We start from the raw sequence: 71,532 nt of genomic DNA, 5'->3' as shown, positions 1-71,532 counted from the left end.
GACTTCTAAAAATGTAGGTCAGCCATTGGATCTTTGCCCCAGACTCTTAGGTGTATCATGAGACTTGCAGCACAAAAGCTAATCCAATCAAGTCTGCAATGTCCGCATTATGGGACTGAGTCTAGATACAGACATCATGGTTACAACATCAACCTAATTTTGAGGGGTGGGGGAGGGCAGGGTTCCTCCTCTTCCCCTTATCACCTGCTTTGTATAACTTTTAGCCTGATATAGATTGGAAAACTTGAAAGCCGGCTCACTATATTGTGACCTGTCAGTTGGTCCTAATAAAATTTGGAGTGTGTGTGTGTGTGTGTGTGTGTGTGCATGTGTGCATAAAAAACCCAGATAATCTGTGAACCAAGGGCAATAAAATATGTTATTGTTCTTATTGCAACAGTCTAACAAAGATACAGCCTTCTGGCATTTGTTGCACAGTTTTGGCATTTCCAACAAAAGGAAAGTTCTTAAACATTGATCAGAGTGGATGTTCAGTTTTTAATTGCACTTTGTAAATTACGTGGACAACATTCAGAAGTGATGCAATTGCGATTTACAGCTATCCTTGGTATCTCCTGTGAAACTGCATGTTTTATTCATGTTTCATTCCCCCCCTCCCCAATCCATCTTACTTTTCATTTGTTTTCTCAGTGCTCCACCTAGAGGCCATTCTCATCCTTTATGAGTTGACCTTGGAAATGAGCTTGTTCATAATGTCTTCAGAAAAGTAAGAAGAGAAAGAGACTGGGCCCCTCTTCAGATGTGCATTCTTGATGATTCGTGCTCATGATGTTATCAGGGTGGTTGTACACAATTCCACTTTCAGTGATATTTCTGCCTGCAAAGGTTTCAGGGCAGGCAAATAGCTTTGCTTCCAATCAGTTCATGCCCTGCAACTTCCTGTTGAAATCCCATAACTTTTCATCTCACAAGTGTTCTGCTTTCCTTTTCATCCTCCTTTTGTTGTGTTAAAGTGCCAGCCTGCCCCCCCAGACAGCAAAAAATGCGGTAACATTGCGGGGATAACTAAGGAAGTTGAATGATGTGTGGGGAGGCCAGTATAAATCCACCATAATTAGTGCATTGCTGTCACATCAAGGATGTGGAATATAGCAGTAGTATAATAGTAGAATATAGCGGTAGTAGCCGCAACCACAACAGTCTGGAGGGGCTGTGAGGCTGCTGTTTCTTGTCCAATCCAACCTTGCTCGAATTGTCTCTACACCATCAAGCCAAATCAGCAGAAAGAGTCACAATAGCTCAGCTCCCTATTCTGTCATTTCCCCATGCCCCAAGTTTACTGTTAGTATGCATACAGGTATACATGGTCAGAACAGTGACTTTAAAAAATAAATAAATGTATTTTTATTAAAGATTTATTGGTTTACAAAAGTATGTGCAACGTCTCTTTTTTCAAGTTACATTTTCTACAGTTTCATTTGTTGAGACAAGTGACTTTCATGTACAAACACACCACATTTTGAGCCAGCCTTGTGGGCCTTTTCAGTCTCTGGTGCCAAATAACTTGACCAGACATTGGCAGTGTGCACCATGAGTTGGAGAAATGCGTACCATTTGCTAGTCTGCCTCTGGCAGCAAAATGTCTTGAGCCAGCCCTCCGCTAGTTAGATCTCCATCATTTAGTTCCCAGGCAAATCAAATCACTTGGCAAGGAAGAGGCCAGTTCCACCTTGGCCTTCTGTGAATTACAGTGGTACCTCGAGTTACAAACGCTTCAGGTTGCAAACTCCACTAACCTGGAAGAGTTACCTCGAACTGAGAACTTTGCCCCAGGATGAGAATGGAAATCATGTGCCGGCGGCACAGGGGCAGCAAGAGGCCCCATTAGCGAAAGCACACCTCTAGTTAAGAACAGTTTCAGGTTAAGAACAGACCTCCAGAACAAATTAAGGTCATAACTAAAGGTACCAGTGTACATCCATACCTCGAGTTGAAGTCACTTCAGGTTAAGCCTTTTCGGGTTGCGCTACGCAGCAACCAGGAAGTAATGGAGCGCGTAACTTCCGGGTTTCACTGCTCGCGCATGCGCAGATGCTCAAAATGATGTCACGGGCATGTGCGGAAGTGGCGAATCGCGACCCGCGCATGTGCAGACGTGCGGACATGGGTTGCATTCACTTCAGGATGTGAACGGGGCTCCGGAACAGATCCCGTTCGCATCCAGAGGTACCACAGTACTTAGAAACATATGGGCCACTGGCGGGGGGAGCTAGATTGTGTTCAGCTGAGGGGCAAACAGAAGTAGGGGTACCATGATAGAGGCCGTGGTGAGGGTGAAAGGGAGGGCGAGAGTGAGACTGAAGGGGAAGGTAACCCTCATTTCACTTTCCACTTTCCCTTGACTACCCCCACCACTTTTACAGGTGGGGGATCGCGCACCAGGTGAATGCAGGGGGCACCTGGTTCTCCCCCCCCCCCGAGATTCTGCATCCGGGGCCATGGCCCCTATGGTCCCCCTCACACCACGTCATGAGTGTGTGCAGGAGCCAGGCCCTGTGATTGGTAGGGCCTCGCAGGACTGGGGCCTGGAAGGGCAAGGCGCGGCCGCACAGGTGAGGCTTGACAGGAGACTCGTAGCACCTGGTGGCAAAGGCCGGGAGGGGTATATAAGACCAGCATTTCCCTCTGGCTCTTTGCCACAGCAACACGCTACCCACCTACCTGTGCTTTGCCTTCCTGACTCCTGGTTTCCTGATATGTGGACTCTTGGCTCCCTGACTCCTGGACTGCTGACCCTGGACTGCTGATTCCTGCTCCCTGGTCCCAACGTACCAAGCCGGGACTCCGTCTGCCTGTAACCCGGACCGTGACACACTGACTGCACCCCTGGCTGCCACCACCCTCTAATTCAGTTATGCCACACCTCATGCCAGCTATTTCATACCCCGTATGGTAGCCATTTTGTGACTGCACCAACCTCTAAAAGGTTGGTGACACCTGAGAGGGTTTTGACCTTTGCCAAAGACTGGGGCTGCCTAGGGGTCTACTGGGCTGCAGGTATCATGAAGGTCCAAAGTCATGTAGGTGGTCCAAGTTCTAAGGGGGCACCTCACACCATTCATTCATCTAATTTAGCCTTTCTGTTGAATTTGTGACGGCTTGTGTCATTTCAGCTTGTCACAGTGTTTCTGTTCCCGTGTCTAACTGGGAATGCATTTGGGTCAGGTCTGTCATTTTTGCACCCAGGGCTGGATTTAGGTTTGATGAGGCCCTAAGTTACTGAAGGTAATGGGGCCCTTTATATGTCCAGCTGTCCTTTGTCAACAACAAATTGTTGCTTTTTTGTGTTGAATATATGCTATATGGAAATTTATGGGCCTAATATGTACCTAAAGCCATTTGCACATAACAAAATATGTATTTTGTCAAAGTAATTGTTGAACTGAAATACAATTAAGAAGTATATTAATAGTGAAATTGTGGCATCTGAATATAGACTGCATTTTTAATCAAGACTTATATTGGCTTATATCTTGATCAGGTTCCTAAATTAAATGGGCTTAGATTTTCAAATGTTTCATGCCAGGCAGAAAGAACCTTGGCAAGAGGTTTTTCTCCTAAGACAAGGGGGCCCTATTGATTTATAGTAGAAAAACAATTCTCAAAGTCATAAAAAAAGGGAGAATTACATATGCTGCCCCAAGGCTGAAAAAACACAATTAAAGGCAAGGGTAAATAGTAAAATAATACCAATGTGCCTCTCAGTAAAATGAGCCAGATCTTCTTTCCAAGGTTGAAAGGCCAAGAGCAGTGAAAAAGGCAACTGGCTTGGCTAGAAGAAAAGAGAGCATTTTTGGGAAATTTTCTAAAGCTGTTGGGAAGAGCTAATGGGAGAAGCATCTAGCTGGCTGGGAAAGGAGGGGGAAAGGGGGGAGGTGTAAACTGAAGAGGCTTCTTTTTAAAAGCTGTTTTTTACTGAGTTCCTTTTTACTTTACAAAGGCTTTATTCTTTTAAAAGGCTACCTATGATAAGTGAATGAAATATATTAGCTTAAATATATTGGCTTAAATGTAATTATGCAAAGGATTTAAGGAATGCTAGATTCTTATTTCATATGGTTGTAAGAGTTGTATTTATCCTGAAATTAAGTCAGCCACCAGCCTAGCCCCCCTGCTAGACAGAAGACGCCATCCAAGCACTCTTGATATATATGGTTGTCAGGCATTTGTTTAGAAACTTTCAAATGAAGGAAATCTTTCAATATTGATGTGAAACTCAAGATCCTTGACATCTGTTGAACATAAAAATGTAAGATTAAACATTTGTTTTAGAAGGCAATAGGGCAAGGAGGGCAAGAGGTGAGCTAGTAATTAAGATTCCATGTAAGATATATTATTACTTATTTGTCATTTATATATAGCTCTTTGTCTCCCTTATAAGGGCAAGGAAGTGGGTGTATCTTTTGTGGGTGTATCTTTTGTGATTGGTTCTACCAAACAGCCAATAGGAATTTCAACCAGGCTGATTGGACAGAGGCAGCCACAGGAGGAGCAAAGGGGGCTGGATTAAGGGAATATAAGTGCTGGCCAGGATGGCAAGAGGCCAGGCCAGAGCTTGGTAACCATATACCACTGAGCCTCTCATTTATTTGTCTGACAAATAAATTATTATTTTAATTTCTCTATTGCTGCGTTGAATATTTCATTCCAGCTAAGCGTTAACCACAAGCAGGGTGCTACATTTTATGGTGCCACTGTGACTCGGATCAGTGGTCTGCTGGAACGCAGCCCCTTCGCCCTACTGGGCAGGGTACAAGAGAGAGGACCACTGCTTACCCAGCGCGCACTGGTAAATTTTTCCAGGGGGAACGCAGAAGACTCGTCTGTCTGATACCCTGCTCATTGGCGGCGACGGACCGGGGGAAACAGGGAACCAACCAAGGGTAAGTGCACAAAGGGATTTTTGGCCCTCCAATTAATTGGGAGGAAGAGAAGTCTTGATCAAACTTCTGCGTCTCAGTAAGGGGAAACTGAGTACGCTAGGTGGTTGGGTACATCAGATGTTGGTCTGGTGGAGGAAAAGGGAAAATTGGGAGGTAGAGTGTGGTGAAGTATCTAGCGCATTGTATGTGTGAGAAAGTACAGAGCAATCTGTAGCTGACCTGAGTGTGGAGTGACTGAGTGGATACTTCACAGGGCCATACAATGGGAGTTGGGGGTTCAAAGGGGGAAAATACACCTCTTGAGTGTATGTTAAATAATTTTAAGAAAGCCTTCTCAGGGGCATATGGAGTCAAAATGACGCCAGAGCGCTTGAGAACGTTATGTGAACTAGAATGGCCGAAACAAAATACTGAATGGCCATCTCAGGGAACTTTTGATATAAATTTAGTAAGCAAACTTTGGTCTAATATCGCCAAAGAAACTGGAGGGTGCCCAGAACAATTTCCATATATAGATTCCTGGCTGAGCACATTAAATAAAAATCCTCCATGGATAAGGGAATGCAAAGTCAAACGATGCAAATTATTGGCTGTAAAAGCCGAAGCTAGGAAAGGAATCTTGCCAAATAAACTCAAACCCATTTTTGAGGGACCAGAGGAAGAGGTGCTTCCACCTCCACCCTATGCTCCACATCGAAGGGAGCTTAATTCAAACACTCCGCCAGTTGTAACCCCAAGGCAAGAAAGTGGAATGAATAATGGGAGTGGAGTCACAGAGCTTGATTCCTTGATAGATTATGATAAATATCTTCAGGAGGCATTGGAGTCCTATAATAAAGCCCAAGCAGAAGTGGTTATTCCACCTGTGACTCCTAATAGACCTGCATCTACAGTCTCCTTTAGTGGAACAACTGATTGCCCACCCCAAACCCCTGTACATCCAAGTCCTAGAGAATTATTACAGAAGTTACAGGGAGACCTTAATCGGTCAGCAAGCAATACAGCCAGGCGTATAAAGCTGCTAAAAGAACGCCTTGGGACAAATACCATCCCCTATGATTTGAGGCCCCTAGAGCAAAGCGAAGAGAAAGATCACGTAGTAGCCCCTCTTAGAAGAGTATTTGATGCACTTGAGGAGCCTGCGCTGGTTAACGGGCAACCCGGACCACGGCCACCTCGAACTTCGACCCTGCAATATATTCCATTCACAACTACAGATTTGATGAATTGGAAAACACACACCCCATCTTTTGCAGAAAAACCTCAGGCTATGATGGACTTGGTGACTTCAATAGTAAATACTCATAGCCCTACTTGGACAGATTGTCGCCAGCTCCTAAATACTCTTTTCACCACTGAGGAAAGGAGAGACATAATTGAAAAGGCACAGATATATTTGCGTGAGCAGGCCAGAGTGGGAAATATTTTTAATATTGACCATCATCTCCAAGATAACTTTCCCTTGGAAGATCCTAATTGGGATCCAAACAATGGAATTCACCTGGCCAGACTTACCACCTACCGCCAGACACTTGTGCAAGGTATCCGCAGGGCATGCCAGAAGCCCACTAATATGTCTAAAGTCTCAGAAGTAGAACAGAAACCAAATGAGAGTCCAGGAGACTTTTTAGAGAGGCTGCAAGAAGCCTATCGTATATGGACTCCTTTTGACCCTGAAGCCCCTGAAAACAGCAGAATGATTACTGCTACATTTGTGGCCCAGTGCGCTTCTGATATTCGTAAGAAAATTCAGAAATCAGAAGGATGGGAAGGGATGCTGATGAGCCAAATTATGGCCATTGCACGCCGAGTTTATCGGAATAGGGATGAGGCTGAGAAGCAAGAGAAGAAGAAGTGGCAGAAGGAAAAGATGGTAATGCTAGCCACAGCAGTGAAGCAAGACCACCGCCCCTTAAATGGAGGGAGAGGGCGAGGAAGGAATCCACCACTGGGAAGGAATCAATGTGCAAATTGCAAGAAGGAGGGTCATTGGAAGCGGGAGTGTCCTGAACCCCTGAGGTTGGAAGAAGTACGCCCAGGCCCAGGCCCAGGCCCAGGCTCCGGCCCAAGAAACCAGGGACGGGGACGGGGAATGATCCGAAATGGAAGATATCAGAGACCAGGACAAGGACAGAATAGAGACAATTTCATTGGACTGGCAGAAGAGGATTTTACTCAAGACTAGGAACGACCGGACTCCATAAAGTTAGGCTTCCAGGAGCCCACGGTCACGATTCAATTAGGGAGCCATTTAATAGACTTTATGATTGATACTGGGGCTGAATACTCAGTACTCCCAGAACTATTGCAGAAAAAGGCATCCAAAAGTGTAGTCATTAAAAGTGCCACTGGACAGTCAGCTAAGAGGTCTTTCCTCCAACCTTTGGAATGCCAGATTGGGGGACATCGTTTAACCCATCAGTTTTTGTATATACCTGAGTGTCCAATACCTCTCTTAGGCAGAGATATGCTGTCCAAATTGCAGGCCCAAATCACCTTCACTCCTCGAGGTCCAGAAATGAAACTGCCATCAAAAGCAGCAGGAATAATTACCCTCTCAGTACCTAAGGAACAATCATGGCGCCTAATGTCAGCCCTGCAAGTCCAACCCACATTGGATACAGAATTAAACAAGCTCCTCCGAACTCTACAAGTGCCACCAGGAGTATGGGCCGAAAATAGCCCACCAGGAATGGCTAAGAATATAGCTCCAATTGTAGTAACCCTAAAACCTATGGCTACCCCCGTATCTGTAAAGCAATATCCCTTACCCCGGCGAGCAGCAGAGGGCATCCAGAAACATTTGGACCGCCTATTAAAATATGGTCTGCTTAAGCCCTGCCAATCAGAATGGAACACACCCCTTTTGCCTGTTCGAAAACCTGGGACAGATGAATACAGGCCAGTGCAGGACTTGAGGCTCGTAAACCAGGCTATCGAGACCTTGCACCCAAATGTACCAAACCCATATACCTTGTTGAGTTTGATCCCACCAGAAGCAACATTTTTTACTGTATTGGACTTGAAAGATGCATTCTTCTGTTGCCGGCTGGCACCACAGAGCCAACCTATATTTGCCTTCCAGTGGGAAGACCCTTTGACAGGAACAAAAGGCCAGCTAACCTGGACAAGATTGCCCCAGGGATTTAAAAATTCCCCAACTTTATTTGGCACTGCCTTGGCGAGGGATCTAACAAGTTACCCCTCAATACCGGGAGAAAAGGTGGTTCTGCAATATGTAGATGATCTTATACTAGCGGCAAAGGATTTTAATACCTGTAAAGAAGGGACAGAGGAACTGCTCCACTTGCTCTGGGAAGCTGGCTACCGAGTTTCCCAGAAAAAGGCACAGTTATGTTTAGAAAAGGTCAAATATTTGGGCTTTGACATCTCACACCAACAACGAGCATTGAGACCAGAGAGGAAAGAAGCTATTTGCCTTATCAAGGAACCTACCACAAGAAAACAACTTAGAGGATTCCTGGGAACAGCAGGGTTTTGTAGACTATGGATACCTGATTTCAGCAGTCTGGCCAAGCCCTTACATGAAAGCACTCGAGGTGCAGAAAAGGACCCATTCGTATGGGGACCTGAGCAGAAACAAGCCTTTTTAGTTATCAAACAACGACTTATGGAGGCCCCAGCCCTTGGATTGCCTAATTCGGAAAAACCCTTTCAGCTGTATGTACATGAACAGAATGGGATTGCAGCTGCAGTCCTGACCCAGAGATTAGGAAGTTGGAACCGCCCAGTAGCTTATTTGTCTAAACAATTGGACTCAGTAGCAAAAGGATGGCCTCCATGCCTAAGGGCAGTAGCGGCCACTGCAAGCCTTGTCAAAGAAGCTGATAAATTTACCTTCGGCCAGACGATGTATGTGAATGTACCTCATGCTGTTCTGACACTCATGGAATATAAGGGTAGTTATTGGCTAACGAACCCAAGGATGGCTAGATACCAAGGCCTATTGTGTGAAAATCCCAGGATTCATCTACGAGTAGTGAATATGCTCAATCCAGCGACTTTGCTGCCCCTACCAGAGGTAGATGATGAGGAATCACATGATTGTCTCCAAGTAATGGATGAAGTTTATTCCAGTAGACCTGATCTGAAAGATGAACCATTGAAAAATCCAGATGTTGTATATTATACGGATGGTAGCAGTTACCTTCATGAAGGTGCCAGACGAGCAGGATATGCTGTGGTCACCAATGAGGAAGTTGTGGAAGCTGAAGCTTTGCCTGCTGGCACATCAGCACAAAAGGCTGAACTTATAGGCTTAACTAGAGCTCTGCAATTGGCAGCTGGATGTAAGGCAAACATCTATACTGATTCTAAATATGCCTTCTTAACCCTGCATGCACATGGAGCTCTATGGAAAGAAAGAGGTCTAATAGGAGCCCACGGGAAGGCCTTGAAATATGGACCTGAAGTAGAAATCCTGTTAGAAGCAGTATGGGCTCCAGAACAGATTGCTGTAATGCACTGCAAAGGTCATGGACGAGGAAGGGATCCAATAACCAGAGGAAATCATGCTGCTGACAAAGCAGCCCGAGAGGCAGCCCAAAAGCCTGTGGGAGGATTTATAGCAGCCCTCATACCAGAGGTAGTTCCAGAAGAAGTTAAACCTCACTATACCCCAGAAGAGAGGAAGTGGGCTGAACAGGAAGGAGCGGTTATGAAGGACGGTTGGATGATCCTGCCGGACAATAGGATTTATGTACCTCATCATCTAGCAGGCACAATTGTAAGAAATTATCATGAATCTACTCACCTTGGCGGTACTGCAACCAGAGAGAGTCTCAGTCGGAAGTTGTATATTATTAATCTATCACAATTAGCAACTTGCATTTCACAGAAATGTGTTCTTTGTGCTAAAAACAATCCCAGGCAGGGACCGGTACAACCTCCTGGAATCCAACATGTGGGATATGTCCCCATGGAAAGTCTAATTGTGGACTTCACAGAGCTGGTCCCTTCTAAGGGATTCAAGTATCTCCTTGTGTTTGTAGATACTCTTACCGGATGGGTTGAAGCTTTTCCCACCCGAACTGAAAAGGCACGAGAGGTAACTAAGAGACTCCTCACTGAATTGATCCCAAGGTTTGGATTACCTAGATGCATTGGAAGTGATAATGGGCCAGCGTTCATTGATCAAGTAGTACAAGATGTATGTCGAGTCCTACAAGTAAAATGGAGACTGCATGCAGCATATAGGCCTCAGAGTTCAGGGAAAACTGAAAGAATGAATCGGACTCTGAAAACCCAATTGGCAAAATTAACCCAGGAAACGGGATTGGGATGGGTAGATGTGTTACCCATAACACTGTTTCGTGTTCGGTGTGCACCCACAAAAAGACTTAAGTTGTCACCTTTTGAGCTCCTGTATGGGAGACCGCCCTCCTTTGTTCAGGATATTCCAGCTGACCTTAAACAAATAGGAGATCATGTGACACAGGGACAAGTGCAATCTCTCTCCCGTGTTTTTGTTTCTCTTAACAGGTGGGCCCTCGAACGCACGCCGTGCAGCATTGCCGAGCCGATTCATCAGTTCCAGGCTGGCGATAGCGTATGGGTGAAAGAGTGGAAACGTGATCCACTTGCACCAAAGTGGCGTGGACCTTACACCGTCTTGCTCTCTACTCCAACAGCGGTGAAGGTAGCTGAGGTGACCCCCTGGATTCATCACTCTCGTTTGAAGAAGTCCGAAGGCAGTTGGACGTGCAAAGGTGACCCCTCTAATCCTTTAAAACTAACTCTCTCCAAAAACCCCTGTATCTAGCCCTACCGGGAACGGGCTAGGTCACGGGCAACATTTGACGACCGGCCTGCTGCAGCCACAACCTGGAAGCTGGCTGACCTGCGCACGCCTGAAGCTTGAGGAGCGTCTGAACCAGCGACTGTGAACGGAAAGATTCTCTAATACAATTGATTGACTGCCCCCTTGTGGAACAATTATCAGAGATATTACTCATTGGGGATCCTCGGGATATATGTTTTGGTCTTGGTGGTACCCCATTTCTGTCACTGGGGGAATTATATTGGGGCTAATAATTATTTGCTATCACAATAAGGTAATCTTTTGTGGAAGGAATGCATATACTAGACATCAACATGATTTTATTATTAATCCTGATCCCTTGGGAAGGGGAAGGGTCCTTGAATCTGACCAAATTGGCTAAATATGGATTCAGCCATGACCACAATATGTGGGTAGGTTTAGCTGAAATGGTAGCCAATGTTGCAAATAGGACCAATTGCCTTGTTTGCTCTCTTGGGCCAGATGATTCAGAGGGAGGTATGCCCTTATTACCGATACCATTAGATGCCATTGGTATGGTAAGCGAAATGCCACACCAAACAGAAATACAGAATTTCCCCGGATGGAACTCAACTAAACCATTACGAGTTATACCTGTACAAGGGGAATTCTGTGTACATAAATCATCAGATGCAGCTGATTCTCCCATGATAGGTTCTTCTCATTGTCACTATACTTGGGATTATATTAAGAATAGTCATACCTGGGCACACGGTACTACCTATCGAACTCGGAATACCTTGCCCTGTGCACCTCCTTTTATTCACGCATGGAAAGTGGTGTGGAACATAACTGTGACAGAAAAAGGCAATCTAACATACTGCACTGTGAACTCTCTACCTCTTTTGGTATTTCGCCTTCTGTACTCCACGTACCAAAAACCTCAGACCCGATGGTTGTGGTGGATATGTGGAGAATGGGCATACAAGAAACTCCCTTCCAAATGGAGTGGGACTTGTTTCTTGGGTTGGGTATTACCACCAATGTGGATTATGCCCACTAGTTCGGCCAGGCGAACACGAAGGAATGCTGATATTTCTCATATAGCAGGAGGAAGTACCCAAAGTTGGAGCGGTACTGATGATTGGCCGCCAGAGCGCATTATAGCCTATTATGATCCTGCCTCCTGGAATCCTGGTGAGCTCATACAAGGGGCACGGGATCCTATTTATAATCTAAACAGAATAATTCGATTGCAAGCAGTAGTGGAACTTGTAACCAATGCAACGGCCCAGAGTTTGAGACTTATTGCACAACAGTTGGATGAAAGTAGAGCCGCCATTTTGCAGCTGAAAATGGGAATGGATTATGTACTTGCCAGGCAGGGAGGCCTATGTGGAGTCTTGAACTTGACAGGGAATGCCTGTTGCTTTAACATTTCAGATAATGGTGAGGCAATCCGTGTGTTGGCCACAAAGATGGAGAATATAGCACATGTCCCAGTACAAACATGGGAAGGATGGGATATGGGATGGCTCACCAATTGGTTACCTAATGTCACAGGACTCAAAGGGATACTATTGTCTTGCTTGTTTTTCTTGACAGTAGTGGTAATGGTTTTGTGTATGATGCCATGTATCATTTCATGTTTTAGAAGTACAATTAGCAAGATGGTTTCAAATGAAACTCTACCTCATATCATGGCCCTATACAGAGCTTTACCTCAGGAATATGATGAAGGTCAAGCTATCAAGGACACTTGGGATGAAGGTCCTTGAGCTTGAAAGGGGGGTATGTGGCATCTGAATATAGACTGCATTTTTAATCAAGACTTATATTGGCTTATATCTTGATCAGGTTCCTAAATTAAATGGGCTTAGATTTTCAAATGTTTCATGCCAGGCAGAAAGAACCTTGGCAAGAGGTTTTTCTCCTAAGACAAGGGGGCCCCATTGATTTATAGTAGAAAAACAATTCTCAAAGTCATAAAAAAAGGGAGAATTACATATGCTGCCCCAAGGCTGAAAAAACACAATTAAAGGCAAGGGTAAATAGTAAAATAATACCAATGTGCCTCTCAGTAAAATGAGCCAGATCTTCTTTCCAAGGTTGAAAGGCCAAGAGCAGTGAAAAAGGCAACTGGCTTGGCTAGAAGAAAAGAGAGCATTTTTGGGAAATTTTCTAAAGCTGTTGGGAAGAGCTAATGGGAGAAGCATCTAGCTGGCTGGGAAAGGAGGGGGAAAGGGGGGAGGTGTAAACTGAAGAGGCTTCTTTTTAAAAGCTGTTTTTTACTGAGTTCCTTTTTACTTTACAAAGGCTTTATTCTTTTAAAAGGCTACCTATGATAAGTGAATGAAATATATTAGCTTAAATATATTGGCTTAAATGTAATTATGCAAAGGATTTAAGGAATGCTAGATTCTTATTTCATATGGTTGTAAGAGTTGTATTTATCCTGAAATTAAGTCAGCCACCAGCCTAGCCCCCCTGCTAGACAGAAGACGCCATCCAAGCACTCTTGATATATATGGTTGTCAGGCATTTGTTTAGAAACTTTCAAATGAAGGAAATCTTTCAATATTGATGTGAAACTCAAGATCCTTGACATCTGTTGAACATAAAAATGTAAGATTAAACATTTGTTTTAGAAGGCAATAGGGCAAGGAGGGCAAGAGGTGAGCTAGTAATTAAGATTCCATGTAAGATATATTATTACTTATTTGTCATTTATATATAGCTCTTTGTCTCCCTTATAAGGGCAAGGAAGTGGGTGTATCTTTTGTGGGTGTATCTTTTGTGATTGGTTCTACCAAACAGCCAATAGGAATTTCAACCAGGCTGATTGGACAGAGGCAGCCACAGGAGGAGCAAAGGGGGCTGGATTAAGGGAATATAAGTGCTGGCCAGGATGGCAAGAGGCCAGGCCAGAGCTTGGTAACCATATACCACTGAGCCTCTCATTTATTTGTCTGACAAATAAATTATTATTTTAATTTCTCTATTGCTGCGTTGAATATTTCATTCCAGCTAAGCGTTAACCACAAGCAGGGTGCTACAAAATAATTATTAAGCTCTAACTGTATGTAGGTTTTATTTTATTTGGTTTTTTATCTTATATTTTGGAAATGTACACCCAGGATTTTTTTGATTTTTGGGGGGGCCCCAAGAGAGTGGGGCCCTAAACTATAGCTTGTTTAGCTTACACGTAAATCTGGCACTGTTCACACTCACACCTGTTTCTCCATGAATTTTGGAGGACTCAGGCAAATGCGAGCAGCCTCTTTTCATTTACAGATCTTCTGTTCCGAATGCCTTTGACAAGACTGTTTTCTAAGGGAGGCATCCCTGCAAGAAAATGTTTGCCAACGTTTACAGATTCCGGGTGGTTAGTTCCACCATCCTTCTGTTAACGGGGGTAGGGTCACTTTTCTCCCAACCCTTTATCGTCATTGACCATAGAAGTGGCCATTGGTGCTGCATGCGCCAATCTAGGCAAACAGAAGAACGCAAGAGTCCACTAAATGTAAAGTGCTGGAAATTCCAACCTTTTATTTACTACATTTTTGTGACTACATAAATGCTGAAACATTTTTTTTAACACTGAAAAGCATAATGACATCATTTGCTTTTGTTCTTTCTTTCTTTCTTTCTTTTTGCTTAGCAAACACCGCCAATGATATTGTAAGTCATAAAGTGAAATCAGTAGCAAAGCTTAAAAAGGAACAAAAATAAATCTGAAAACAGTGCAGGAGGTACACGGAAACAATTCAAAACAATGCCTAGTACATTATCTTTTTCTTCCTGATGCACATGGAAGTACAGGAACAAATGCTTGGCAAAGGGGGGGGGGGGGAACTCAATAATTGGGAACAAGAGCCATATCTTTTGAAACTGAAATGCAGCAGCAATTCATAAATGACAGTTGTTTTCTATAAAGAAAGGAGACAACTTATTCTTTTTTTATTTTTTTAAAATTTCCTCCTGTTTTTTACTGCTATGGAAGAACATTCTCTAATTCAGGGAAATCCCCTTGGGTTGACTGATACTATATCTGTTGATTGTCTTTTGGCTTCCTATACATTTCAAACAATCAAACTAACTTGAGCATGGAAAATGACGGGTAGAGAAACAAATAGAAAAGAAAAAGGCTGTTGAAGACAGAAAATGGAATGAAGTTACAAGAGAATATCAAAATCCAAACTTTTGAAGGCAGAAGGATGGATGGATGGAAGTCTTTTGGCTGGACACAAAACACAAAAGTGATGAACAAATGCAACCCCAACTTGCAAGGACAATGTTTATTCTTTTACAGAGCAATCCCATATAGGCCTATTCTGAAATAAGTCCCATTGAGTTCTGTGGGTTAGGATAATGGACCTAAAATGGCTGTGCATTGGTGCAGAATGTAGTTTTTTATAGTAACACGTGGAAAGAGGCCTCAGTCCTGCATGACTTGCAGCTCAGCTGCTGCAGCAGCTGCCAGTGACAGCAGGAGTCCCTGCATATCGCCCTTCCCTGCTAGTGAATGCCTTCTCATGACTCTGCGTGAGTCTGTCCACCTCCTGGCCTTCACATGGCATCAATGTTGCTCCTACTGTGCCAAACAATCAGGAAAATCAAACCACGCTGCTGTATTTTATTTTATTTTATTTTATTTTATTTTATTTTATTTTATTTTATTTTATTTTATTTTATTTTATTTTATTTTATTTTATTTTATTTTTATACTTCTGAGCCAGTTGCCAGAATTTTGTGTTGACTGCAGAACTGGCTGAGTTAATCTTTTCAGTAAAGCACATCATTTTCACTCAGCCTGTTTATGCCAATGGTGTATTTCCAGGTTGTGAAGTGTGCCCTCAACTTGAGGGCCTCAAGGCAGGACTGGTGGTAGCTGGGTGGGTGGGAGTTGCTCTCATTTCCACATTGATGCACAACTCCTTTAGCTCGCAGGAGAGCCCAAGCAAACATTTGGACGGTTCTCTCTGCCTGCACCAACCACAAGAGCAAACTGAAAGCATTTGCTCTTGGCTCTGCTGCTGCCTGAAGTCCTTTGGTGCCCCCTTTTGGCAATCTGGCACCTTGGCATAAGGGCAGAATGGAAAAGGGAGTTGCACGATATAAGGAGCTGATCCAGACTTGGGCTCTCTGTACATGGAAGGAGCAGGAACACAGCCAGTATTTTAATTTGTACAGTTCTAATACTGGACTAGCGGACAGGCTACTTGATTCTATGCATGTTTACTCAGAAGTAAGTTCCGCCGAGTTCAGTCTGACCTCTTCCCACATAAGTGTGCATAGAATTGCACTCTAAAACTTTCTCACCCACAGCGAGCTCATTGCACAGCGTTCATTTAAGGATTAAACAAAACAATGAGATTACTCTAGGGTAATGAATGTCAGAGCCACATTATTGCTCCATTTCACTAACTGTAGTGTAATATGTTCATTTAAGGCTGCATTCCTGTTCCAGTCATACCACCGTTTAATTCAAGCAATATATTGCGTGAAATGCACCGGGAAAGAACACTAATTATGTGAATTTCGTATTATGTTGATATACGACCTTTTAATGGAAGCATGTTTACTCAATTTATACCTTAGAATGATCAAGACCAGCTCTTTAAAAGCAATCAGCCTTTATAGTCCTAAAACTGCTTAGGCAATGCAAACTTTAGAATGGTGACAACAGAATATGCAAATAAACATAACTCCTTGATCAGAGGCAAGGAAGTGATTGTTTCTTTCCCACCTATTCTTTGCAACCGAGTCTCTCACCTTCTATATAGGCATTCAAACTTTTTAAGCTGAATTCACCCCAGCTAAGTAAATCTTTGTATTTCATGGTAGTTTGGCATGTTCTTTAAAGGGATATTTATCCACAGTGCATTCAGTGCCAGAAAGGAGACAGAGGGGATGTTATCCCTGACAGCCCAGCTATAATGGTCATCATCTCTCGCGCCACAATCCAGCAAAAACTTGCCTGAAGACAGCCTTTGGGAGGGTGTAGTACACCCCCGCAGTATTCCCAAATGCCCTACATCTGAAATGAATTACAGTCTATATCAGTTTTGCCCCACTTGAGGCAAGTTCTGAAATCCCTGTACTTCATTCCAAGCCAATTCTTGAAAACTCTCATGAAAATGTACCCTGCTGTGTGGTGTTCATTGTCCTGCCTTTTTCTGTGACTAAATAGAAAATGGAGGGAAATGAGCTGTCTGTTCCCCCAGAAGGTCTGGAGCACCTAATCCTTAGCCTTATTTGAGCCTGGGAGAATTTTTCTCCCTTGAAAGGCCAGAGTCCAGCCATGGTGCATTCAGCATAAAGGTGTTGGCTTAAGGGTCTTACAGGCTTCAGCCTCCTTCTCCAATGTAGCAGCACCCAGGAGACAGAGATCACGGGTCTGGCATGGGCACCAGGAGGGATCTAAGTGCATCTTTTATATGCTGCTGGGGAACACCCTAGATGTGAGCTTTTACAGCCCACAGGCAGAATGTAAATCCCAGAGGACATTGTGGATACCCCACCACCAGCATGCAAAATATTGCAGCATTTTTTTTTTGCATGCTAGTTTGTGAAGGATACATTATTCTTCCAGGACATTCCTACAAGCTGATGAAAGGGAAAGAATGTTCTCCCTGATTCTGAGATACCCATCTAGTAATAGCAAGTGGGCTGCATTTCCTGGGACCCCCGCAATGGCCAGAGAAAATCTGAGTGCATTGCCTTTGCCCTGTTAAAGCTGTTTGCTGTTGCTCGTCTATTGAAGGATAGGTCCATTTTCATGTTGGCTTAGTTTCCTGCGTTTTGCTATTCTTATCTATATGAATGAAGAAGAACACAACCACCACCATCACAGCAACAACAAAAAGCAAAGTCTCTCACAAATGTGTGTGCTTTTAAAAATGGAACAAATGTCAAGCTCTTTGGGTGGGCAGTTGTTGCCCACAAAATAACCTTTAACGGAAAATGCAAATAAATTAAAGGGAGGGGAAACTTCATTAAGAGTGCTGTCCTGCATTCTATGTGACAAAAGTACTACCTTGAAACACTCATTTTGGCATGTACAAGTTATCTTGGAGGAAGGGAGGGGAACCTGGCAGTGTTCAGAATAATGCACATTGAAGCACTTGCTAAAACTGTGCTGAAGATCCAGTTGGAAAAAAACAGTCTTGTGAAGCACATGGAACTTCAGATGGTCATAACATCAGAAACACAAAATATTGTAACATAAAATATTGGTTATTATATACAAGTTTGTCATAAGCTGCTCTGGTTTAATAAACATATATAAATCATAATTTCAATTAAAAGCATACAATATTAGAAAAAAATAGGAACACATCTGTGTTTGTACCCTGTAAAAAGGACATTGACAAGTCAACAAAAAGTCTTCAAACCACTGGGGGGTGAGGAATCCCTTTCTTAAACTATTCAACAACAACAACAGCCTCAACATCCCAAACCCATTTTGAAGAAAGATCTTTGTTGGGTTATTGAGCAGTTCTGGCAAAACAGATGGAGGAAAGAAAACCCCAGCTCAAGCAAAATAATCCATACAAAGAAATCAAACTTCCCAAATAAACAAGACAAAACTTTCAAAACAACCTTGACAATTAGCAAACGAGTAACTTCTGCCTTAGCACATAGATTCTTTATACAACACAACCCTAATGATTTATTATTATATGAGGTATTTGGAGGAATTGATAAAAGTAAGGCACGGCCTGTCTAGGGAGAGGACTCAAGCTACTTGCAAGGGGAAAGGAGAAACCTTTGGTTTGTCAGCAAGGAAGTGGAAATCAAAACAAGTATTTTTCCTTTGGTATCAAAGAAAGTTTCATTGCATGATAGCATGGCAAAAAGCACCACGGTGAAGAATTATTCCGTTTATTTTTAATCAGTGGCCTTTCTATTAGGCTGAGGTATTCAAAGGTGAGATATAAAGAGGTCAAGAGCGGTTTAACACTTTGGTTCAAGCAAGGCACTCATCCTAGTTTATAAAGTTTGCAACACGGTTGCCTAGAGCTCTATTGTCACGGTTGCCATTATGGTTGTGATAAGCCAGTGTGGTTATTACAGATATGAATGAAGACAAATTTACACACTAAGTAAATGGAAATGGAAGATTTAGCAGAATGAGTTCCCTTTTCAGACTCAGGCCGTGCATGAAAAATCTTTGGTATTCTTTGGTTTCATCAATGCGATCAAAATCACCAGTGGAAATTGAGTGAGGTAGCATCTTTGGTTCACACTATAAATAGTAGAGCTTTAACACACTTTTTCCGCTTCTTTTCTTTCTTTAAGATGTAGTGTGAGTATTCCTTCCTTTCTGCTTCTTTGTTTAAAGGAAATAGTTACAAAATGCATTGTAAAACTAACCCACAATAAATAACCCATAAAGCCAAAGAAAGACTCCCAGTTGGCCTCTAGGGCCATTGAATGCATCCCAAACACAGTTAGATAGCTTGTTGCTTTCTCTTTGTTCGTTAAATGCATAGTGTTCACATCCAAAGGAAGAAAAAATGAGGAGATGGGACTATCCCTTTGTGAGGAACAGGTTTGTTCAACTCTGGTGAAGAACTGTGTCTTAGGACTCTTTGGTATAAGCAAAGCCAGCAATGGACTTTCAGTCCATTTGGGCAAAATGTTCATGTGGACTTGGACCAGATTCTGCAATCTTTAAGGCCAGTCCAGCTGACACCTGACAGTATATAAACACCTCACACACCCAATAGAACTGAACATCATGAAAGTTCCCTTTGCCATTAGTGGGGCCATTCATGTGGTTAAGGCAATGTGCTGTGTGGGCCGACCCCTGAGATACAGCTGCAGGGAGGCAACTTAAAAATAAAGAAAATATTCTGCTGTTCTGCTTCATGTGTGAAGAAACATGAAAGCCTGTCCTTGCTGCAATGTTTGGGGTATTATTTTTTAAAAAGCATTTTTGTGTGGGTTGATATATTTTGAGTTCAAAACAAACTTTTAACACTTTGGTGAGCAGTAAATTAAATGCAATTATACTCCTCCTGGTCTCCTTTACTGCAGCTGGAGTGTGACTAGTCAGTTCTACATTGTTTATGATTTCAGCAAAGTTATCACATAAGAAGATTGAAGTTCTTGTTACTCCCCCATCAACTGGTATTCAGAAGCATATTGATGTGTTTAAAGTGACCACCTACCTCAGCTTTAACCAATTTATATGTTTTGGTGTTGGTGGCATGTGTCTTAACAGAACCCCCAAGACGATAAGAATTTGGAGGTAAAACATTATAGGGGCTTATAAGGATTGTGGGGGAGGGGGAAGCCTATAAGAGGCTGGCTGTAAAGGTTTCTGCAAGAGTAAAATTAGATAACCAGCCTGTGTCACTTAATGGGCCACTTCAAGTATTAGGGGTTAAATTCTAGTTTCAGTTTTGGCTTTACTAAAGACCCTTGGCTGACCAGAGCAAACATGGCCATTCAAAACGTATGGTGGCAAATTGCCTTGGGCAACGTGAGAAGCGGGGTTTGGGAAAGTACAACGTTATGGGCCTGATCTGACCAATGTGTCTGCATAGACCTGGGAAGTGCATTGATTGGCAGGAGGGGAAGCAAGTTGCAAGAGCAGATTCTCGCAGCAGATGAGGTCAGTGACGTTGGGGAATGATGCATGCAGAACCCAATTGCACAACCCATTTCCCACCCAGAAGGACATACCTAGGGAGGCCAGCTCCCAAAGGAATAACTAGGACCTACTTGTGTGAGAAAAGCTATAAAATATATGGGGCGTTTCTCCAAAAGACATTTTTTATACATACAAGCAGCCCAGACATCAGCTGGCAGTTCTGCATGCACATGGATACAGAGATAAACTGGCAGCAATTTCTGGCACTGTGATCCTTTTCCAGTTGTTAGGTAAAGGTAAAGGGACCCCTGACCATTAGGTCCAGTCGTGACCAACTCTGGGGCTGTGGCGCTCATCTTACTTTACTGGCCGAGGGAGCAGGCATACATGTGGCCAGCATGACTAAGCCACTTCTGGCGAACCAGAGCAGCACACAGAAACGCCGTTTACCTTCCTGCCGGAGCGGTTATCTACTTGCAGTTCGATAACCTTATCGAACTGCTAGGTTGGCAGGAGCAGGGACCGAGCAACAGGAGCTCACCCCCATCGCGGGGATTCGAACCGCCAACCTTCTGATCGGCAAGTCCTAGGCTCTGTGGTTTAACCCACAGTGCCACCCATGTCCCAGTTGTTACGAAGGTACAAATTGCTGATGGCTGCATCCACAACTGCCCAGTTCACACATTACATTTGTCCAAAGAGGATGGCCTGTATCTTGAACAGAGCATTTGGGGCGAATCAAATGATCGCTTGTGAAAGTCAATGAATTCTAAATATAAACATCTAACAAGAGATACTGAAATTGCATAACTGGGTAAAAAGCGTATGTTGGTATTATTCTCTTTGGTTTTAGCATGTTGTCTTAAAATACATAACAGAGGAAATAACACTAGCCTGTGGTAATGTAGTTTAAATATTCCTCCATTTCTGAATTTTTGAGGTTTAACAAAAGCAACATTTCCCTAAATTTTAAAATCATAAAGTGAAATAGTCACAAATCATATCGCAAGTGAAAATTGGCTTGTCTATATTTTAAAAAATGAACCCAATGAGGGCAGGGTGGGGGGGACAGAAATATCAAGCTAAGTTGAGATTCAGCTATTTAAATTAAGTTTTAGTTTATTCCATACCCTGAAATGTGCCCACTCTCTGTTGCATAATATATTTTGAAAGCATATTTGGAGGCAGAAATCTGTGCACATCTGATCAGTATGACTGGTCAGAGTACATGGGACTGCAGTCTTAAAGACCTGACCACAGGTCTCAACACTCACAGAATCACAGAATTGTAGAGTTGGAAGGGACAACTCCCTGCAATGTAGAATCGCAACTTCTTCCGATTAAGCTGAAACTCAAAATCTGCTTCTTTCAGATACTCAATGAGCAACCCTGATGCTGTGGAACAAAGTGTAAGCCCTGTTTTCAAAATAAGTTATACTAAGTGCTACCAGTAAGTAGCCTCTTTAGGGAGAAAAGGTTTGCAGTGGAGAATTTGGTTCAGTTTCCCACAGTCAAGAGCTTTCCAAAATATTTATGGGTTCCTTGGTCTCTGTAGAGTCACCCCAAGCTTATTTTACAGTGGTACCTCTGGATGCGAACGGGATCCGTTCCGGAGCCCCATTCGCATCCTGAAGCGAATGCAACCCGTGTCTGCGCGTGCGCGCGTCGCGATTTGCCGCTTCCACGCATGTGTGGGACATCATTTTGAACGCCTGCGCATGCGAGAGCGGCGAAACCCGGAAGTAACGCGCTCCGTTACTTCCAGGTCGCCGCGGAACGTAACCTGAAAATGCTCAACCTGAAGCACATTTAACCCAAGATATGACCTGTATGGTCAAAGTCTGGCCCTGTTGCATTGCACTCTGTAGGCCTCATCACACTCCTTTCATAGGAGTTTACCTTGGGGGGGGGGGCTGGGGCTGGGGGGATATGGATTTAACTTGACAATTTTTGTAACTTGATCCTCTAACTCCAATCCTGATTTACTAAAACAAAGTGTTTCATATCAATATCCCAGGATCTAAGAGATATACGTGCACATTTATATATCTATTGTCCTATGCATTTTGTGTTTTATCTTGTATTTTTTATGCTGTGGACTGCCCTGAGATCTATGGACGGGGGGGGGCGGGCGTATACAAATTTGATAAATAAATAAATAAGCGAAAGACAAGCCAAGTCACCAAATGTAAACACTGCTGCTTCCATTACATGTTAAATGGAAGTTTTCATTAGATGGGTGAACAATTACTTGCAACCATGCATTCAAAACTTTTCATTCACAAAACAATGTGCCTGTTAAATCTTATCTGTATAGAACTCTCTCAAATAAATAAATAAATAAATAAATAAATAAATAAATAAATAAATAAATAAATAAATAAATAAATTTATCTCTATGAGATAAAATTCCCAAATGACAAGCTTATATGGGCTTCAGTACAAATACACCATCTGATTCAGAGCCCAGAAGATTCTGTATTTCAGCCGGTGATGAAATCCTGAGCTTACTGCGATGCCATCCTGTCATCCCTGCAACTCTAGGGAAATGTCATGGTGCTGTTGACATTGGGTTGCTTATCTTGAGCAATAGGTCAAGTGGGTTTAACTTAAATTTGGTTTAAGCTTTCACACAACTGGTGGCACTCCAAACTGCCTCTCCCCCTGCCATCCTAAAAGAACACATTGTGAGGCCTGCTTCCTAAGGGAAGCAACAGAGGTTTCTTCATTTACTTTCAATATCATTAGAATTCCGCCCTGTTTTTAACCATATCTTCTTTAAAAATATCTGCACGGACTTCAAAATAACTTCCTTCCATTGGTTTAAGATCATGGACTAGGATTCTACCCTGAGGTAGTGGGAACCCCAATAATTCTCGGTTGCCTTGTGGCTCACTTTAGCTAGGGCGGAAAAGTTGTTGCCTGTATTTTAAACAATTATAATTTAAATTTTACGAGCATAAATATATATGTAAATAAAATGCACACTGTCTAGAGATATAGCAGCTGTTTGCCTAGAATTTCTAGTAATAAAAAGGTAGTTTGACACACATGGGCAACCTGAATTTCTGTAGTATACGCCTCTTTTCTGTCTTGGGGAGACTATCAGGTATTCCTACTGGAGCCCTGGGTTTTCACATCAACAAATGCAGGGTCCTCCACAAAGTGTAGTTTACCATCATATCGGCTCTACACTACTATCTTGTACCACTTGAGTGGAGAGGAAATTGCCACAATTGGGACAACGGTTTGTCTTGCTTAAAGCTGGATGCCTGACAACAATGAGGTGTTTACCCTTACATCTCTACATAGAATTTTGTGTAAAAATAGCTTTGGTGTATTAAAAGCATTGCAACAAAATACCTGCAATATAATTAGAAATGTGTTCTTTGGTACCTACCTGATATTTTTACAATGAAATTGTGGGGTTGTTTTGGTTTGTTTGTTTGGTTTTTTTAAAAATGGACACGTCCCTTAACAAACAAAGAGAATGCAATTGGTTCAGGAAGCATTCGAATTTCTTTGCCTTATCTGAACTTGTATCCAGGTATTGAACTGGAAAAGTTCAAACAATTAAAAGAGCAAAATCACACTACTTTTTAAAACGAACTCATGTGACTTAATGCTGTTATGGTTGTACTTTCTGAGACCAGCTCTGGCTATGTTCCTCGCTGCTGGTGGGCACCCGGAATCCTATGTACATCTTTCACCTCCATGGTGTTGCCGTAGAAACAAAGAGCCGTATCCGAGAGCATCCTTATCACTGGTAAGAAGCAATGGCTGCCCTCTAGATCACTAACCGGCCACATAGGGGGGAAGAGATCATGGTGTAAAGGTGTAAAACCAGCAGCCTGCTCTCTTTTCCCAGTCTCTTCATTTTGCAAACCATCATCCCACTAAAGTGTGTTTCTTCTAGCCAAGTCATCATTAGGTGAAGTTAAGTCTTTGGTTTCTTTGGGGCTTATAAATAACATTTTTTAAAAAGAGTTGAAGTATAAACCTGCTTTCTTGAAGTCCTGTTCAGTTATTTTTAAAGCTTTTCCACCGAAGATTAGTTTGTGGTCAATTCTTTACGCTTTGGTACAAGTGCTTGATGAGGAAGATGAGTTGCCTGAATTGGAGCCGCCCTCCTCTTGCCACTTATCCAGGCTCCTCCGTCGTGCGTTCATGAAAAAGTTACTGACCGTGCTGAGCTCCAGACCCAACTGCTGTGAAATGGTGATTTGCAAATCTTTGGAAGGGCGCTTGTTTTCCTTGAATATTGCATGTAGAGTCCGGCGCTGGACGTCCGTAAAAACCAACCTGGGCTTCTTGGGGGTGTTACTTTTGTCCTTCCCATGCTCTTGCTCTTTCCGTTTGCAAGCTGAAATGAAAAAGAACACAACACTATGGCTTGACTTCTGTGCAAAGTGTGGGGTTTGCAGCCAAATCATAAATGCATGTTTTGCTAGACAGGCACAGGGCCAGTACACAGAGAGTTCTTGAACTTCCTAGAGAGGACTCTCTATGTGGTCACTTCCCCTACCTGTTCTGGGCAGGAATTCTGTAACAAAGAGATAATCTATGATACTTCTTACCTGTATTGCATTTGCTGTCTGCATTGAAATGTAAGTACACTGGTACCTTGAGTTACAAACGCCTCAGGTTACAAATGCTTCAGGTTACAAACTCCGCTAACCTGGAAGAGTTGCCTCGAGTTGAGAACTTTGCCCCAGGATGAGAACGGAAATTGTGTGCCGGCAGCGCAGCGGCAGCAAGAGGCCCCATAAGTGAAAGCACGCCTCTAGTTAAGAATAGTTTCAGGTTAAGAACGGACCTCTGGAACGTATTAAGTTCATAACTAGAGGTACCACTGTAAATCTTTTTTGTTACTAAAAGATGTGGTTCATTCTCTGCAACGGAGGTGAAGAAGGGGACGTCAACAGACCACAAATAAAAGGGATAAAATGGTGTACAGTGGTACCTCTGGTTACGTACTTAATTCTTTCCGGAGGTCCGTTCTTAACCTGGAACTGTTCTTAACCTGAAGCACCACTTTAGCTAATGGGGCCTCCTGCTGCTGCCGCGCGATTTCTGTTCTCATCCTGAAGCAAAGTTCTTAACCCGAGGTATTATTTCTGGGATAGCGGAGTCTGTAACCTGAAGCATATGTAACCTGAAGCGTCTGTAACCCGAGGTACCACTGTAATTGCCTTATTCCTAAGCTTTAGTAAACTGCAAAATGTATAACTGCTTTACTCTGCTCTAAAGGCTTCCCAGCCCATTTACTTTCTTTATTTCTCCTAAACCTGTGGGATAGGAGGTTTAAATTTCTCAATCCCTGTCTCCCACAGTAAATGTCGGCAATGTGGTAACTGCTGACATTTGCAATAGTTCTTGATATTTTAGGATCAAGATTTGTTTTCCCCACCCCATTAAATTTATATATAGCTTGATTGTAAGGGGGGGGGCACAAGCAGTTTACCAAACTCCTATGTTCCTGGTATCTATGGCCCAGCCTTAAGGCTGGTGGAAGATAAAAGCCTCAGGAGTTGTTTTCTGATGTTGTGGCTGAGTAGTTGGGGCCTGCTGTGCAGAGGGCAGATCAGGGAGGCCTTAGATCCACAACAGCTAAAGCTCTCCCTGCTATTCCTCAGAGATCTACCAGACTGGGAAGAAAAACCACACCAGCCCCCAGGAGCTAGTATGACTGTTTGCTCTCCCATTGGAGTGAACTACAAAAGGGGGGCAAGCACCCCACCCTCTGCCCTGACTGGTGCAGGCTTGGCAGGATTAGGAAGTGGTCATGAAGTGTAGGGATGCGGGTGGCACTGTGGGTTAAACCACAGAGCCTAGGACTTGCTGATCAGAAGGTCGGCGGTTCGAATCCCTGTGACGGGGTGAGCTCCCGTTGCTCGGTCCCTGCTCCTGCCAACCTAGCAGTTTGAAAGCACGTCAAAGTGCAAGTAGATAAACAGGTACCACTCCGGTGGGAAGGTAAACGGCGTTTCCGTGTGCTGCTCTGGTTCACCAGAAGCAGCTTAGCCATGCTGGCCACATGACACGGAAATTGTACACCGGCTCCCTCGGCCAATAAAGCGAGATGAGCGCCAGAGTCAGCCATGACTGGACCTAATGGTCAAGGGTACCTTTACCTTTATGAAGTGTAGACTCCCCCTCCCCTCCCCTCCCCACTCCACCCCATCTCCATAGGTTTTCTAGGGCCAGGAATGATTTTTAGACAGCATAAATATGATAAACATTCTTAGCCAGCTCCTCCCATACTTTTGCATGATTGTTCCCTTTGGTGGTCACTAGGTGGTGGCCTTGTTCTCATTGATGAAGAATATTTAAGTAGAGTAGGAGCATTCAGCTCCATCTGGTTGTACTGGCAGGCTCTGCCCCCGCAAAGCCTGGTCCGGCCCAAGACATTTTGGCTCCTGAGGCAAAAACACAAAATGCCACCCCACTTCCAGGGAAAGAGTGAGTGGAGGCCTACATCAGGGACAAGAGGGGTGTAAAGATCTACCGTATTTCAGGAGCAAGCAAGGGAGTCAAATCAACCTTACGCAATGGTTGAAGTGTGAATAAAAGGCCGTTTCAGCGGTGGGTGCAGAAACCTGGAGACCCCTGAAAGGCACCCCACCTCCCTGGGGTGGAAGGAGACCAGTAGAGCTGCTGTGGAGATGGCATTTGGGGAGAAGGCTGCCAAGGAGGTGGCAGATCTGGTCTCCAAGGAGTGTGTTGTTGCTGTCCCTGCCAAAGCAGCAGTGGACAGCGTCTTCCTTGGAGGCCAGAGGATTCCTTATCATAAGTACAGGTTCTAGACATGCAAAGTTTGTTCTGTTTAAAAACACTGTGAGGGACAAGTAAAAGAGTTTTTGATCTTCCTGCATTTTTGATCACAGCTCGATGCAGCTCCATATAGGAACCGAGCAGCTTGCATAATAATAATAATAATAATAATAATAATAATAATAATAATAATAATAAATTAATAAATAAATAAATAAATAATATTTTTCTTATTTGTACCCCACCCTTCCTGGTTCAAAAACCGGGCTCAGGGCGGCTAACAACAAATTTAAAACACTTAATTGTAAAAGCAGCATGAAATACGGTATAAAAACATGAATAACAATAAAATTCAAAATTCAGAAATCAATTTAGGGGAAAGAAACATTAGATAATCCCCAGGGCTAGCTGGCTAAATTGGTCCTACTTGGGCCAGTGAGGAGGCCAGGGGAGAATTAGCTGTGGGGTCTCAGAGTGGGTAATCTTCATAAAAGGGGAGGGGGAGGGAAGGGAAGGGAAATAAAAGATCAGGCTGAATTCAAATTAAAGGCCAGGCAGTCTCTGTCTTACAGGCCTGGTGAAAGGAGGTTAAATCCTGAAGGGCTCTAGTCTCGTGGGACAGAGCATTCCACCAGGTCAGAGCCATCACTGAAAAGGCCCTTCAGGCCCTTGCATAAATGGAGGAACAGCTTCATTCATCCATGGGGCATAAGAAAGTAAGAAAAGCTTGCTGGATCAGGCCAGGGGCCCATTGAGTCCAGCATCCTATTTGCACAGGGGGAAGCCAGCAAACAGGAGACGAGACAAGGGCATGACCACCACTGGCCATGGAGGCAGAGCAGACTTTAGGATGCTTAGAGGGTTTTTTTTTTGGGGGGGGGGTTAGTACTGCCCCCTCCCCATGGAAGCCAGAGACAAAATAGTGGTTTGGGAAATAGAGTGGAGCCAGTTATATACAGCAGTGCATGAGCCACACATTGGAATAATGACATCCATCTACAATTGCAAATCTACAGCTATCTTTTCACCTTCATTTAGAGTGTTTTGGGTCAAATTTTGAGCCAAAATACATCAGTTTCATGTATGTAACCGTAATACATGTGAATTTCTCCCCAATATTTCTCCCACCTGTTTGCACAAAGCAGTCAAGGTGATCAATAAACCAAATGTATGACAGCACTAGCAGCCTCCTATCTAGCATTGCTTGGGAATTATAAGAAACCCAAAAAATTCTGCGCAGCCTTGAAATCAGTGGTCAGAATCAGTGCACTTTTGAAAGATTCAGTCTGCCTTCTTGATTCGAAATGGTGTCTGATTTTATCCAGACATAGACAAAAACATGGTCCTTGATGTCAGGAACCAGCATGCAAAATTTTGGTTGCAACATCTCAAGTGCTTAGAGAATAAACAGCTTTGCATGAAAGGCTCTGGCTTCCTGTGCTAGCTGCTGTCGTCCACTAGATGGAACACGCTCTCTGCATAAAAGGAGGAGCACAGCCAAACAAAAGAGGGAAAGTGAGGCATCTGCTCAATGTGACTCATCTATTCCCATTTCAGTAGATGTTGGAGGTGTCAGAACAGCAATATTCTAGCAGCCCTCTGCATATCATCATCATCATCATTATACCGCCATTCATCTGAGCATCACAGGGTGGTTTACAGTAGAAAAACACAAAAATACATAACATAATAACAAACTAAACAATAAAAAAACCCACAGTTTAAAAGGCCATATACATACAAACAGATGTAAAGAGTAATGGCATGTGCCTCTTTTTCTCTAGTGAAGTGTGCAGAATGAGGCCAACTTAGTGCCAGAAGTAGGAAATGCTAAACCAGGGGTCAGCAAACCTTTTCAGCAGGGGACCGGTCCACTGTCCCTAAGACATTGTGGGGGGCCGTACTATATTTTTTTGGGGGGGGGGAAATGAACGAATTCCTGTGCCCGACAAATAACCCAGAGATGCATTTTAAATAAAAGCACACATTCTACTCATGTAAAAACACACTGATTCCCGGACCGTCCGCGGGCCAGATTGAGAAGGTGATTGGGCTGGATCCGGCCCCCGGGCCTTAGTTTGCTTACCCATGTGCTAAATGAACCAATTCCTCTTAATAGCTGCTGGCAAAGTTGCCTTCTCTGAGCTCTGTTCTGAAATACCGGCAATGTGGCAAACGGAAAATAGGCAACCAATTTAACGGAATCGAAACTTCTGCCAAAAGGTAATGGCGCTAGCTGCATACTCTACCAGGTAGGAGGAAGTAGAAATACTGACAATGTCACTACAATCTGCCTCTTTCGGTTGAACCAAGATGAATGACCGACCGCCAATAACTCTAAATAGTTACTGATGCACTGAGGGAGGAGCATAAATCCCAGATAAAAGTTCCTTTTTTCAACAACAGCAACAACAAAGGCTCAAATATTTTGAGTTGACATGACTTCAAGCTTGATGAAATGAAAACTTAGTCATGTGGTGCAGATTCAAGGTTAGAGATGTTGCACCTGAACATTTGCTGAGCATTGCTAGGCATTCTGGAACACCTTTGAAGAAACCACGGGTGGTGGCAGTAGAGATCATTTCTTCCCAGAATTCCTGCTTCCTCCCACAATGGCCAATCACCTGTTTTCTTTCCATTTTGGGGACCAACTCTCTCCCCTGCTTCCTCCATGCACCTGCGTGTCTCTTACAATATTTGACCAGGTGTAGATCAGTGCTGCTTCTGGTCTGAAACAACCTCTCTCTTTGCAGAATAAAACATGGTGAGGGCCTGGGCAGGCAAGCAAGCACGCATGCACACCCCCCACCCGGTGACCTGGAGACACGTTCTGCCGCTGGGCTGAAGGCAGCCCATCATAACCCCTCACCCTGTTCTCCCAGTAGCCAGCCAGGGGAACACTTGGTATTGTCCATTTTTATATTATTTATTTTTACTTATTAAATCTGTATATTGCCCTTCACCAATAGATCTCAAGGCAGTTCACAGCATAAAAATACAAGGTAAAAACACAAAATAATAAATAATAACTATAACAATAACCTCCTCCCACAGTCCTCTTCCCCACTTGCCATTCCCAGCAACAGGTTTTCAGAGGTCAAGCATAGCCATATGGGCATCCCAGACTCTTGCAAATGCAAGGTGGAGAAGGAACATTTTGGATTGTTGCCTGGAATGAAGCTGTGTCTGAGCCCCCAACAAAGTAAGAAACAGTGAGACACAAGGCATTTGGCTGCAAGCAACTCATCTGGCAGCAGTTTCCAAAGTGGTCTTTTGGGGAGTCACATGCAACTGAGGAGCCTCTTTGGGGGTCCTTTTGCAGCCTGGCGGAAGCAAAAGCGTCTCTTTTCACCACCACTCAGAATTTGGCGGTTTGGGGGTTTTTTTGCCACCGATGCTTATCTAAGTTCCGAATTAGGGCCCCGCTGACTTGTTCCCACTATTGGGCAACAACCGTCCAACCTCCCTTGTAGACAAACATTAACAAAGAATAAATGAGCCTGAGGAGTGGAGGTTATAAATCAATCAGCCACAAGGACGCTGCCAAAAAGCAACTGCAGAGTCCCTTCTGGCATCAGCACAGGTGCCATTAAAGCATCGAAGGAGGCCTGCATGTGGTTTTCTAAGGAGTGGGTGATGAGAGGAGGAAGCGTTGGATAAAATACCCCTCCTCCTCTCCCCACAAACCAAAAAGGTCTTTAACAAACGTTGCAAACTGAAAATCATCAGCACATGTCTAATATCGGGGAGGGGGGTGCATTAGCTAGAACAACGGTTGTCAGTTTGCTATGCCAAGTTTAAGGTTCTGCAGTTAGAATACTGAACTCTAAAAAACTTGGGGCAGAGCATTGGGGACCAGAAGATACTCTGCAGCACCCCACAGCTCAGTTGTCCTAGAATGATAGAGCTGTAGAGTTGGATGGGACCCTGAGGGTGATCCCTGCTATGCAGGAATCCTGCCCACAGCAGCCACCCAATGCCACTCTCTGAAACTGCATCCATAAGTAAAAGCAGAATCACAGAAGGATGGCACCTTGGAAAGCTACCCCACAGAATCAGGGTACCATGATCAGTGGTATTCAACGCCACTGAGAGGTCAAGCAACAGTGACATGGCTTCACTCCCCACCTGCCTCTCCCAGTAAAGGTCATCCATGAGGGTAACTGGGGCTCTGTGAGATGAGCTGGCTATGTGCCCTACAAGATGCTCCAGAATCCCACACAAAGTGGCATGTATCCCTCTCACCCTCACTGGATAAGACAAAGGGGAAGAGCATTTGTTAAAAGTAGAAAGTTGGAAACAAACTGATGCTGGGGTTAAAAAGCCTCATGGGTCCATCAAAATCTGAATGCATGGAAGAGACCCAGTCCCTCTTTCTGTTCTGCCAATAGGTGCCTACAGCCAGGCACTCAGGTGAATAAGTATTTGGAGTGCCATTTCCCTTTCCTCGTTTCTTAACGTACCCCAAAGGGCTGGAGTAAGTATGTGGTGCTGGTGGGGAGGCTAGTAACTTGTGGGTACACACTCTTCATACAGGGGACCTCGGGTTAAGTACTTAATTCATTCCAGAGGTCCATTCTTAACCTGAAACTGTTCTTAACCTGAAGCACCACTTTAGCTAATGGGGCCTCCTGCTGCTGCCGTGCTGCCGGAGCACGATTTCTGTTCTCATCCTGAAGCAAAGTTCTTAACCCGAGGTACTATTTCTGGGTTAGCGGAGTCTGTAACCTGAAGCATCTATAACCTGAAGCGTCTGTAACCTGAGGTACCACTGTACAATAAAATCCCTGCACTGCATAAGGGCAGCAGTCTCCCGCAGACATTCTGCTACAGAGCTTAAGCAGAAGGCAATGTTGCACCTGACTGAAATCATTGGCAGGCGCAGACAATCAAATTAATTATGCAATAATAACAGGATCCACTGCACCACATTACAGTTTCATCCTAGGTCATAAAACGTATTTATGGTACATGTCTGATGATCAGTGATTCCATCCAGTGTCCCCAAGCTTTGATTGCAGCTTTTTTTATTATTATTCTTGCTGGGCTGATGCCAGATAATCTGCCAGGAAAAAGTGACTTTGGGGGAGAGAGTGTATTTGGAGGAGAGCATGCGGAAATGACAGAGAGGAGAGAGAATGTACCCCATCACAATTCACCTGAGGGTGAACTGGGTTCGATTTGTCGCTCTTGGCTGAGGAGCCCTCCACCTAAACCCCCTCACAATTCACCTGAGGGTGTGGCAGACCAGCCCCTTTATATTGCAGCAGATTCTTGGCCAGTCTAGTTGAAGAGGACCAGGGAACGGGTGCTGGCTAAGAGACCCTGGAAGCAGAGGCACTGTGCTAGTCAGAGGAGGTACAAAGAGTCCCAGCAGGCCGAATGCAGTCTTGGCATCTCCTCCATGCATCACCATGGCACAGAGTGAGGCAAGGCAGGAAGCCTCCCCCATTCCCAGCACCCCTTCCTCCTGGAAGCAGCACAAGACCGGCTCTTGGCAGCAAAAGTGAATTCTGCTATCATTTTCGAGAGCGGTGATTGATTGTTGCCTTTAACGTATTGCTTTAATTACCTGTCCAAGGCTGGGAATATTTCAAGCTGCAGTGGCGTTCATTTCCTAACTTGTTACTAAAATACAAATGTCAGCACAAGCCTTCTCCATAGGCCAGCAATGGAACAGGCTGGTGACGCCTCTCTTTCTCTTTCCCCAAAGGCTGCTTTAGAACATTGTCAGAGCCTTGGTGTGAACCCCAAAGTGGCTGAAGGGGAACCTGGGTCCTCGTTTGACCTCTTCTTGCAACTTGAAGAAGAAGAAGCAGCGTTTGGATTTGATATCCCGCTTTATCACTACCCGAAGGAGTCTCAAAGCGGCTAACATTCTCCTTTCCCTTCATCCCCCACAACAAACACTCTGTGAGGTAAGTGGGGCTGAGAGACTTCAAAGAAGTGTGACTGGCCCAAGGTCACCCAGCAGCTGCACTTGGAGGAGCGGAGAATCGAACCCAGTTCCCCAGATTACGAGTCCACCGCTCTTAACCACTACACCACACTGGCTCTCAACTTGCTGATTGAGGGGGCATTAAAGGGTGCTGAAAGATATTCTGAACTTTCCAAATGAGGGCAGAAGCCCAAAGAAATGGTTCAAGATAAAAAATGGGCAGATAGGAGACTGCAGTGTGCTGTAGCAAAAATGTGTGCTGGCTTAGAGATGCTCCAAAACATCAAGTTGGAGAGAAGAACACACAGGAGGCAATCGGGATTTCACCAGACATGTCTAATGACACCCACACCACAGAACAACAAGTGCAAAAGAGGCATTTAAAGTGGATTAAAGGCCACGACTGGACCTTTCCTAAAGGGCTCCTCAGCCAAGAGCGACAAATCCACTATTTTAAAAAGCCCCGGACCTTTTTGTAGTTTGGGAACGCATGGACACAAGCATTGAAAAGCATGAGGTGAATTAGTGGCTAGCAGGAAGGTGTGTCAGCACCCCACAGGCAAATTAGGATGAATGCTCTCTGCCATATGACCATCCAGTAAAAAAATCTGAACAAATGCTCAATATAGATGGCCTAACCTCCAAGTAAGCTCTGGGCCAGCAAAATGCTGAAAATTGCCCTATTTAGATAGGCCCTCGCAAGATTATTTTTTATCTAAAGCATTCAATATCTTTTAATGTTTTTTATATGTTTCGCAAATACTTGTAGACTTATTTTGTTCCAGTTTATATGTTGTAAGCCACATTGCTATGCTCTAAGAAAGAGTGAATAATTTTCAAATAATTGAAATAAGCAAATCAGAACAAATGTTCAGTAGTTGTCTGAAGGGGTCCAGAATCCACCTGGTTTGAACTTCAGCTGAGAAATGGAGCCTAAAATACCTTTTGAGCCTTTGTGGTGGCATCAGTGCCACATGTGGCCTAGATTAATGCAGGAAAGAAACTTAAATGTCAAGCTTTACATTTGAACAACAGGTTAACTGGAGGAACTGCTTTGAGGGTCATGTGTGAAGTTAGCGCTGTAAGACAGTGTTAAAGAGGATTCCCTGTTAGGGAAGTTTTTAATGTGTGATGTTTTATCGTATTTTTAATTTTCTGTTCGGAGCTGCCCAGAGTGGCTGGGGAAACACAGCCAGAAGGGCGGAGTATAAATAATAAATGTATTATTATTATTATTATTATTATTATTATTATTATTATTATTCCCTCTCAGATTCATTCCAATGCAGAAACTAGTTCTGCAGGTTTCCTTTGCTTTCCATGTGATGATGTGGAAAAACTGGACCTTGGCCTGAGAAATTTCAATGACCAGCCCTAAATGTGCATTTTGATTATCATGACCCATTGGACAATGCTAGTGTTGAGCATCTCCCTTGCTTGCTTTCATGCCCAAACAAGTTTCTAAACGCTCTTAAAATTTTAAAAATCCATAAAAGAATGGTCCCTTATCCTCACAAATGCTCACATAGCTAAGGAAGATGACACTGACTTGAAACAGCGCATCACCCCCAGTTCTTGATTCAAGGGCATTTTCCTTTGGGGCCGAGATTAATGGCCAAGCTGCTGAAGTCACCTCCTCCAGTCCATTTCTCATGTTCCATAGTTATGTGGGATTAGCAGAAGCTGCTACAGCAGGAAATTAGAAAACCAGAGCAGGCTTTTCAGCAAAGCAGGCCAGCTCCCACAACCACCTCAATTATCCTGCCAAGAGGTTTACTACCAGGCCCTGCCCAGGCTGCTGGTTTTGCCCTTCACTCTTCATAGTCTACGAGGAGCGCAGGAGAAGAACCATCACCTCCAGCGCCATCTCTGTGCAGTACCACTGGTAGCAACAGGCACCCCATTCTGTTGCCCTCTCTGCGCGTGCCACCACCCATGTATAGGGCACTGAGAGTCCCCACTACCTTACGGTGGCCTCCTTAGGAGTAGGAAACAGCCAACTGAATTCCAAGTCTCCTGCTTGGCAACCCCAGCACATCCCCACTTGTGCTTTCCCAGGTGCTTGAACCACCACCAGTAGCATGACTTCAATGGTCCAAGCAATGGGTTAGGGGACAATCAGCCCAGGACAGCCCAGAAATTCAGCAGTTTTGAACAGAGTATAGGAAACAGAGAAACGTGGAGATACAGTGAGCCTTCTAAATTAAAGTATCTTTAAAAACTAAAATACCTATGCCAGAATCCTGGTCTTCTCATCCTACACTAGGCCAATAGCAGAACGTACTCGCCTACCTTGGCAGTTCCAGGATGAGCAGCCCAAGAGGGAGGGAGGTGGTGGGAACCACCCTAAATTAAAGGCTATGCAGCCACCCCCCTTTGCTCCCCAGTGCCCCCAAACCTATAAAAACATTACAGTCATACCCTGGGTTGAAATGGCTTTGGGTTGAGCGTTTTCGGGTTCCGCTCTGCAGCGACTCGGAAGTAACGGAATGCGTTACTTCCAGGTTTTGCTGCTTGCGCATGTGCAGACACTCAAAATGACGTCACGCACATGCACAGAAGTGGCAAATCGCGATGCACAGACACGCAGGCGCGGGTTGCGCAGTGGCGTAGCGTGGGGGGTGCAGGGGGGCCAGCCGCACCAGGCGCAACATCGGGGGGTTAGGTTTAGGGGGCGCAAATCCACGGGTTAGGGGGCGCAAATCCACGGGTTAGGGGGCGCAAATCCATGGGTTAGGGGGTGCAAATTACTTGCCTTGCCCCGGGTGCTGACAACCCACGCTACGCCACTGGGGTTGCGTTCTGCTCTGGATGTGAACGGGGCTCTGGAATGGATCCCGTTCGCATCCAGAGGTACCACTGCATTCAGAATTGTGGTTTACCCAACCCACTAAGTAACAGCAACGATTAATTGCACATTTATTCAAAATCCAATTAAAATTATTTTGTTTAATTAATTGAACCAAACTGATGGACTTGATTGAGTGACACCAGCTTTTCAAAGTCTGATACTCATTTACACCCCAGCCCTCCCTTGGCATCACCTCTTAGCCCCATGCACACCCCGCTCAGTTTTGCAGATCAAGGCTCCTGTCAGAAAAGGGGCTGAGGGGTTGTTCTACAGTAAGGCATGGGGAACTGGTTGTGGGAATGTTCGGGGATGCAGGAGAGGATATATTGTGAGATTATATCCTTATCCAACTTGTACTAACAAGTGCCCCAAATATCAGCAGAGTAAGACATTCCCCTTTTAAGTTCGCAACGGTAACGTGTGCTCAGGTTCGCTAGAACCTCTATAATAATTACTCTGGTAATTTCCCCCTTTGTTCCCTCTTAAAATATAAGACACGACACAGTCTTTTATGAAAGTATAAAAAGAGTTCACTCACATTCTGTTCACAATCGGATCCCAGAAGGCAGACAGGCTTAATAAGGTAATATACATTTAGAATCTATCTTATAGGAAGATAGTCCCGTTCTCCTCTCTTGGCTGGGAGCCAAGAGAGCATCTTTAGCAGATGTTACTTCTTCGAAGCAAGATGGCAGAGAGAGAGAGGGCAAGAGAGAGATGGCTGCCCTGGCCTGTGCTTTTATCATTACCTGCACAGGTGAGGCCACACCCACCTCTGGTCACATGCGGAGGAAGTCTGTCCCAGGAAGTTTACCTGCTGGCTGGACAAAACATCCCTCCCCATGTCTCAACATGTACACTCTAGAAATGTTGTAATTGACTGTGTTTTACATCCCACACTGGTGACCCTCCAGAAGGTGCTGGACTGCAACCACCTCTGACTGCTGGCATTGCAGAGCTGAGGTCAGACCCCAAATGGCGGCAGGTGGAGGTGGAGACGCGTAGTCAGTTAGCATTTCCATTGGAAAGGCTAAGTTCTTGTCACCATGATTTCCTTGTGACAAGGAGTTCCATAATTCAGTGTTCCCCGAACTAAGTACAGACATTGGGCTCTGGAGGGATGGCGACACAGCCTTCTCATTTAAGACAGAATTTGCTGATCCAGAGGATCTAAGTAGGAAAGTCCATGTTTTACATTCCCCCTCTCCATGCCTCTCAATGTGTTTTTATTACTCCACTGTGATTTTCCCCCTCTCCTTCTCCTCTGACATGTGAGCTATACTCTGTTCAGATGGGCGGGGTATAAATAATATATTATTATTATTATTATTATTATTATTATTATTATTATTATTATTATTATCATTACTACTACTACTACTCCCCCACCCATTGGCAGTTTATTTCACATCTCCTCTCCTTTCCCCTCACATTCCTTTCCTTCTCCTGCAACAACTCTCCCCTCTCTATCCCCTTTCCTTCCTATTCCCAGGTGAAAATAGGAATCTTTTCTCTCTTCATCTTAATTCCTCCAGCACTGGGCCTTTTTCCAGTGGAAGATGAAGACCAGGGGTCAGCAAACTTTTTCAGCAGGGGCCAGTCCACTGTCCCTCAGACCTTGTGGGGGGCCAGACTATATTTTTTTTTGGGGGGGGGGGAGAATGAACGAATTCCTGTGCCCAACAAATAACCCAGAGATGCATTTTAAATAAAAGCACACATTCTACTCATGTAAAAACACACTGATTCCTGGACCGTCTGTGGGCCAGATTGAGAAGGTGATTGGGCCGAATCTGGCCCCTGGGCCTTAGTTTGCCTATCCATGATGAAGAGGACCTTCTCCACCTGAACTACCTGACCCCTATACTCAGCCCGTGCTGGCACCTATGCAGTAGAAAGCCTAGACGGCCAGCCAGGTGGACTTAGGTGCATCATTGCAGTGAATCAGGGGTGCCAACTTGAATAAAATATTGAGGACCCAGGTAAGCCCCGCCCCACAGAATTGATCGCATGACCTGGTGCATGCACACCATTTTAGTGTCAATGCCCATTAACTGGGGGCCACCCCCTCAAATATTTATGGGGGGGCCAAATGATAATAATTTATTATTTATACCCCGCCCATCTGGCTGGGTTTCCCCAGCCACTCTGGGCAGCTTCCAACAAAACACTAAAATACAACAACCTATTAAACATTAAAAGCTTCCCTAAACAGGGATGCCTTCAGATGTCTTCTAAAAGTTTGGTAGTTGTTGTTCTCTTTGACATCTGGTGGGAGGGCGTTCCACAGGGCGGGTGCCACTACCGAGAAGGCCCTGTGCCTGGTTCCCTGTAACTTTGCTTCTGGCAATGAGGGAACCGCCAGAAGGCCCTCATGTGTCCGGGCAGAACAATGGAGGTGGAAACGCTCCTTCAGGGAGGGACCTCGGCCCCTAGAAGCTGGCTCCTAGGCACTTAGTCAAGCCATTGATTTACCTAGCTCAGGATGGGCAGCAAGTGGTTTCCGGCGGGGCTATCTGGCTGCCCTGCCTGGAGGTACCCGGACTAACCCTTGGATCTTGTGCCTGCGAAGCAGATACTTTGTCACTGAGCAGGCAGGGAGCCCTGCAACCCAGCTGAAGGAGGCGAGGGCAGAGGCCCTGGAAAAACCCACCCTTGGTTTGCTGCGGAAGCTTCTGCAATTCCTGGCTTGAGTCGAAGTCGGAGGAGACCCAGAGGAAAGCCGCGGCAGGATTTCGCCTTTCTTTGAAGAAGCTACCAGGGGGAGGGCGAGGGGCGCGTTCAACGTCACCGGGAAAACCCTGCGAGGAACAAAAAGACATAGCCGCACCTCCGCACCCAGTCCAGGTTTCTTTTATAGCGCACCGGGGGAAAAATTGACCCCGTTTAGTGCAATTGTCTGGAAAGATCAAGATGAGACACGAATTTAAATGCTTGCGAAATGCGCAGATAGGATCCTCGGTCTTTCTTCCGATTTCAAGGATTCCGCCCTATTCGCGGCCCAGTGGAACTTTTCCAGGGAAGAAGAAAAAGAAGAAGAAGAAGAAGAAGAAGAAGAAGAAGAAGAAGAAGAAGAAGAAGAAGAAGAAGAAACCCCGAGGTTCTTGTTCGCTCGGTCTCCCCCACCCCCAAGGGACCCTTTCTTGTTGTGCCCCCCTCCTAGTCAATTGGGGTCCGCCATTTCTTACTTTCGGTTTGCCAGGCTCTCTCCGGCAAAGCGCAACTTGGCCAAATTTTTCATCACCTGCCCAGCCGAGGCCCCCTCCCTGGGCCTTTCTCCGGGCAGTTAAGCCGCAGCTAAGCCTAGGAGATGGCGAGCTGGGAGACGCTGGATGGGCGCTGGAAGCCGCCTGCTTGTCATTCTGGGCCAGCTGGGCTGCCTGGCAGGGCGCTTCAGGGGAGCGAGAGCAGCTTGGAGGGGCGGCTGCGGGGAGGAGAGAGAGACCACGGCAGATGCCACGTGTTTCGGACCATTGGAAAAAGCCGAGAGGTGGGAATGAGGGAAGCGAAGGGGCGAGTTGCTGCTGCTGCTGCTGCTGCGGGATCTTAATCGGCCCGATAATTCTTCCCTTAAATGCCGGAGAGCGAGTTATAATCCGGAGGCGAAATTTAATTTGCATTGCCTGGAGTAATTTACGACGTTTCGAACTGATGTTCATACATCAATATCAATCGGCGCAGATTTTTGCCACTTAGGAAGATCATCTCGCCTTTAAAACCTGCACAAAATAAAATCGATCGCGGGTGCATTTGCCGCAGATTGCTTGGCTTGGCTCTGCTCGAAGCCAGGAAAAGCGGCGGCGGGGCGAGGGGGCGCAGGAAGGCGGTCCAGAACCTGCCCGGCCTCCCCGAGGAGCCACCGGGGAGGAAGGAGAAAGCCTTCCTCGAAGACAGAGACCTCTGGGCCGCCGGCACCGCGGGGAAGCCGCCTCAGACGCTGCAGGCGCCTTCTCTGCTGCGTCTTGGGGATGTCACCGCCTCGTTGCCACAATCCGCCCTGGAGCTACCCGGGGCTGGTGGAGCAAAAATGGCCAAGCAGGGAGCTTCAGGCTCCTCACTCGTCGTCCGTTCCCCGCAGAATGATCAGGGGAGAAGCGGGGTAGGAAATCCCGTAGTCTTATACAGCCTCGGCTGTAACATATAGGATGGACTCATAATTATTAGATAATAAAATATAATAAAAATAACGAAATGTATTTCATAACTGCATTACAAAAATACATGCAACCTTCCAGTTCCAGCCACGAGGATTGCTTTGCGCGCGCGCACCGACTTCCCTCTCGAGGAAAGGGCGTGTCGAGTGATTCCGAGATCAAGGGTTGTTTCCTTCCAGTATCGATCTATGCAAATCCCCTCCCAATAATCGAAGGGGAATCTCTTCTCTCCCCGCCCAGCCGCCCTCCCCACGGAAGCAGCCTCTTGGCAGCGGGAGAGCCGTCCAAAGCGCCTCCAGCCGGGCACTCATGAAAGGCAGGACGGAGCCGTGGGTGATGCGCACGCTTTGCGCAGCTTTTGCCGCATCCTTCCACGACTTTTCCCGGCAAGCGCTGCTCTTGCTTGCGAGCCTCGACGACTCGGGTCTCCTCAGCGGCTTGGACTTCCCTCAGTCAAAGGGTCATTTCGCCAGCCTCAGTTTTGCGGGCTGTTAAAAGCTTTTGCCGGGTTGCAGGCAGCAGGCCGAGCCCGGAGGGAAACAAGAGCTGTCTTCCAGGGCGAGAAGCCAGCGCCTCCAAAAGCCAGGAACTTCCTCGGCTCTTCCAGGCGCCGCTGCTCTGAAGCGCACAGGCGCCACCTGCGCGGGACCTGCGCGCTCCTCCACCATCGCGCCAGGCCGGCCTTTCACCAGGAGTTCAGCCCGAACAGCTCGCCTCGTTTCTCTTTCCATCCACACAGCCGAGAGACCCTGCAGAGAGAGAGCCAGCTGTGCCCAACGCCTCTCCTGCGTAACAGAGACCTGTGGGGTCAAGGAGGCGGAAGAAGCCCCTTCCCAGGCCAGCTTTTCGCCTGACCCTCCTCGCCCTCGGAGGTGCCAGCTAGGGAAGCTCCTGACTTTGGCTTCTGGAAAATTTTGTGGGCAAACCGTTGGCTATTACTGTATTGGCTGAAAAGCGAAGCAAAAGAACGCGCCTAAAGCAAGGGGCAGGCGGGAGGTCTAAAAATCAGCACAGTAACGAGCTGGGTTTGCAAGGAATCGTGCACTGAACGCGATCCAAAGGGACCTGCAGCCACCACCTTGGACATTAATCCGGACAGACTGGAAGACGCTCCGCGGCGCACGCGTGTAAGAGGAGGCCTCCACGCGAGAATGAGCAGGGCAGCAGGAGGACCGAGGACGTTTAGGTGAAAACGCCAGAGCTGCAGCCATCGGCCGCCGCCTCTTGCAGTGGCCACACATGTGTGTGTGTCTCTCTGTGTGTGTCTGCCGCAGCCCCTTGGCACAACCGTGCGGCTCCGGACGCGAGGAGAGCGCGTGGAAACGCTTTCGGCAGGAGGGGGGCTTCCCACGTGGCCCCGATTCCTGCCCCATCCGGACGCGCCACAAAGCGCTGTAGGCCAGCTCTGCGCCTCGGAAGACCAGCCGGATTCGCGGCCAGGGAGCGACAAGAAAAAAAAGGCCGCGCGGAGAGGTCCCTCCCTCGCTCCTGAAGGCACCGCAACGACACTACACACCCCTCTCTCCCAGTGGCCACCCACCCACTCCATCCTCAATCTTCGGGCTGGTGGGCCTTTGTTTGGGAACGGTGCAGGGGGCGTTTTGGCCGAGCTGGCCGAAGGGGAACAAAGCCGAGAGAGCCCCTTGCGTGTGCAGCCCCCCACCTCGCGTCGGCCCGCTGCTGCCTCCCTCCCTCCCACCCCATTCCCACCGCTCACCTGCCAGCCTGAGCGCGGACATCCTCTGGAATTCGGGCTCCTGTAGCCACTTCCACATCCTGCGGAAAGTCTCTCTGCCGGACTTGAGCTTGCTCCAGGGCTTGGGGTTCCTCAGCAGGTCCGAGAGCGTCCCCTGGGAGCGGCAGAGGACGCGCTGGGCGAAGATGGCTTGCGGGATGCTGTAGCGCTTGAGCTCGGTGGTGATCCTCTGGGCGACTTCTTTGGTGTTGATCTCCTCCATCTGCCCGGAGCCGCTCCCGCCGCCGTTGACCTGCCCGGAGGCCGCCGCCGCTCCCGCCGCCGCCGCTCCCGGGTGGGCTTCCCGGGGCCCGGCACCCAGGATCTGCCCGTGGCCCGGCGCGCTCAGGTGGGCGTGGGGGTGGTGCGGGATCCCGTGGAGAGGCCCCATGCCGGGAGCCGAGGTCGGCGTCAGGTGCTGCTCGCCGTGCCTGGCCAGCAGGGCAGGGTGATGCGCTTCGTAGCCGTTGGGGGCCAGCATCTTCTCGGCGGCGGCGGCGGCTCCCGGGTGAGCGTAGTGGGGGAGCCCTTGCTGGGAGCCGTGCAGCCCGCCCAGGCCGGAGCCAGAGAGCGGAGACAGGCGCTGCCCCATGCCGGGGACGTCTTTGGTGTGGTAGGGCGAGTACAGGTTGTTCATGGAGGCGGCCAGGCTCCTTTCGTCCCGCATGAGGGTGAAGCTCCCGCTCACGTTGCCCGACAGCCGCTGGTGAGGATGATGAGGGTGCTGAGCCGGGTGGTGGGGGTGATGGGGGTGATGGTGATGGTGGGGGAATTTGTCCGCGACGGTGGAGATGGGCGGGAGCGGCTGCAGGGGCGTCAGGGTGGTGTAGGTGCTGCTCATGCTCAGGCCAGGCGGGGTCTCGCAAGCCATGGTGATGGTGGGGTGCAGAGGGCCGCCCAAAGGGTGCTCCGCGCCGCTCCGGTGGTGCGCGTAGTCCCCTCCGTCCAGGAGGGCGGCCATGCCCAGCGGGCGAGCGCCGTGGGCCAAGGGGTTGCTCTGGCTGCCGCCGCCGCCGCCGCGGGGGTGGGCGCTCCGGAGCAGGTCGGGGCCCGGCTCATGGCTCACCCCGTGGAGGTCGCCCAGAGTCTCCATCGCCAGTTGGGTGTTCATGGTGGCCGCGCGGGCGGGCGGGCGGCGCGCACATCTATCTGGCTTGGGGTGGCCCGCGAGACACCGAGGAAGCGCTTCCCTTGGCCGGCTCGCCTGCAACGCCGGCACCTTCCCTGCCCCCGAGGCCGCTCCAAGCTCGCTCGCTCGCCCGGCCTGGGATGTTGCTGGCTAGAATTTGGGTTTTATTCCAGGGGGGAGACGCGGCTGGGGGGGGGCTTCCTTTGGTGTTGGGAATGAGCCCCCGGCAGATGCCTCCCCGCCGGTCTCCCTAGAACAGCCTCAGCCGCGCCGCCAGTCGGGCTCCGTGCGCCTCCCTCGCCATCGCCAGCTCTCCCGCTTACTGTTTCAGTGGCTTTGGTGACGGGCTCCGCGGTTGCAGCTGCCGGGGTTGGGAGAAAGCGGACATGCGCGCTGGGGACTCACGCAGCTCCTCCCCCTTCTCTACGCCCCCCCCACCTGCGCGCGCGTCGGGACCCACACACTCACACGTGCCAGCTGCTGGCGCGCGCGCAAGACCGGCTAGTCCAGAGATGGGCTGCTGCGCGCTGGCGTCGGAGGCTGAGAGTGCCAGGCACTGACCAAGAATGTGTGTCGGGGTGTGTCCATGGAGGAGGGCGCCCGGAGAGGCCGCCCCTTATTCTCCCCCCGCCCGCCCCAGGCTTGGGACTGTCCCCGAACTTCCCGCGGGTCGTGGCTCATCTTGCCCTGAGCTCCACGAGAAGGCGGCGTCTCCCTCCGGCGCCGCTGGGTGCTCCATCCTCTCGGCGACTTCGCGCTTCCAGCAGAGAAGCTGCGCGCAGCTCCGGGCGGCGGATAGGAAGACTCCCTCGCGGGTTTTTCACGCCTGGAGAGCGCCGGTTCGGAGCGGGTCGCAGTCTCCGCTGTTGCCGGCCGAGCAGGAGCGCCGAAGAACCAAGAGTGGGCGGGGACGAAGGCAGACGAAGCCGGGAAGAGAGAGTCAGAGGCGCCCCCGTGGTCACGCCTTCGCCTTCAAAAGGCTGCCATCACGTGCCACACATTTACCTGGGAGGAGGTCCCCCCTAGAAGTCAGTAGGCGTGGGAAGGGTAGCTTTCTTTGGCAACCTTTTTATCTAGTTCCGTATTACCAACACTGACCGGCAGCAGAGGCTGTCCAGAGGTTCAAGGGACCTCCGCAGGAGATTCCGGTGGGAATTGTACCTGGGACGCACAGCAGGCGCTCCTCCCACTGAGCCACTATGGGCGTAGCCAGGATTTATTTTAGGGGGGCAGGCTTTATGTTAAGGGGGGGGGGGGAAACCGAGTTATCTGAGACGCAATTGGTCAGTTAGATAAATATTTTTATTTATTACTTGATTGGGGGGGGCAGTTGCCCCCCTGCACTCCCCTGGCTACGCCCGTGTGAGCCACAGGGCCCTCCCCCTTCTCTTCAGGCTGGTGTCCCTCCTCTCTCTCGCATCTCCTTCCAAAGAGTGCGGGGGTACCTACCGCCCCTCCCCCGCTTTATTTTCACAACAACCCCATGGGGTAGTTTTGGGGCTGCAACCGGCTCACAAGTGTCCAGACATCCACTTCTCCATCTCACGCGGGCAGCTTGTGGTTGGTCTCTGCCCCTTTCTATCACTAGAAAGAGCACTGGAAAAAAGTCATCGAAGCTTCCTCGCGGGTCTGATTTGCTTCCTGAGTCCACCAACCTGTCTCTAAACCAAGCGGTGCGAGATATCAGGGCTTCCAGGGGCTTACCTAGAGTTGGAAGGACCTTCACAGTGCACTTCCTCCCCTCCAAACTCGTAACAGTATGAAGACTGGCGCCAGGTTAGAGGAATGAGCCTTTGTTGCCTCTTCCTTGGGCAGATCCACCTTTCATGTTTAAAGAGTTTTCAGCCAACTTTGAAACGCATGACTTTCCCCCAGGGAATCCTGGGAAGTGTAGTTCTCTTTGCAAGGGTGCTTCAGTTGGGGTGGAGGAACATGTGGGATGGGCTTTAATGGGTAGGAGAGAATATATTAATTGCAATTCATTCCTCCAGGTGTCCACATGTGTGGGTTGAACAGAGTTTCAAAATTCCCTTCCTTGGCAGCAAAATTTAAAGCACAGGAATCAGGCTGTAAAACCTTGTTTTGAGTAAGTCCATCTATGAAGTAAGCTGGCTTCCCCATTCTTATCCCGCTTAACAAAGAATCAGGCAATAACTTGTGAAGTAAGTTTAAAAATAAGATTTACTTACTTTGGTTTACAGCAACAATAGCATTAAAAACTGTGCAGGCAAAACACTTATATTTAAAGTATAACCAGCTTCAGCCAGATGCCTTGAAGCTGGAGCAAGCAGAGGAATGTCTGCATCCAGTGCTGATCAAAGGGAGGGAGAGAGAGGAACAGGAACTGCTATATGCTTCTTCCTCTCCAGGAGAGGAGAAATGACATCACACAGAGCCCTTTCTACCAATTGCATTTCTATGGTCTGGGTGCCTATCAGGAAAACTGCTCTGTGGACCTGGCCCCTTCTCATGCTAACTAGCAAGCATGTGCATTTGTTAAGTTTGGCTGCTAATCTCACACAGAGCGGGTGCATTTAGAGGAGGGGGCCAACCCAATCCATTGCACGGGTAAGACTCAGACTGAGAAGGAGAAGGACGCTGCCAGCTAGGACCACCCCCTGGGCTGATTGTAAGAAGGCAGGAAGGTGGAAGGGGGCTGGCTGAGGGCAAATTGAGGCTGGTGGGTCAGTGCCCCCATTCTCCTTACTGGGCCAGTCTCTGCTGCATTGGCACCAGTATATGTGGGGTGTGTGGTGCTGCCATGTGGCATCCATAGCACTTTCCCTTTTGCAACAGCAAAAAGGGGACATTCCACATGTGGAACACATTTATGTTATGAGCACAACAATGGGGCAACCAGGAAATTTTGAGAGCACAAGGTTTTCAGTTGGACAATAAGAGCAATTGGTGTGGATGGGGGGCTCCAAGTCAGTTAAGGGTCATGGCCAGTGGCTGCTAGACCTGTTATCCCAGGGATGGCCAAAGAGACCTGAGATGGACCCCAAAATGGTGCCTCCTCCCTGCCAGAGAAGAAGGGGTGAGGGTAAATCTACATTGGGACAAAGGGGTAAAAAGGATGGTCATTTGGGATCTGCTGCCCCAGTGGATCCAGCTGCCTGAGGCAATCACAGTTGCCTCAGTTTGCCTCTTGGTTGGGCTGGCCTTGTGTCCTCTAAGAAAGCCTCAAATTTCTGTGCTGTATTGCATTGTTTTCAGTGATCCTCCCTTCAGAAGCACAAGACCGATTTCCTGCATAGGCAGTCCAGACCCCATCAGCATAATGTGAAGTATGGGCTTGTTTATTTTGCCTGCATCATTTTGCACTTATTTGCATTGACTATTGTCTTGCAATGTCCTTTCCACAGTGGCCAAGTTGGTGTTCTTTGCCATCAGTTTTGAATTCCATGTCGTGTATGCATGAGTTGAATACCACACTCCCTTCTGTTAGGAAAACAGTTGGTTTAATTTTTGCTGCTACATTGTACAATTTAAGCAGTTACTGGTCCATAAGAGAATCTTGTGGTTTCTCTTAGGAGCAGTTGGTGAGAGGCTTCCTCAAAACCATTTGCAAAATCCAAATATTGAATGGCTACTATTGTCTGTTGTCATGGATGGATCACTCCCAGGTGACATTTGGATTGAATGTCTCAAGGGGACCGCTCTCCATGCACTGTACCACAGAGACTTATGGCATCTGATGGATTCCTGATTTCTTTGGGGGATTTTCCAGTTGACGTGGCTGGCATTTCTGTTGAGACTATTGTCTCACTATGGAATGGTGAGATGCATAGGACCATTGATTCAGTTGCTCCTGAGTGCCATCTCTGTTGCAGTGGAGCATGCAGAGCACATTGGAGTGACCTGTATCTGATGAAACAGGAGGGCCAATGGCTGCAAAATAGGTGGTGTAAGTTGTGGGGTGGGTTTTTTGTTAGGTTGGAGTGGCTATATTAATTACAATTTATCCCTCCAGGTGTGTCTCCCAGGTGTGTGGGTTTAAACAGAGTTTTTAAAATCCCATCCTTGACAGCATGAAATCTTAGGAAAATAAGCCATAAAGCCTCCTTTTATTCTGAGCAATTGCAGGTTATGAAATAAGCTAGCTTTCCTTTTTTTTTTTTTACCTTGCATAACAGAGAATCAGGCAACAACTTATGAAGTAAGTCTTAAAAATAGTGTTTTCTTACTTAATGTTCTTGCATTGGTTCACAGCAAAGGCAGCAGTAAAAAATATGCAGGTACAGCATCCTTAATTACAAAAATACAGAGGTTAGTTTCTAAAGTCCGTCTTTGTGCCTGGATCCTAGGAACATGTCCAATCAGCATCAGAATCATGGTGAAAAGAAGACACACAGAGAGAAAACAACAGGAAAAGGGTTTATATCTCCTGTTTCTTCCCATTACTAGAAACAGGGGAAATGACATCACACAGAGCTCTCTCTCCATCAGTTACATTCCTATGGTGTGAGCCTGCCTATCAAGCTGCTCTGGTTGTTTGCCCTTAGACTTACTAACTAGCAAGGGTATGCATTGGTTTAGTTTGACCGCAATGTCCCACATAAATGCCCATCTGAAGCTGACCGAACATGGATGAGAGCACATTATAGCTCATAACTATTGAAAGCTTACTTTTTCACCACCATTGTATCTGGCAGAGCTGTTTCAAGTGAAGAATAGGATTTTGCCATCTGATAGGGAAATAATTGCTCTGGCCCCCTACTGAAGCTTGCTATGACAATTTTGCAAAGCACTTTAGGGCACTGGTTTCCAAACTTTCTTCAAAGAGGGCCAGATTTGATGAAGTGAAGGGCCGTGAGGGCCGACCAAAGGGCCAGCCAAGGTTGTTGACCTTTTTCTTAGGATTGAAATTGTTGAGGTTTTTTTAGGATTTTACCCCAGGAAATAAACTGCCACAGGGGCTGGATTAAACTGACTGGCGGGCCGGATTAGGCCCCCAAAACAGACTTTGGACATGCCTGCTTTAGGGAAAAGGTTGTTGAGATTCGGGGAGAAATGGATGCCACAGTTAAAGTAAGTCCTACAGAGACATCCAGAGCATTGCCTGTTCCATCTGTACAGGATCAGTTTCAGTTATTGCAGCCTGAGGATGAAGACTCACTCCTTGTAGGAGTGCAGCCAACCACCTGCCCTCTGTATCCTTAGTTCACCAGAGCTCCCCAAAATGGGGCGGGGAGGTACCATCCACCTTGAAGGAGCTAGTGATGCCTCCCCTTCTTAACAGAACCTCATTGTTATTATTGACAGCTGCACGAATTATAATAGCTAGGAAGTGGAAGGGGCAAGCAGAATGTAAAATGGAAGAATGGTACAAAGAGGTTTGTTTGGGATATAGCGATTAATGATAAATTAACATGTGCCATTAAGGTAAGAAGGGGAATATGTAGGAGAAATGGTTTTGAAGAAATATGGAGGGTGTTCGTAGAATTTGTACGGTTAAAACGGAAAGGGGTTAAACCAGCACAAGAGATGTCAAAATTTTGGGAGGTTGGAGAGTTATAATGGAATGGTCTCGGTGGTGGGGTGCACATTTTTATGATTATTTATGTATGATTATGAATAAATAAATAAATGGGGAAACACTTCCATCAGGGATAGGTGAGAAGAAGGAATGGAAGAAAGAAAGAAAGAAAGAAAGAAAGAAAGAAAGAAAGAAAGAAAGAAAGAAAGAAAAGAAAGAGTGAGTATTAGCTGTTAGTATGTGGCTAAATTTTCAAAACTCCATGGAGCACATGGGCTGAGATAAATTTATTTTTATCCTGGGGCAGATTCCCCCACTTGTTCTGCCCTGTGCTTCTGTCAGACTGCATATTTCACATTAAGATGTGATCCTGCATTAAACTAAGCAGAACAATTTGGTATTACAGTGGTACCTCAGGATAAGTACTTAATTCGTTCCGGAGGTCTGTACTTAACCTGAAACTGTTCTTAACCTGAAGCACCACTTTAGCTAATGGGGCCTCCTGCTGCTGCTGCGTCGCCGGAGCACAATTTCTGTTCTCATCCTGAAGCAAAGTTCTTAACCTGAAGCAATATTTCTGGGTTAGCGGAGTCTGTAACCTGAAGCATATGTAACCCGAGGTACCACTGTACTTCTACATTTTTGTGTGTACCTTTATTGCATTCTCTCCTGGCTTTTAAGTATTTTTAAATATTTGTCTTCTGAATGTCGGCAAATTTAGAGCTGCATATTGTAAAATTAATTAACATGTATAAATAAACAATTGGGCAGCTCCCTCTTCCGAGAGAGAGAGAGAGAGAGAGAGAGAGAGAGAGAGAGAGAGAGAACCTCCTCACAGATGTACACCTTGCACTTCCATTGTATAGTTTTTGTCATTTGCTGAAGACACACTTCTCTGCCCTTTGACATCTGAGAGAGATATTTTAGAACGCAACTGTCAGGTCTGCCTCTAGATCCCAGCTCACAGAGGACCAACGCCCGGTGGATATAATGTACAAAAGTCTTTATTGAAGTTTAGTTTCCATTTCAAAGCTCTGGGCGCGCAGACCCACGTCTTGACGCTAGACCGGCTAAGTCCCCTCTGACTCACTGCTCCACCCACACCAGTTTAAGATTCTAGCCCGGCTCCACCTCTTACGCTGTTCTTTCCTTCGCTGGGTCCTTCTGCCCTCTGGGGTTTCCTCCTTCCTGGACTCCTCTGACGCTGAGCCCCCTGAGTCTTGTCCCTCCCTCCGGCGGGCTTTAGGACCTGGCTCCCTTCCCGGGCTCCCCGCTGTGCCGCGCTCCTGTACATTTGAACTTGGCGCGCGCGCCCAGCCGGTGACTTTCCTTCTGACCGTTTCCCCGCTTCCTGATGTGGGCGTTGCCAAACCTGACTCCTCTCCTCCCTCTGGTGGTGAGGACACTGGTCCCGACTCCTGGGACTCCCCCTCCCCACTGCGCTCTGGTGGAGACGCTGGTCCTGATCTCCAACTGCTGCTCAGGGACTCCCCGCTGGCCCCTTCCTCCTGGGGCTTCCCCCCTGGAGCCCCCCTCGCTCTGGCCACCGGCGCTCCCTTCTGTGAGTCCTCCGATTCGCTAGAGAGGCTTGTGGAATAACTCTGGCCACTGTCACTGCCTGCGCCCCCCTCGTACTCCTCCTCCTCACTCTCCATTTGCTCCCCCTCCTGTGTCTCTCCTTCTGAACCCCTGACAGCAACGTATTTTGATTATGAATTGTTTCGACATTTTAATATTGCATTTTTACATTATTGTAACCCACCCTTCCGTAAGGGTGGGTTCAGAGCATTTGACAATGATCTCCTGGTGGTGAATATCCCCTTTGGGGGCAAGGTGCTCAAGAGTGTGGGGTGACCCACCTGCAGTTAAGATCGGAGGAAACTAAGTATCTGGACTCATTTCAGTTTCATTTTGAAATTGCCTTGGTCCTCCTGGCTGATGATCTGTGTCAGGTGTGTGTATGTCTGCTTGTTCTCCTTGACCTCTCAGCAGCTTTTGATGTCATTTACCACATTATCCTTCTAGAGTGGCTCCAGGAGGTGGGGGTTTGGGGGCAGTGGTTATATTTCTGTTCTTTCGGGGGGTGTTTCCAGAAAGTAGTGAATAGGGGGCAATTGCTCAGCACCATGGGAGTCATCCTGTTGTGTCCAACAGGATTCCATCTTGTCCCTCATGCTGGTTAAACATCTATTGTCATCAGGAAATTTGGAATGAGGCACCAGAGATGACACCCAGACTCTCTCTCTCTCTCTGTTCCACCTGAGTGAGGAGAGGTGGCTCAGGTGATAGACCCGTGCTTGGAAGCAGTGATGGGCTAGAATGGGCCAATAAACTGAAGCTGAAGCCTGATAAGATGAAGATGTTATGCTTCCTAAGTTCTTGGGTCCAAGAGGTGTGGAGATGCCTGTTCTGCGTGAGGTTGTACTGCCCTAGAAGAAGCAGGTCTGTTGTTTGGGTCACTCCTGGAACCAACATTTTAGGTGGAGAACTCGTGGCACCTTTTGAATGAAAATGACTGGGTCACTGTGCTCTATGATCTGGTAACTTTCAGATTGGATTATTGCAATACACTCAACTCTGAACAGCCCTTGAACAACTCAGAAATGCCAGCTGGTCTAACAATGCAGGATCCAGGCTACTGGCTGGGATTCCTTTTAGAACCTGTTTAATTTGGGGGCCAATTCAAATTGCGCACATTAGTGTTTAAAGTCCTAAGCGCATAAAACCACAAATATAGATCAGCTCCTTTTCTATACACCACCTCAGGTGTAAAAATCAGCAGAGGGGGCCTTATGGTAATTCCATCTCCCTTGGTGGCTTTGGGGGGGGGGGCTCAGGAGAGGGCATTTGCTATGGAATTACCTCCTCACAGATGTACACCTTGCACTTCCACTGTATAGTTTTTGTCATTTGCTGAAGACACACTTCTCTGCCCTTTGACATCTGAGAGAGATATTTTAGAACCCAACGTATTTTGATTATGAATTGTTTCAACATTTTAATATTGCATTTTTACATTATTGTAATTATTTAATATTGCTTTATTACATTATTGTAACCCACCCTTCCGTAAGGTATAGGACAGGTATGAGATCATCATCATCCCCTATCTAAATGTTTGCTGATACGCTTAACAAGAATTGTGAAATGTTGGTGAGGTGGGCTTCCCCGTAGCTGAAGCTGAGCCGATTCTTCCTCAGGAAGAGATGGAAACATCCACAAGAGTATATTGTGGAGCTCTGTAGCTATAAAACCTGATCAATAAATAATAAATCACACACACATGTAGGAAAGCAGGCACCATCACGAGCACACGCAGAACATCCCTTAAGAGGTTCTTGCAGTCGATGTTATTTTAAAAGTGGATTTTTCATACAATTTGCATTTCAAGTAAGTTTCTCTACAGGTTAGTTTTTCACAAACAATTGCTTTCACTGAAAAAACAAATTGTGCTCCCCTCCCCCAACTAACTCCTTCACTCTCCAACTGTTGTGTATGTGTTTGTTTGTTTGTACACAAAGCCTCCTGTGGGTGGGGGTAGTAGGTCCATCCCCTCTAGGCAAGAGGCTGGTGGTAATGGACAGCTTCAGCCATTGACTTTCCCTGACCAAACTGGCGAAAGGATACAGCTGCTGGAATTGTGCCCTTCTGCGTCTCTTGTCCTGGCCCCATGGTACCCAGGCCATGGTACCTGTTCTTGGAGATACCCATTTGTTCTCTCACCCTCCATGTTAAGGAGGCAAGGAGCTGTGATCCATGCTGAGGGAAATTGTTCAAGGCTAAAGCTCATTAGTAGTATTCTTGACTGGTGCCCAATGGTGAGGCTAATTTGGGGAAGAAATGGTGCCTTCGTAATATTTTAGTCTTGGTGTTGTCTCTTATGGGACTGATCCAAGAGCACAAACTTCTCACTTGGTTGCTTGGACCGCTTTTTATTTTGGTAGTGAAATACAATGCATTTAATAGAATGTCCTTACCTTGTTTGAGGGTCTCTGATTATCAGCTTTGATAAGGTCCTGATTAAGCTTGAATGCAGAAGCTTTGAGTTTCTCTGCTCCCAAACCCAAGTGGAGTGACCAGCCAGAGCCTGCAGTTGCTCCACTTGAAACTGATCAATGCTGCTATGTGAATTTCTATTGATGGCAGGCTTAAAAGAACAGCAAGGAAACAAAACATCCAGGTTATTGGTATCTGAAGAAGTGTGCGTGCACACGAAAGCTCATACCAAGAACTAACTTAGTTGGTCTTTAAGGTGCTACTGGAAGGTATTTTTTTATTTTGTTTCATCCAGGTTATTATTATTAATTATTAGTATAACCACAGCACAGGGGAGACAGAATATCTCTCTCTCTCTCTCTCTCTCTCTCTCTCTCTCTCTCTCTCTCTCTCTGTGTGTGTGTGTGTGCGCGCGTGCTCAGGTCAAACAGTGCAAAGACAAAGGGGTAGTGGAGGGCAAGGCAAGTCAGTTCAATGGAAGTGAAGCCTGGGTATTGTGCAACTCTCTGAAATCTGCGAGCCTTTCCAGCCTCTGGGTTTTGCAAGGGCTATTTATTCACAGCTGATAAAAGACTTCTTTGCTGTGCTTCGGATAGCGACAGCTTGCTGTGGTCAGTAGATAGAGGTTGTTTCCCTTTGCAAAGAAGGATATGTCAAAGGTGAAGCTTGAAGACTCCAAAAGCCAACGGATGCCAGAAGGAGATTAGCACTGCTGACACTTTCCCCCATTGAGGAGGAGGAGGGGAAATGGTCAGGGGCAGAAATGAGAGCTTTATGAGGCTGGAACAAATGGGGGGGGGGAGGGTATCCACATTTGACACATGTAGCAATGAGTGCAGACAACTGGCCAGTGACCAACAAGGTTGAGCTCATTCTTTCTCCTAACCATGCAAGCCTTAGAGCAGTGATGGGAAACGCCCAGCAAAATGAGGTCCGGCAGAGATATTAATTTGGTCCATTAGGCCATTTCCCTCAAGTCATGCATACACATGAAATCATTTATGATATCTTGTGTGAAGCAAGTGAAGACAAGTGTCTGTCAAGTGGGGCTTGGGCACCTTTTATACTTGGTACCAAATGCAAGCCCCACTTGGGCTAGGTTTCAGTCTTAACTGGTGCTGTCAAGGGGAGCTGACTCCTGCCAAGAGCAGGGCTTAAAGTCCACAGCGCCAACCATCTGACCAGCAGTGCCCTTTATGCCCCACTTGAATCAGCTGTGACCTTCCCTTGCAGTGGGACTTGAACACTAGCCATGCTGAAAAGTGTGGGATTTCCAGACAAAATCACAAATGCATGATTGCCAGACAGGCAGATGAGGGGCTGATGCTCAGAGTTCCTGAATCAATATAGAAGGAACTGTATGAGGTCACTTCCTTAGTGCTTTGGTGGGAATTTCTAACAAAGGAGATAATCTTATGTACTTCCTCCCTGTCTGAGCTCTTTCTCTCTTCTTTCAAGCCAGCAATGGGAGCAGACACACATGCCTGGGCTCAGAGCCCAGACTCCATTTTGGAAACACCTTTTGTATTTTATAACTAAGAAGTAATTTTACCTGCATACTACTACTCTGATGTATTTGCTGCCTGCACTTAAATGTAAGTAAACCCTTTTGTTTATCATACTAAAATATGTGGTTCATTCTTAGCAACGGGGGACAAAGAAGGGAAGGTCAGCAGACCACAAACAAGAATAATTTTTTTAGGAACTGCCTAAATACTAGCTTCCAGTAAGCTGCAAAAGCACATATGTGTTTCACGCTGCTAAAAAGGTTCCACAGCCTGTTTACTCTCATATTTCTCCCACACATTTGGGTTTAAAGGGTTTAATTCTGTTACCAGGCATTGTAAGCCTGAAGATAAGCCACCTCCTTCAGTACCATGGAACTATTTAGTATCATGACTCTGGTGGTGTCTTGAAACTTAGGAGGCAGAGGGTGTGATTGCTTTCATGGCAAAAGGTGCACTTAATCAAGTTATTTAAAAAGCAGAAACACAGGCACAGAAAATGCTAGCTAGCTAAATGTAAGGTATGGCTGATATTTGTTAGTTACTATAGGCTGGATCCTCTGCTCTGTGTCTACAAGCAGAAGGGCTCCAATGCAAGAGGGATCCAGCGCAACAGTTGTGCTAATAGAACTAAGGCACAAGGGCTAAATCTGTTGTGCAACGACATTAATCACAACCTACTTCTGCATTCTGTAGTTCAACAATGTTCCACTGGTGCAAAACTTTTCACCGGAGGAGTGAGGAGAAGAAGCAACTTTAACTTAGCCCTACATTGGATTCCTCCAGACAAAAGGGGGCCCAATGACCTAGCAAATGGGAGACAAGTACAGTAACCTCGGGTTACAAACTCTTCGGGTTACAGACTCTGCTAACCCAGAAGTAGTACCTCAGGTTAAGAACTTTGTTTCAGGATGAGAACAGAAATTGGGTGCTGGCGGCACGGCAGCAGCAGGCCCCATTAGCTAAAGTGGTACCTCTGGTTAAGAACAGTTTCAGGTTAAGAATGGGCCTTCGGAATGAATTAAGTTCGTAACCAGAGGTACCACTGTACTAGGATCCAGCTGCTGAGTCTGTTTTTAAAACATCACTAGAAGCAACCAGGATGAATGCTTGGGCGACATGACCACGTCTCCTTTCTTGAAGTGCATCATGTGAACCACATATTGAGGTTTCCAAGCAACAGGAGGTAAGCTCCTTTCTGACCAAAACCACACGGACAACCAGAGTACAATCCTCACAGGAGAAAAAGAGCAAGTGATGTGGCTGTCTCAGCAGAGCTGATGAGTAGCAGCTGGGCGGCCAAGGGACTCCTTTATGCATCGCATCTCACCTGTCTCTCTCAGTGAGCAGAGGCCACGTGGACCTGGCAGAATGTTGCTGCCCCCCCCTCCACGCCTTCCACACAAGACGAGAAGCCAGAAGACTCAAGCCAGCACAGCGGTAGCAGTGGTGGTCTTCTGGCTTCTCGTCTTCTTAGTTTCCTGGGTGCTGGAAGCCCAGCGCCCGCCCAGCATTTACCAGACAAAAGATTCTGTTTAGGGAAGCTTTTATGTTTGATGCATTACTGTATCTTAATCTTTTGCTGGAAACTGCCCAGATTTGCTGGGGAAGCCCAGCCAGATGGGAGGGGTATAAATAATAATATATTATTATTATTATTATTATTATTATTATTATTATTATTATTATTATTATTATTTATGGCACGTGCAAATATAAAGTCCCTGATTTGCAAATGTTGAAGCTGGGAAGTGAGGAATCGCACCTCAGTTCCCTCCGTAAGTGGCAACAGCAGCAGCATCACGTGGCAGTAAACAGAGCCTGGTTTTCAAGGCTGATCTGCTGCTTGTGACGTCATGAATAATGTCTCTCTGTTAGCGACGGACAGACACATACAAACCAGACCATTCAGACTAGAAGACACCAATACTTTTCCTGACAGCTTTCTTCGTGGATGTCTTCATAGAGAATCAACATTCTATTGCTTTTGAAATTTGTTTGTGGGAGCGGGGTTATTGTTATTGTTTTATTATGTATTTTGTATTCTCATTTTGTATCTTTTTGTTGTGAACCGCCCTGGGACCTTCGGGTCAAGGGCGGTATGCAAATTTAATGAATAATAATAATAAACTGCTGTAATTAAGAATTTCCTTTCTTTGACACTTTGGTATAGTATTGCTGGCTAACAAGGGGGAAATATGTGTGTGTGTGTGTGTGTATGCTACACACTGTTGCCACTTAATATTAATAAACAACAACAACAACAACAAGGAGAAATAGCCCCGGAACCTATTTTCCCTTGCTGGCTGGAAAACTGCAAGCAAGGCTCGTTCTGTCCCCCGCCTTTGGCGTGGAGAGACCAGCCGTGCCTGAGGTCCTGATGCCTCCACAGGCAGCCCATGAACGAGCCCGCGGCGATGCGACTCTCTCTGAACTCTTCCCGGGCCTTCCTGTCATTGAGGTCCCTCTGGCTGGCAGAAGACAATGTCGCCCGCAGGTCGGTCTTCTGGGCCAGTGGCAGAGAGAGTTAGGATCAGCCTGACTTCGCCCCGCGAACTCCCTGCTTGATGGTGTGGCAAAACGGGTCAGGTTTGAGCAAAGAGGAAATCTTGCTCTAAGAAGGTCCAGAGCTGGGGGATCTAGTAGATTACGCAAGCGGGGGGAGGAGAGGAAAATGGATCCCTTTTGCAGGAACTTCCGGGTTGTTCTTTTCAAGCAAGAATGTCCTGCGTGTAACGATTCCGAAGCAAAGGGCCGGATCACTTTCCTGCCTAACCCGAGCTCATAGCTGCCAACGTTTTAAGGGAAATTCCCTTATTCCGAATAGGATTCCTCGCAAGAAAAGGGAAAGGTTGACAGCTATGCCCGAGCTCCGTTAGAACAAAGAAAGCCGAGCGTGAGAGAGACAGACAGACCGAGAAACGACCGGGCTTAAAAACCCAAAAGGACGGAGAAGCTTGAGAAAGAAAGAGCCTGTCCCATTTGGAGTCAAGAGAAGCTCGGCTCTGTGCCGGATCAAGGCCATGATGTGCAGAAAGCGGCTTCTTCAGAAAACTTCACGCGGGTTTTCTCAACAACGGCAGCTATTACTCGGCAATATTTGCCTCCAGATCTTCTATCTATGGGCCTTTTTTCTTTAGAGAACGATGCCAGTCCTCCTAGAACTTCTTTAAAAAAATTGATGCTTATGTTGCTGCTTGTCCGCAGCCAGATTGGCAATAGCCCATCCTGAAAATAATCAAAAGTTCCTATGCGGAAGAATGTGGAAGAAATTGCGCACCCAAGGCTGGCATTCTTCTCACGTTTGGCTTATACGGAACATCGCTTTATTTGAAGGTCTGGTCAGACACAGACTTGGTATGTGGGGCGAAGCCAAACCGGACAGTTTTGAAGCGGGCTGGTCTCCATTTTTTGAATACAGGAATAAATAGGGAGAGTCTTATAGAAGTCCTCCCATAACTTACTCCTCCTTCTGGTTGGGCTATAAAGACTCATCTTAGAATCTTGGCCATATGTTAACTACATCTCTGTATATTTTTTTTAAATACTGAATATGCTCCGTGTGTGATTTTGTTGTCGTTTGTATGTTATGAGTTTGTACATACAGTATGTTTATGATAAATCAATAAAGCTTATTTTCAGAAAGAGAGAAGGCTTTATGTTGCTTCCTCTGTGTGGGCAGCTATACAGAACGCGGAAGGGCAAAATCCTGCTGAGCCCGGCAGGCTCTGGAGGGGGCGTCAGCTATCTCCCCCACCCCCAGCTTCCAAACCGTCCTTCTTCAAAGCTTGCAAGAATCGAGGACGGGTCTTCCGGCGCTGCTCTCAGTGTGGCAGCCTCCACAGAGCAGAATTGTGAATAAGAAGAAGGGAGTCAGCAGCAGAGCTAACAGCCAAACTCCGAGGTCTGGGGCTGACGGAGACCGAACCCCGTTATCCAAGGGGGCGGTGGAAGGAGAACTCCAGCAGATCGCGGAAGGAGGAAAACGAGGATTCGTAAATAAGTGTATAACTCGCTGTTTAGAACTGGGCTGCAATGTCAACTGACAGGATAATCGTTTTATTTCTTAAAAAGAGAAAATATACCGCAATCCTTGGTATGTCTACCCAAAAGCAGGTTGCCCAGAGTTTTAGGCATGGAGATAAAGGCAGCAGCAGCAACTAAAAAACAGGTTATTATTTTGTAAAATGGTGTTCCTCTTAAAGACCTGGACTCCGTCTTCACGACGGGGTGGCCCCCTTCCCCAGCCCCACCGAGCAGGGCCTGCGAGATGGTTCTCTTCAGAGACCCGCAGTGACCAACTCGGGCCCGGCTCTCAAACAAAGCCAGTGCCGCGTCTTCGCAGCAGAACTCTTGCCTTCCGGGCGCAAATGTATGGGAATGTAATCGTTCCCTCGGCTGATCAATTTACCTAAAGCCACACGACCCATTCGGCCAGGGGTGCCTTGACCCGAGGGGCTGCGCAGGCATTTCGGAACGCCCCGCTTCCTCCGCCAGCGTTTGCAGGGATTTCAAAGGGATCGATCAGCAAGGTGTGTTTTCATGCTCCTCCTAATTTGTAGGCACGCGCCCCTTTCATTTGGCAAAGCTGTTCCTTTTTGCTATTTCATGCTTCGGCTGCTCCGTTTTACAGATCCTTGCCTTGGTCCGGAAGCCCCTTTAGGCGCCCGACCAGCTCTCTGCCCTTCCAGTTACCAGTCCACCCTGGCGCGAGTTCATTTTGAAAAATAAGCATTGGCTGCCCCTCGCTCCGCCTGTCTCTGCGAGGCCACCCCTTTGCCCTTCAACCTGCCCCCTGCACCCCGTTCTTCCTGTGGCCCCTCTTGAGGCGCAGACGCCCCCTCGACCCGTCGTTGAGGACCCCACAGTGGGAATGCTTAGAAAGAAAGGGGAGGGTTTGACTAAAAGTGGGGGGAACGGACGGGGTCTTTGAAGAGTCTCCAAATATGAACGCTATGAGGGCATCTGATTGCCTCCGCCCTACCTAATCCGGGGGCGTTCATCTCCCCGCCCCGCTGCCAACGGTGCCCCTCCACAGTCCACAAGAGACACGCATGTCCATTCCTGCGCATGAGAAGAAATGGAGCCAAGGCGGACAGCTTCACCAATGGCTACGCCGTCGGCGGGGGACCTTTACGTCGGGCAGGAGGAAGCTCGACCGCTGCTGCTGCTGACCTCAACGAAGGCACTGGACCTCATTCCAAACGACTTTCGATGTTATCCGATGTGGACTTCAGCGCACAGGGATGGTGGGCTTCCCCATCGCGGGGAACGATGGCAAAATGGCCTAATTTGGTTCTAGTTCATGGAAGGCTTCTCGTCGCTTTGGCTGCAGGACCCTCACAGGCTTTCATTCGTTCATGCTGGAGAGGCTTTCATTCATAAGGACCACCTTGTACCTGAAAAGCATAAGGTGACCACCTTCAGAACACCCCCCACCCCTGACTGACCAGCTGCTACCAGCGGACAAAGGGCAGGTCCGTGTCCGTTCCAGCAACTGAAGCCCTTACATATCCATACGGTCAACCATATTTTACAACTTTCCACCAGCTTTTCTGGTATCGCCACCTTGCCACCAGAAAAAGGGTGTTTTTATTTTAAAAAACTTGGTAACTTCCTCAGGGGTATTTCCAACAAGGTCCTAGGAATTGCAGCCCACCAAAATTAGCGCTTTGCATTCCAGGTTTTGTTGCTAACAACGATTCCAAAATCCGTAGGTGGGAAAGATCTTCGCTGGAACAAACCAGACAAGGGAGCGAGCTGCCCTGTTCTCCAGAACTTGAAAGCTGGCCCAGTATTTTATTGGTCCAAATAAAAAAGCACTGCCCAGCTGTCTATTTTTGATTCCCCCACCCATTCACGGACCAACTCGGTCTCCTTTCCCCACCCCTTTCATACTAGCAATAAAGTTATTTAAAGGCTAGGCATCAAACTCTATACTATCTGTCTTTATGTATTACGGCAATCACCTTTCCTTTCCTTTCCTTTCCTTTCCTTTCTTTTCTTTTACTGGAACCTGGGATCTCTAGTCTGTCATCACCGCCTCCAATTTTCAAAGAGGCTCGAGTACAAATAGCACCGAAACAGCAGGTGCCTAGATGTGGGGGTCATTCACGCGGTCTCCCCTACACACCCAGGGTGATCTAATCCAGCAGGGGCCGGATAGGGTTAAGTTAGTGCTAGGGACGCGGAACAGAGCTGGCCGCCTCCGCCGCCTTCTCGTCCTGCTCCAGGCGCCCCCTCCCCAGGTATGGTCCTCTCTCCCCTCCTCATTTCCCCCACTCATTCCGCGCCTAGCCCCCCAACCACCGCAAAGGGCCGAGTGCAGCATTTGATAATGAGGGAACTTATGGAAGCTTGCAAAACACTGTAAATAATTTAGCATTGTATTTCAGGGGGAAATCGCTATCTTAAATCACCCCCATATAAATTGCAGACTTATAGGAGGGGCTGGTGAGCCCACGTTTTTAAAGCAGCCATATTCAAAGAGACATAGATGTCTGGATTAATTATTCATCGGCTGGTGCCTTCCTTCGTTTCTAACTTATTATTAATTAGGCGCCTCCAGTCTTTGCGCAGAAAGCTCCGCCGAGTCGGTTGCAGCTTTAAATATGAATTAAAAGCAAATCCAAGTGACTGTAATGCGAAAATTATTCCGTGTCTTCCTTGGCAGAGATGAAGAGGCCCACGGATCAATACTGTGGAACTCAGCTCCGAAAGGACAGCGGGGTTATTGATAGCTTATCTCCATGACGTTAATGATTGGAAAAGGGAAACAAAAACCCCAACCAACTTAGGAACTTTTTATCTGCCGTCGAAGTCCCGGCCATCAAGCATGAATTAAGTGGGCTGGGGAGAGTCGTCGGGGTATTATTTATGACCAGACCGGATAAACTCTTCTGCCCCATGCCTCTGAACTTCTGGGGGCCTCGGCTCCACTAATGGGGCGGGGAGGAAGGAGGAATGCAAAGACCCCTAAGCAACAGGTTGCAAGGCAGGCAGGCAGGCAAGGAGCGAGGGAGGAGAGCCCAGGCGCGCCGCCGTCGAACCGGAGAAAACGACGGAAAGACGGAGGGAAAGAGTCGGGTCCCCAGGCCGGCTGTTGGCGCGATCCAAAAGGAAAGGAGCGGAGGAAAAGCGGGACCAGCCTGAAAAGGGAGGGGAAGGTTCGCTTCTAGGAGTGAGAAAGATCAAATGAGCTCGTCCCGTCAACGCAAATTGTATCAAACAGGAACTGCGCATTTATCAGCAGCTAGAACTGTTTTTCGTTGTTCCAGAGAACCACAAAGGGCAAGCTTTTAGCAGAAGGTTTTTTTAAGGAATGAGACTTCCGGTTCAAAAGCGCTGGCCTTCCCCATCCAAACTGGGCTGGGAACCGGGCAGAAATCACCGCGAATCTGCTTACAAAAAACCAAAACAAGCTCCCTTCCATAAAATGACAGACTATATTTTTCACCCGATCATCTTTATCGTTATTAATCCTATGCCCTTTGGAATCTGCCTTGCTGCCTTTCACACTTCCAGTACTCAATTTAATTTAATTTAATTTAATTTAGCAGTTTAAAATACAGAGACTGCCCAATATTTATGAGTAGCTCACAAAAGTTGAAAGGCCAGATCCGAAACATCGGGTTTTTGCGATGGCAACCCTGGAGACATCGAAGTATCTGGATGTAAACCGATTTAGCTCTGTCGAACTTAGGGATCTGATTCAGAATTCCTAATACTATCAGCCGAGCGCGAAAGAAGAGTTGACCAAGTCAGAACGGGGTAAATGGAAGGCAAGGGTTTCAAACTGCTTAGAGGCCACGTGCACACACCCCTTTTCTCTGACAAGTTTAAGGAATACCTCCGATGCAGACAAAAAGAGTCGTAGGCCACTTGTCCCGTTGATTGCTGCCCAACGGGAGGGCCAGGGCATCGCTTCTCTGAGTTAGGGATTGTGTCACGCAAACACCGTGACCACAGTCTCCTTTCCCCGCTACCCCCCGGCTCGCTAGGAGGCCCGCAAACACCCACCTCTCCAGTCCCCCAGGAATGTGGGTGGCTGTGAAGCTGCCCGGGTCCCCTGTTCCCTTTCGTTCCTCCCTCAGGCACAAGAAAATATAGATCTTGTAATAAACCAGCAAATGGACACGATTGTGCTTACAAATCTCTGGCTAGATTTCTCTTTATCCTCAGTTTTGTATCTTTTAAAATATTTATGGCAATATAATTGCTCTACATAGATCTGTCTTCTAAAAATCAATTTTCTCTCTTTCTTTCCTGTAGGAAAAGTGAAAGCCTTTTGAGGTGCGGGGTGCATAACATCCTTCGCTTGCTTATAATGACTGGGGTCGGGGTGGCGTCCTCAGAAATATTGCCTGGTGCGGGCTATGGAGCCTGGCTGGTCGCAGTTCGGGATTCCCTCCGCCTGTCCTGCAGGGAGAGGAACAGCATTCGTTTCAAAACAGCCTCGGAAGTCCACATTTATTTTATTTATTGCTTACTCGAATGATAATAAAAAAGGGGGGTCCTCTCAGCGCATTTTTGGAGGTGTCTAGCCGGTTTTTTTCCTTTCTTTTGGAAGAGGCTCCATTTTGGGGCAAAACTGTATCATTCCCTTAGAGGGGAATTTTGATGTCTGTCTAAACCAGGTAATTTGTGTTTGAGTGTAAAGCTAGTTGTTATACATCTGGGGAGGTTTGGTGACATTTCCTAGTTTTCGGGAAGTCCGAGGTTATTTGCGTTCCCGGGAGCATCAAGGGAGCTCCACCCCTGAGCTGGCAAGTCGTAGCCCCCTCCTCTCAACCTCTGAAGAAAGACGGGGAGGAGCACTAGGACGGTGCCGTTTTATTAAAGCGAGTTAAGCGGAACCGACGAATCCGCTTAAAATTCTTCATCAAACCTTCAAGCCTCCTCTAACCGTCCAACTATGCTCTTTTGCACGGGACACGCCAGAACAACCTTTTCCCCGATGTGGTTAAAACTAGAGCAAGAAAAATGGCTGTAATTTGCTGGCCCTGATAAGGAGATTTAAGAACAGAGAGGAATTGAAAACTCACTCGTGTGCATTGAGTTTAATTGTCGTGACATTTTAATCGCCAGAGATTGCGCTTCGTGCAAAGTTTCCTTTCCAACATTACACCGGCCTTCGTTGCGGTAAGAACGGCTGGACTGGATTTGCAATGCTAATTAACGATGCAAAGCTTTACAAGTTCTGCCACCTCGAAACAATTAGTTTCCTAACCCTTCATGTTTTAAAATCTGCTGTAGAAGACAGCGCTATTTCGACAGCAGCAACAACTAAGCAAAGGGAACTTCACATAATTCCGCCAAACCACAACTTGGAATTGGATTCATTTGGTGTTTGCCTTGCTGTGAAGCCGACAGAGCGCACGAATTTGTTTCTATTAATTCGAAAACAAAATTTGAATGTAGCTCCTTCAACGTCACGTTGTGCATCAAAAGCAGAGCGGAGGGAGGGCGCTTTTATATCAGGTGGTGGGTTGAGGCTGGAGGAGGGGGCTGTGCTGCCACTTACAGTATAAACAAAGCCCCCAAACACTCTCCTCTCCTGCGTCCCCCCCCCCTTTTCTTTTTTTATAATGACAGGAAACGTGGCATGGTTAGTGGTGGAAATCAGCTTTTTTGAGACATTCGCAAAGACTCCCCGCCTCTCCCGAAGAGATCCGTGGACGGCGAGCTGATTCGCTCCCGCGTCCATTTGAAGTGCGTTCACAAGACCGCGAAGCCCCAGTGCGGCGTTTTGGCCTCAGCGCCTCCGTTCTTTCCAGGGGTAAAGAAGCGGCGTCGGCGGCCTGCCTGCGGGTTAGCTGCTCCTACAAGAGCCGGGGAGAAGGAGCCACAAGTGGCCCGGGTGGCCCTTTGCTGAAGCCGATGTGGCCCGCAGGAAGACGCGACGGACCGAGAAGTCCCCGCCTGCCCGGAGCTGGGCCCCTCACGCAGGGCTGGGCCTGTTGCCTCCGCTGCCTTCTCTTCCTCCGGGCGCGCAGAGCAGAGGCCGCTGCGGCTCCACAACTGGCTGCATCCTCCTGCGGCCTCGCTGGAGCAGGGTAGAGGGCTGGCCGGCCTCGACTGGAAGGTGAAGCTCGGGCAGAGCAGAAGTGGCTGCTCTGGGGCGGGCGAGCTGGACCTCCCCTTGGTGGCTAGTCTTCGAGGCGCTTCCACCTGCTTCTGTACTTCCCCCTCGATCTTCGAAGGTCCCTGCTGCCTTTTATAGTCCACTTCTCTTCTCATTTTAATTCTATTCTATTTTAATTTGATTTTAATTAATTTTATAATGAATGTTTTTAGAATGTTGGATTATTTTGATTGTTGTTAGCCGCCCTGAGCCCAGCTTCGGCTGGGGAGGACGGGATATAAATAAAAATTATTATTATTATTATTATTATTATTATTATTATTATTATTCTGAGCCCATTGGCTCGCCCCTGTGAAGGTCGGTGGTCCACGCGCCTATGTCGGACTGTTTTGCGGCTGGGCATCTTCTGTTAAAAGCGCAGCAAAGAGTGGGACGGGGCGCTTTTTTTGCAGAGGGTAGGCGAGGCGCACGCGACAAATACAGGGAGGCGGTGTGAGAGAAAGGCGAAAGCTGAGGCCCATCCCAGGCTCGGGAAAAGCTCGCCCCCTCTGTCCCTGCGGGCAGCTTCCAGGAGCGCATCGCGAGCGGCAGACCCGGAAGACTTTGCCTGCCCGGAGGCCGAGGAAGGCGGCGAGGAGAGCGGCAAAGCCAGCGCAGGAGAGGGCCAGGACCCCCTGCTCCCTCCCGCCGGTTCCCCGCAAGTAATTTCTGCAACGGCTCTGCAAAATGCTCGGCCGGCTTTAGGGCGTAGGAGAAGCGGAAGAGGGGGGCATCTCTGTAGATCTGCGACCCCCGCTTTGCTGAAAACGCCGCCCCGACTGGAGCCATGACTGGGGTGGCAATTCTGAGCCTCGCCTCAAGCCCTTGACTCCCAAGCGACTGGGCCCGGCTGCCTGAGCTTTCCTTGCCCGCAGGTCGGCTGCCGGGAAGCAGCATGGGAGACAGGCGCAAGAAGCAGCGAGAAACGCGCCCCTCCAGCCGAGCGCAGCACGCTATTGTCTGGCAGGGGTGGATTTCCAAGGGGACGCCGGCCGTCTTTGCTTCCTAGCCCAAGGGCTCCAGAGCCGCTCTCCACTCCAGGCCGAGCCCGAGCAGACTCCTTAAGCAGCTCAGCGGGGCGCTGGAGAGTTCGGGGGCGGGCACGGCAGGGGGGTGTCTCGCACCCGAGGCAGGACGCCCTCGAAGAGCCCCCCCCCCCGCGCTCTCCCTGTCGGACATCAGGGGAAGTCAGAAAAAAGCGCCTCAGACTTCATACCCCGAATTGCAGTGGGGCGGGGAGAGAAAGTGAGCGGAAGCCCCCCTGAGCTCCGAAGCACAGCCAAGGACGGCGGAGGTCGCCCCCTGGCCATCAGCTCCATCTCCTGCAAAGGGAGCTAATCAACCCGTCGCAACCTTGTTTTGGGCGCATCTGAACTGCCCCCCCCCCCAACTGTCAGCAGCATTTCTGAAGGTCTTGACCCGGCTGGTCGTCCGGGCTTGTGAAACGCCTCCTCCGAGGCAGCTTTTGTGCGGTTGATTTCAAGCGTCGGCGAGGCGGCGGTGGAACGAAAGCCACGTCGCGGCCAAGCCGAGGAGGCAGACGGGGCCCTCTCTCTCCCTCTCCTCTCCCCCACAGGCACGACAGCTCCAAGGGAAGGAAGCTCGGGGCGCTGGACCCTCCAGCCCCCCTCCCCGGCCGCCTGCGCGAAGCCTGCGCGCGCACTCGGTCTCTGCAGTGTCCGCGCCCGCGACTGGCAGAGGCTGAGCCTCTCCTGAGGGCCCGCAGGAGAGGGAAGGAGTTCGCGACCCCGTCTCTCCTGAGCTTAGCTAAGAAGCCCCCCTACCCCCCTACGTGCCCCTAACTCCCCGTCACTCCGCGGAGTAGGCTTACCCCCGAGGTCCACTCCGTGACCCTTGAGCGGCAAGGCCGGCAGGCCGGCAGCATCGAAGGCCCTGTGGGCTCAGGAGAAGGGCGCGCCATCCCGTCGGAAGTGGGGAGTGGGCTCTTCCAGGCGGCCCGGCGCAGTGGCCCTGGCTAAAGCCCCAGCCGCTAGGCTCCTGGGCTGCAGCCTGGACTCCGAGGCCGTCCAGCCTGGTCTCCTGCTCTTTTCCGTCGGTGCCGCGCGCAGACGGCCTCCTCCGGCTGCTGCCTGCTCTCTCCTGCTCGCCGGGCAGCGCTTTTTGGCCAGCCTCGCCTCGCCTGGGGAGAGAGGCGACGTGCCTGGGAATCGCCGCCCGCCTCGTTATGGATCTGCGAGGCTAAGCGAGGAGAGATCAGTATGCAAATAGGCTGAGCTGCAGCAATCGAAGCGTTCGATACCGAGGAGTCGCTGCTGCTGCTGCTGCCCGACGGAAGGGGCTGCCAGGCGAGCTGGCTGGAGCTGCTGGCCCGGGCCGCCCCCTCCCGCCACGTCGGGCTGGGCAAGGGGCTTCTCGGGGGCTTCCCCGGGCCCCTCGCTCGGCTTGCACGTTGGGTGGAGAGGCTTTGCCCTCCGGGATTCAGGGCACGCGAGGGGGGAGGGGAGCGAGAGTGTCAACGGCAGCGGCGGGGCCTCGGCTGAGGTGCTGCTGAGAGGCGGCCGGGAGCTGAGCTGCAGCCGGATCGATACCGGCGCGGTAATTGCAGAGCAGCTCCAGCGCCGCGGAGGATGGAAGGGGGGGGGGGGCGGTGCGCTCAACAGCTGAGACTTGGGCGGGAGGCGCAGGCAGAGAAAGGGACAGAAAAGGCTGGCTCAGGCCAGACGGAGGAGTCACCTTGAAACAGGGCCACCATACTGCGCCTCCGCAAAGGGTCTCCTCTGCGTGCTCCAGGGGGTCTGCCTTCTGTCCCCCTCCTCCCAGGATCCATCCCATCCTGGAAACGACCTGGTTGTCTCCTTTCCCATTTGGTTTCTGCCCTGACCTCTGGCTCTGACCAGGCCTTTGCCAAGGAGCAATGGTTCTTTCAGAAGATGAGGCCTCCCCGACTCTTGAGACCCTAGCTTTGCCTCCAGGCTCTTCTGGCCTGTAGAGAGCCAGTTGCGTCTTCTGCTCCTCCTGGGGTTTTGCGAAGATCCCCTATTTCCCAGGGGAGTAGGCCTCTGCCTCTGCTCTGCCACTGAGCGCTGGGAGAACAGGAAGCTCCCCTGGACGGGACAGATTCTGGAACCAACAAAATCCAATAAAAAGCATGTGATGTGTGTGGGGGGGAGAGGATGTACCCTAAGCTTTATTATTATTATTTGTTATTTTTATACTGCCCCTACACCAGTGGCTTAGCGTGGGGGGTGCAGGGGGCTGGCCGCACTGGCCGCAACATCTGGGGGGGGCCGCGCTCGCACTCACAGCTCTCTGCCCCTACTAAAATCCACGGGTTAGGGGGCGCAAATTACTTGCCTTGCCCCGGGTGCTGACAACCCACGCTACGCCACTGCCCTACACCATAGATCTCAGGGAGGTTCACAACATAAAATCATACTATAGAAAACAGAAAATATATAATACAAACAAAAACAAAGACAACCTAATAACCCTCCCCCTTCCAGAACACATGTTATAAGTGTATTGGATGTCAATCAGTCAAAGGCCTGTTTAAAGAGGAACATTTTTGCCTGGTGCCTAAAGGTGTATAATGAAGGCGCCATCTGAACTCCCCTGGGGAGAGCATTCCACAGCAGAGGAGGCCCCATTCTCGTGTTGCCACCCTCTGGACCTCTTGAGGAGGTGGCACATGAAGAAGGGCCTCAGAAGATGATCTCAGGGTCTGGGTAAGTTCATATGGAGAGAGGTGGTCCTTAAGGTATTGTGGTCCTGAGTTGTTTAAGGCTTTATAGGTCAAAACCAGCACTTTGAATTGTGCCCAGAAACTAATTGGTAGCCAGTGCAGTCGGACAGAATCGGTGTAATATGATCAAACCATCTTGCCCCACTGAGCAAGTTTCTGAACTGTCTTCAGAGGCCGCCCTACATATAACACATTGTAGTAATCTAACCTAGAGGTTACCAGAGAATAGACAGCAGTAGTTAGTCTGTCCCTGTCCAGATAAGGGCACAGCAGGGCCACCAGCCAAAGCTGATGGAAGGCACCCTGTGCCACTAAGGCCACCTGAGCCTCAGGTGACAGCTTCAGGTTAAATCAACCTTGTCTTACCTTCCAAGTTTAAAGCTGCAAAGGATGGTACTCTGCTGAGCTCACCCACATAAACAAGGAAGGATAATAACTAAATAATATAGCCTCTCTTAGTGCCTAAATCCATTCCTACAGTATGTGATGAGATTCACCAATATTTTGCTTTAGTTTTTCATTTTTCTTTTGATTGTGCCTGGTCACTGTTTCTCCCATTTTCTGACATAAGCTGCATAATTAGATTTTTAGGTTATACTGGTTTCTGGACACACTCATGGGGTATTTGAATTTGCCCCATTTGGGCTACACTACTGGTTTTAGTGTCTGGGAATTCAGGACAGCTGGGAGGTGAAGCAGTCAGGCAGGATACTTGGGGTTCAGCTGGCAGTCCCCCTCTACTCCAAAGCAGACCACTGCAAGGCAGTGGGAATCCTGCACCTCTTGCCCTAAGTAAAAACTATGCCACTGGTAGCAAGAAGAGAGAAGTGGCTGTCCTGTGTAGTGATATACCCCCCTAGGTTAGCCCTGCAGTGTGGTGTGGCTGTCCTTCACACCCATTTTCCACATCCTTCCACACTGGGATAACTGTGCATTTATTCCTACTCTCCACTTCCTGTTCTTGAAACAGTTCCTGATTCCATAAGAGTGTGGGATGTGAAACACAGGAACAGTCAATTACAACATTCCTAGAGTGTACATGTTTAGACATGGGGAGGGATGTTTGTCCAGCCAGCAGGTAAACTTCCTGTTTCCCTCTGGGCTGGGACAGACTTCCTCCGCAAGTGACTAGAGGTGGGTGTGGCTTCACCTGTGCAGGTAATGACAAAAGCACAGGGCAGGGGCAGCCATCTCTCTCTTACCTCTCCATCTTTGAAGAAGCAACATCTACTAAGCTAAAGATGCCCTCTTGGCTCCCAGCCAAGAGAGGAGAAAGGGACTATCTTCCTATAAGATATATTCTAAATGTATATTGGGACGCAGGTGGCGCTGTGGGTTAAAGCCTCAGCGCCTAGGACTTGCTGATCGAAAGGTCGGCGGTTCGAATCCCTGCGGCGGGGTGCGCTCCCGCTGCTCGGTTCCAGCGCCTGCCAACCTAGCAGTTCGAAAGCACCTCCGGGTGCAAGTAGATAAATAGGGACCGCTTACCAGCGGGAAGGTAAACGGTGTTTCCGTGTGCAGCTCTGGCTCGCCAGAGCAGCGATGTCACGCTGGCCACGTGACCCGGAAGTGTCTCCGGACAGCGCTGGCCCCTGGCCTCTTAAGTGAGATGGGTGCACAACCCCAGAGTCTGTCAAGACTGGCCCGTACGGGCAGGGGTACCTTTACCTTTAAATGTATATTACTTCATTAAGCCTAAGTCTGCCTTCTGGGATCTGATTGTGAACAGAATGTGAGTGAACTCTTTTTATACTTTTGTAAGTATAGGAACTTTGGCAAAAGCTTTTTGAAAGTCTGGGTTCTCGGTGTAAGCCTGAATGTGGCTTCCCAGCTGTGTTTGATCCTGCTGGCCACAGGATTTCTGCCACTGGTCACCTAGCCATTGGCCCAATTATTCCATTTGCACCAGCTCCTCAGAATACTATGGGGCTGACACAGCTCTAGGCCTATTTCTGTTCACCTGCTCTGGGATTCTCAGACTGCAGAGTAGTTTATAAATTCTTAATAAATAAATCTGAAAGAAACCAATCTTGTAAGACAGAGGCACTTACAGGCAATTGCACATAGCCATTCCTTCCAAGAAAATAGGCAGAAGTGGAGTTAATTAGATTATTTTATTTAAATTGAGAATTTGGGCACTAATAATAATTAAGTATCAACAAAAATGGTCTTAAATGCCTATTTGTCTAATGGCCCCCCAGGGTGTCTTTGTTCTGAACAGACTAAAAAAACACACTCTTTAACAGCAAAATAAGCCCGTTATCTGGATCAATATAGCTAGAGGACTCCATTGATTACAAGAACACCATTCTTTAATTATTAACCCTTAAGGCTGTTCTTGGCAGAAGCTGCACAGGGCAATTCTGCATAGGACCATGGCTGCATGTGTTTAGAGCAGTGTTTCCCAACCTTGTGCCTCCAGCTGTTTTTGGACTACAATTCCCATCATCCCTTGCCACTGGTCTTGCTAGTCAGGGATGATGGGAGTTGTAGTTCAAAAACAGCTGGAGGCACAAGGTTGGGAAACACTGGTTTAGAGGACCAGAGCACATGGGATGGGGGCGGGGCCACAGTGGAAAGGGGTGGAACTTGGAGGGATCTGATGTGTCATTGGTGGACCTGGAGGCACAATCTCACCGCTGGAGTTTGGAGTGGGATATTGTGATCTTACCAAGTCAACAGAGGGAAAGGATATGAAAGGACAAGATCAGTGAAGGTCCATGGGCATAGCAAGTGGAAAGAAGCCGCAGAGTGGCAAAGGGGAAAGGGGAGAAATCATAACCCAAATTATCATATGTGCCAGAAGTGGCATGCAGATTGAGAGAAGGAGTGGTACAAGTGCCTTACAGGGACTGGATGAGAGGCTCCCTTCTTCTTGGAGTAAAACTTCACACAACGCCAGGGATTTATGACAGGGCAGGATGCTGGTGCTAGGAAACGGGCTGCAGGGAGGCTTGGAATCAAGGGAAACACAAATCACAGCCCACTGTTGGTTCCTGCATTTGGCTATCCATGTTAATTTCTTTTCAGCCTTACATCAGAGTCCACACTGCAGTTTAATGTGGATTTGAAGCTGTTTCTCTCTCTCTCTTTTGGGCGGGGGATTAAGTTACTGGATGGATTTTGGTAAGTAGCAGAGGATATATTTGAACTTAATTTATATTTCCAGTCCTGGGACCATTTGCTGGGACAGAACATTGGGCTTCCAGCAACAAGGTATAATCCAGGCATCCCTCAGGCTATGAACCTGATCTTTCAGGGTGACTGAAATCCCTACAGAGTAGACGTAAGTCCCTGTCAGGGAAGTGTCAGAACACAGTAGCTTCAACTTATTGATCCTCATCCTCATCCCAACCATCACTGCCTCCAGACATGAGTCATGTGCCTGCACAGCTTCACTTGATTCAGATGACATAGAGAAGAGCTGGATGTCATCAGTGTAACTGGTGACACCTCACCCCTCATCCCCTGATGACTGTTCCCAATAGTTTACAACAATGTTTCAAAGTATGGAACGGGGAGGCATGATGTACATAGCAGTGCATCCAGCTCAACACTTTGTTTTGGTGTTACACCACCATCAAGCACACTGCCCATAATAGCCAACATGCGTATATATAAAGAAAGCACCAGGTCTGCGTATCCCACAAAAAGTTTTCACCCACTCCAAATCATACACTGATGCAACCAGGAGACACACTATGCCAGAACCAGGGTGGAGAGTCACTTGTGTTAACTTGATTAATATGATTATTGCCTTCATTATTTAAAATCTTGATTTTGCTCTGGTTCTCCTGGAGGAAAGTCCTAATCCTGACTAATCAATCCTCTGTGTGATGCTTTCAGAATTCATTTAGCAATGATGCCCTTTGTGGA

At 47.6% G+C, this 71,532-nt stretch overlaps 1 protein-coding gene and 1 long non-coding RNA gene across 2 annotated transcripts; both read right to left on the bottom strand.

The window, feature by feature from the left end:
* Positions 1 to 23,537: 23,537 nt before the first annotated feature.
* ONECUT1 (one cut homeobox 1) lies at positions 23,538 to 43,179 on the bottom strand. The gene is made up of 2 exons (XM_083712761.1): positions 41,704 to 43,179; positions 23,538 to 24,632 (listed from the first exon to the last, which is right to left on the bottom strand). Exons 1-2 carry the CDS (start codon positions 42,830 to 42,832, stop codon positions 24,340 to 24,342), a joined length of 1,422 nt encoding a protein of 473 aa, XP_083568887.1. The 5' UTR covers positions 42,833 to 43,179; the 3' UTR covers positions 23,538 to 24,339.
* Positions 43,180 to 47,010: 3,831 nt separating this feature from the next.
* LOC310830950 lies at positions 47,011 to 52,462 on the bottom strand. Its single transcript, XR_014557710.1, has 2 exons — positions 52,307 to 52,462; positions 47,011 to 47,146 (listed from the first exon to the last, which is right to left on the bottom strand). It is a non-coding gene; the product is annotated as an uncharacterized lncRNA (long non-coding RNA).
* Between the last annotated feature and the right edge of the window lie 19,070 nt (positions 52,463 to 71,532).

This window comes from Podarcis gaigeae, assembly GCF_964106915.1.
Source record: "Podarcis gaigeae genome assembly, chromosome: 14".
In the NCBI taxonomy this organism is placed as follows: Eukaryota; Metazoa; Chordata; class Lepidosauria; order Squamata; family Lacertidae; genus Podarcis; species Podarcis gaigeae.
The sequence above is the reverse complement of the archived record's forward strand: the minus strand, read 5'-3'. Positions and strand labels throughout refer to the sequence as shown.

What these genes read in the sequence shown, in the direction of transcription:
- ONECUT1 (XM_083712761.1), bottom strand. Translation starts at nt 42,832, where the DNA reads ATGAACACCCAACTGGCGATGGAGACTCTGGGCGACCTCCACGGGGTG. An exon ending in GTCCGCGCTCAGGCTGGCAG is followed by an intron (nt 24,633 to 41,703) that starts GTGAGCGGTGGG and finishes TTTTCATTTCAG; the next exon opens with CTTGCAAACGGAAAGAGCAA.